At 30.9% G+C, this 53748-nt stretch overlaps 2 protein-coding genes and 1 long non-coding RNA gene across 3 annotated transcripts; 2 read left to right on the top strand and 1 right to left on the bottom strand.

Moving 5' to 3' along the window:
* The first annotated feature begins 7731 nt into the window (after positions 1-7731).
* On the top strand, positions 7732-16726 carry LOC119371179 (uncharacterized). The gene is made up of 2 exons (XR_005178745.2): positions 7732-7998; positions 16398-16726. It is a non-coding gene; the product is annotated as an uncharacterized LOC119371179 (long non-coding RNA).
* On the bottom strand, positions 8144-16580 carry TOM3 (tobamovirus multiplication protein 3). Its single transcript, XM_012226582.4, has 11 exons — positions 16422-16580; positions 15653-15743; positions 15501-15553; positions 15318-15410; positions 15166-15237; positions 11420-11492; positions 11272-11317; positions 9921-9984; positions 9776-9829; positions 9417-9494; positions 8144-8625 (listed from the first exon to the last, which is right to left on the bottom strand). The coding sequence occupies exons 1-11, from the start codon at positions 16578-16580 to the stop codon at positions 8533-8535; spliced, it is 876 nt and encodes a 291-aa protein (XP_012081972.1). The 3' UTR covers positions 8144-8532.
* Positions 16727-41590: 24864 nt separating the features above from the next.
* LOC149495540 (YTH domain-containing protein ECT4-like) lies at positions 41591-45779 on the top strand. Its single transcript, XM_089723358.1, has 9 exons — positions 41591-41797; positions 42175-42251; positions 42341-42500; positions 42691-42764; positions 42912-43451; positions 43764-44357; positions 44444-44656; positions 44742-44888; positions 45052-45779. Exons 1-9 carry the CDS (start codon positions 41770-41772, stop codon positions 45283-45285), a joined length of 2067 nt encoding a protein of 688 aa, XP_089579484.1. The 5' UTR covers positions 41591-41769; the 3' UTR covers positions 45286-45779.
* The last annotated feature ends 7969 nt before the right edge of the window (positions 45780-53748 follow it).

Raw genomic sequence — 53748 nt, 5'->3', positions numbered from 1 at the left:
TCAATTGGATTTTCTCCATTCTCTAAAGTGAATGGAATGATACATAATATTGGACATAGGAGTAGTGAAATCCACCCAACTAGATTTGATGGATCCCCTAAAGTGAATGCAATAATATATGATATTGGGTGTGGACATGAACAATGAAAAAGATATACTTATCATTGAGAATATTAATGAGATCATAGTTGAAATAATGACTTTAGTAATTATGGTAGCCACATGAGTTATTAAGAACAAATCTTACCACCAGAAGCGGTACAAATAAATGTGGCATAAATGAATATTGGTTATGTACTTGTACACCAAAATATTAAAGGACAAATTTGGCTTTGGTAGTAAAAGAATATTTAAAAACTTCGGAAAAGCAACTATTACTACCTAAAGGAATGAATTAGATGCATAATGCATTATTCCAAAAATATTCATTAAAACAGATATTATATGGTTGTAAACCAGAAGTTTACAAATCCAAGTACTTCATTATTTGGCATAATCGATTGGGAACATTCTGATCAATAATGATGCGAAAAAGGAAAATTTCATCCTTATGTGAATATTTATTGAAGAACCGAAAGTTTCTTCAAATCTAATGAATTTTTCATGCTTAGTTTATTCTCAAAGTGAATTAATTTTTGGGCGATCACCAAGAGTTCAAATTGAACTACTTGTATTTTCTGGAATATATAAAGGAAAATTATTGATCAATTTATTTGGATATATTATGGATGCATCCAAAACATAATTACATGATTATTATTAACTTGCAACTTGAAGTTTGCAAAAATTATTGTCAACATGCAACCTGAAGTTTGCATGATTATTTGCGCAAATAATTTGATTAAGCGCACAATTTCTAGATTATGTTATTAAAGCTAATTTATCTTGAGAATGATGGTGAATTTAAGGCCTTTAATGATTATGGCATGTGAGATAATTTTAGGGCAACCCGTTCTTACTTTTGTTTATGCTCAAAATGATTTAGTATAATCATTATTAAACGTTTGCAATTAATTGCAAGGCTACTATTATGAGAACAAAGCACCATATTTTTGTAGAGGGACATGATGTTATATATCGTAGCATTTACTTACATCAGGCCAATAAGTTATTATATATTCTCCCTTTTATAATTGGTTTTGGATCAGGAACCAAATACGCATCGAGGAATTTTTAAATGTGCACCATATGTTCTAATTGCTCCACCACAATGCACTAAGATGGATCCTCAAAAGAGGTTAAAAAATATGTTGGGTACGGATTTGCATCTATCTATCTAGAATTTTCAAATAAGAAAGTTATTTTATGATCAAATTTGCAAATTGTTATAACCGACACTATGGGGAGAAAATAAGCAGTTAGAAGAATAATTGATTGGAAAAGAATTATCGTTATTATATCTTGATTCCCATATAAGGCAGCGTGACTTTAAAAAGTTTAAAAGATAATTCATTTACAAAATATTACAAATTAGTTGCAAGATATATTTTTGATCTAAAAGGAGATAACTAAATCTTATATACTAGCTGCAAAATGCTCCTATTAGAATTAAAGTCCCTGCAGGACAAACTGTCTATGCTAATGAATCTACGACATGACTGAAGTATTTTAGATCATTTCCAAAGATGAAAATAAAAGAAAACGAGCAAATATTTAAGATGGTCAAGGTCTAGAAAAGTAGAATTTAGAAGAGATCCTATACATGACTAATAAGTTTCCTGAAGAAACTCAGGTACCTGAAATGAATGAAAATTATGAGATCTCTATAAATTATGTCATGTCAGGATAAGATGGAACCAATAAAAAAAAATGTCGACGATATTTTTATGATATGATGCTAAATTTTTTTGAAAGATTATGAGGATCTTGAGAATTGTCTATTGAGAATATAGACATAAAATTGATAAAATAGAATGATGCATGTGACATTTAATTTACTTAGAAAGTAAATTTTAAAATTTTAATATGAGCATCAAGAGATGTTAAGCCAGTAGAATGTAAATATGTATTTTTGCGTAATTGAAAGGGAGTCATGAGATATAAAGCAAACTTATTGCACAAGTTTTTTTTGCAAAGAACCGGCATTGATTATGAGACTAAATACCTCATGTGATAAATGTAATTATAATTTAATATTTGATTAGTCTGGCAATTTATGAAAATTCTAAATGCGTCTATTTATATGCTAACTTGATGTAGATATCTATATGAAATTCCCTAAAGGATTTTAATTGCTTGAAGTATAAAGTTAAAATCTCAAGAAATTTATTCAATTAAATTGTATAGAGCTCTATATGGATTAATGAATCCATAAAATATTGAAAAAATGCTTGACACAAGCAAATCAAGACCCCGAAAAATATATTCAAGATTTCTATGTGGAATAAAGAAATCTTAATACATATAGTATAATCACCTTAATGATATTTATAGCTGAGAAAATATTATATTATTTTATGATTATATTGCATTTATTATATTCTTTTGTTGAAAGTCACATGCTTTCATACTTTTGATATTTACTTTATATATTATCACGAGTAAGGTGATCTCTTGATTAATGAATATTTGTTGAAAAAAATATTATAATGATATTATTGAATGTTCATGAACTTTTTTTTATATATAAAGAAATTTTGAATATGAATTTATCAATATTTGGTTCATGAACATTATTGAAACTCCTGAAGAGTTTGCAAAAATTATAATTTCCTTAAAGGAAGAATTTGAAATGAAAAACATGGGGAATATAAAGTTTTGTCTTGACTGAAGATCGAGAATTTCATAAATAAAATTTTGTCTATGAATCCACATACATGACTAAGTTATTAAAATGATTTTATGTGAATCTCAATGGCTTTGAGGTTACTTGATAAGAAAATGACCATTTTTCAACTTTGAGAAAATTATGAAGAACTTATTGGTCCCGAAGTATCATATCTCAGTGTAATAAAGACACTAATGTATGTTACTAGTCATATGACTAGATGTAAGAATTTTTATAAATTTTATTTGCAATATATAATTCTTCTTGAATATGAAGAAATTGAATAGAGTTAAATATATATTTTGATATCTCCATGGCATATAATATATAAGAGTTATATTATAACTAACATGAGGAAGAGTAAATATGTACTGTACTCTTTTTCTATTTAACCAAGATTTTTTTTCCCCTTAGATTTTCCTAATAAAGATTTTTAATGAGTATTTCAACGTGTATTGAAGAAAAGAATAATGTACTCTTTTTCCTTCAGTAAGATTTTTTTTTTTCCCATAGGGTTTTTTTTATTAAGGTTTTAACGAAGCATATTCTTTAAAGAATGGACATCTACAGGGAGTGTTATAAAATAAGTGGGTGTCATATACATGCTAAAAGTCTGTATTTTTATTATTGTGAACTCTATGTTCGTGATTTGTGTAGGATGCTATTAGGGTTCCATTTATGCAACTATATATATGTGGCTTCTCATCAATAATAATACACTCTCGTACTCTCATCTTTTGCTCTCTATTCCTTCTCTTTATTCTGCCTATTTTTTTTATTATTTTATAACAATTAAATATTTTATATTTCTTTTTAATATATTATTATATAATTATTTTATATACTATATATATGTTTATCTTATATATATATAATCTTTAACACTAACCTTGAACCCAACACTTGCTTTAGTCTCTTTTTGCGGTGATATAAGTCCCTCCATACAACTCATGAATTAAGAATTCTCATAACAACAAAGTCTATCCGACATGAATTAAGAGTTAATGAAACCTTTCATAGGAACCTTTCACAATGTTATCAACCAATATTATCGACTAATCAGAATTTTGTTGTTAGACCATGGTATTTGATTCACTAAATACATCATTATTATATACTTTTTTTGATATACACAACGCAGTCCAATCCTTGTTTTTCAAGTTTCTAACCCTCAACTTTGAACTAGTATGAGAAAGAAGGGATTTCAGATAACTAATAGAAAACCCAAACTGCCCAATGCCTGCTAGGATTTCATATCCTCTTAAACAAATTAAAAGAGTATTCATATATAGTGTTGTTGGAATCAAATTGGACTGTCTAGTCGAACCAGTTAAACTGAAACCGATTAGCTTGAATCATTTTAACAACGACCGATAGTCATGATGCCGCTAAAATAATTTTTTATAAGTTAAAAATTAATGATTGTCATTATTTTCAACAACATGTATTATTAATTGTGTGATAAAATGAAGAAAAATCATTGATTGTGGAAAGATATATTTAATGAACGCATTTTCCTCTAAAGTTAAGTTTCTTTTCCACCCATTTATCTCTCCAAATCCACTCAAGGTTACCTTAATCATTTTTTGAGTGTCATGATTCAAAATCACCGCGAGTCAAACAGCATAACTCTAAAACAATATTGTTAGGAGAGAAAATTGTTGGCACCAGACTTTAGCATTCCAAAATTAATCCCATTTTAACTGGACAAAGCTTGTTCATTTAGCATCACTACATTATGGGCTTAGCATTCACTGCAGGTTATTGTTCATCTTTCTATTGGTTTTTTTTTTTTAATTTTAATTCTATTTATTTTTCAAATTAATTTTTGAGCAAAAATAGTGGAAATATGAAACAGTAGACATAAGGAATTCTCTAGCATCTACTTGTAGATAGGCATGGCCACCGGTTCGGTTCTAACCGGAACCGAACCGAAACCGAACCGTACTGTAGACGGATCGAAACCGGACCGAAACCGCGGTTTAAAATTTTGAACCGAAACCGGCGGTTCAAGGGCCGGTTAAGGTTCATGTGAATGTTAAAAAATGAACCTGAACCGGCCCGGAACCGGCGGTTAACCGGCGGTTTCGGTCCGGTTCAAACCGGATTCACAAACAAAATTATTTGATGTAATAATACTTAATTTATAAAAAGTAGTGAAAAAAACATCATCATTGAACCTTTTATAAAACATCATCATTCATAAAAAAAACATCATCATTGAACCTTTTATAAAATATTATCATTTATGAAAAAATATCTTCACTAGCCGTTGAACCTTTTGTTTTACACAATTTTTTTCAAGGTTCAAACGGCTAGCAGGTGTCATTGTCAATAACATTTAATTTTTTTAGTTTTGGTAAATAAATTTTATTCATTTATTATAATTTACTAAATTATTCAAAAATATAATTGTTTTTTTTCTGTTATAAGGGACAATTTGGAAAACTACATAAATGAAAAATATGTATAAATATGATGAGTTGATTATTTTTTTTCACAATCAATTATATCCTATCTCTCCTCTTCTTAATATTGCTTTATTTTCATAAATCCAATTCTAAATTCCATTAATTTCATATTCCATTTATTCATTTTTTTCCATAATTCCATTTAAAATTATGGCACACAATTCACAAAGCTCCAAGGGAAAGCGAGTTGCTCAAAGCGTAGAATAAATTGATTCAAACGATCCATTGATTGATTTTTCACCACAAGAAGCAATGTCTCCTAATATTTCAATAGGTAAACCACCAAAATCAGATATGTTTAAGAAGCACTTTGCAAAAATTGTTCAAGATAATAGAGAAATCAATGCGGTTCGATGTAATTATTGTAAAAAAGAATATGCGATGATGATGATTCCGACTCTCAATAATGTGGAAATGTAAGAGTGTGTTGACGATTGGACTAGAACGGCGTTGAGAACTCAAGACCAGCAAAATTCAAGCGATGATGATGATTCCGACTCATTAACGGAGACTAGTGGCGCCGATGACTAAAATTAATTGTAATAATTGGGAGGTTATTTTCCAATGAAATAAAAAAAAAAGAACTACGTGAGCTTTGATTTTCTATAATTTTCAAGAGGATACGTAGGTAATTAAATTAAAATTTTTCAATTTTAATTTAATTCAAGCCCAAAATAAAAAAAAATTATAATTTTCTATATTATTGAGTTAGCAAAATTTGTAAATTTAATGTAATAATATTTCTAAGTTAATAGAAGTTTTTGTTTTAAAATTTTATAATAATTTATTTAGTTAATAAAATTTAAACATTTTAAAACTATTATTTATTCATGAATTCGGAACCGTAATTTGAACCGTCGGTTCACCGGAACCGTGCTGAACCGTGCCGGAACCGGAGGTTCAAGGGTCGGTTCCGGTTCAAAATTTTAAACATCTCGAACCGGCGGTTCAATGAACCGAAACCGACGGTTCATTGAACCGGCCATGCCTACTTGTAGATTGCATCTGGTATTTGTCAAAACCGACCTCAGCCCGCTAAATAATGGCTCGAAATCGCTAGTATTTTTTTCGGATCTGAATAAGAGAATGAAAACTGTTTTTAACATGGTTTTTTGACCCAATCTGTTTGGATCAATCCCACGCCGCCCGGCCCGACGGGTCCGCAGGCTGTCCGCTTTCAACTCAAATAGTTGATTGGGGGATATTGGATTTCGCACAAGGCAACCTATTAAAATCAACAAATATTCTGAATATGTTTTTTGAAGCAACCTTTTCCTTTATAATATTCCTCAACTACATGCATACATCTTGTGCTCCTCGATAACTAATTCGATTCAAAAGTGGTATTTTATCCCCAACCAAATCACTTATGCTTTTGACGGGTTTTTTTTAATTTTATTTTCATGTTTTGGATTGTTGTTGGTTTTAAATTTGGATTATTTTATTGTTGTTGTTGATTTTAAATTTGAATTACTTTATTTTATTGTGGATTTTAAATTTTGATTGTAACAATGTTGATTTTTAATTTGAATTGATATATTATTAAGTTTTTGGTTAAAAAAATGAATAGAAAAATTAAAAAAGAATAGCACAATTTTTTTGAAAAAAAAAAATGGGCATGTTCAGATCTGTCCGTGGGCCCGATGCGGGCCGGGTCGAGTCAGAACATTGACGGCTCGTTTTATAATGAACTTGTTTGGCTCGATACATCTTGGGACCCAGCCCGCGCAGGTCGGGATGGCCGTTTTGACGGTAGTGATTGCATCACCTTAACCCGTAAGTTTCTTGAACATTGCATCACCTTAGCCACTGAGTTTTTTAAACATGAAATGAACATATAAACACAAGCACGCTCGTTAGAACTCGAATCCACAATCCATTGATTACAAGTCAAATGCCTTATCCATTAAGCCACGAGAGCCTAACCACTCAGTTAAAGACATTGAATCATTTTAAATTGGAATAACAAATGTCTTTCTTTGAAGTTGAACCAACCATTGAATCATATTGGTGACTACATCAACCACATCAAGTTAAATTTTTTACTTTTTATTAAAAAATACTAAAAAAATCATTAAAATTTACTTTTCAAACCATTTAATCCACAATATTATCTATTCCAATATAATAATAATAATAATAATAATAACATTCAGATATAAACTATATCAATTAAAATGTCATAAAGTTTCAACTTTCACATCAAATTCTATAATATAAATAATCAACCAGGTATAGTCTTAACTTTGGGAAAATCAAAAACAACTTTACAACATAAATTACAAACATTTGTACATTTTTAACCGCAGATGTCCAAAAATAAGTAATAAGCCAATTCTTTTTCACTTGAAATGATATTCAATTCTAGCTGTTTTTCAATCATCGGACCTGATCGTTTGCCGTTTCCAATGTTTTTATCAAATCAGACCAGCAAGTTTAACCAATTCATTTAACCAATTCAACCGACCAATCCAGTTCTGAAAACACTACAAAACTCTCATTTCTTTGTAATGACGCAGAGTAAAACCTACCATTCACAGAGAACTAGAAATATTAAGTAGGAAGCAACATTCATGCATCCACCTGCCAGTCAACCTCCGATCAAATTTAAGCTTCATTCTCATCTCTGCCAATCAACTCTCATTAATTTTAAGAATGGTACCTTCACTCTCCTCTCTCGTATGGCAATTCCTCTGGCTTCCAGAAATCTCTTCGGTATAACAGAATCGTGGGTTAAGCAAGCACAAGAAATTACAACAGGTATGTCTCCTCGATCTGAGTAACTTGCTAAATGCTAGAGTACTTGTGAATTCCAAAATCTAGTTTGTGTTTATGCATTGTAATCTCCATCCCATCAGTATGCAACTCATCTCCAGTTAACATAGCAGACGGCCGAAAAACTAGGTTTGAGATAAAAATAAGTCTGAGCATAAATTAAATCATACAACAAACGACCCTTAACTATTTTCATGTTCGGTTAAGTGTTTGCAGCTGGCAAAACAGATTAACTAAAGATGCAAGATATAGGAAAACAACAATCACAACACTAATGGTCAGACATATATAACAAATCCTTAGGTTGCCATATCTTTTGAACACAACTACAACCTCCGGCAGAGAACAAATAGATAACTTTTAGATTCCATGAAACCAAAACAAAAGAAACCGTCAAACTTTTTGCACTTTCCTTTGTTGCTCTCTTTAAAGGTTGGATTCTTGCATCTCCCAAGCAAGCCAAATGCATACCTTGAATTCATTCTTTGCTATTCCATTGTATACTTGTCCAGAATCCCTTCAACGTATTGGATGATATTGTGTGATACCACGTTTTGGAGGCAATTTCCTCAAAATGAAAAGAACCAAGGAGGAAGGTAAAATCTCCACTAGCTGCAAGGAAATTGGAACTTAGATGAGTAAGTAAAAGCATTTAAGAGGAACCACATCTCTAATGTCTCTAAGCAGTTATTTCTAGTTAGCTATGGTATTCGACAAATTTATCAATAAGAAAAATCGCAGTCAACTATCATAACATGGAAAACTCTACTTTGCACAAGCCATAACATAAGAAAACTCCATAAGAGGATCATAAATTATCAAAAGACCAGAACTAGTCAACAGATTTCAACCATGTGCCCCTGAAATCCACAAATCAACTGTGATTTTATTTAAAAGGACTAGGTCTCACCAAATCCATTACAGAGACAAAGATTTCCTCCTTTAAACCCAAACATCTCCAATAAAAATACAGCATAGAAGGCCACCTGAGTATATTATTTGATTAAAAGTTTGGCAGCTAAGTTTATTTAGCTAAGGTTTAGATCACTAGGAATACTGTCCTCTTGATTTTTGAACTATTCTGCAATTCCGTCAAGTGGCCAAAACTGGAACCCTTTAAAGGCTCTAAGAGAAAATTTTGAAGGAACTGATCAAAATTTTTTATTATCCTTTCACATACTGATCAAAATCCCCATTTTTCATCTGTAAACTCATTTGCAAAAAGTATTGTTTCCCCATAGCTACCAACAACTCAGTTTTAATGAAAAACTGGTGAAGCAGAAAACTTGGTGGTAACTTTATAACAATGCCAGAAAAATTTTACACAGAGAACACACCAATACCCTAAAAATTTTCATTTTCTTGACAATAAGCATCAAATATAATCAAGTATCAAAACTGACCAGGTAATATATGAAGTTCAGAACTGGATGATCCAAAACATCAAGGTTTGCAGCTTCATCAAATGCATTAAAGCACATCTGGACAATAAGAAAATGATGTTACGAGCCACCGTTAGATGAACTTCTTGGAAGCAACATATGTACAGTTCTTATCATAAACCACTGTTAATGGGAAAGCTTGAACCAACCAACAGCCAAGGAAATTAGATATGACGTAATTCAATGATTATTGTGCAACATATACAACTTTTAGGTAAGCATTTAGCTAGCCCCATAGCTTAAATACTATTTTATGTGAATACATCATTACATTTTTTTAAGTGAAAATGAAAAACTGGAAATGAATTCAATAAACTTACCATAATGCATCTGACAAGGAAGCATGAGAAACATATGGTGGTCACATAGCCAACCTGTCCCATACAGAAACGGAACCAACAGTTGGTAATTGACAAAAATGCAAATAGATCAGCATGCAAAACCCAATAACTTCTAAATAATTACCTCTTGCAGCTTTTTACGCCTCCCTTTAGATTCTACAGGGAACCGCTGCAACATTAAGAAGAGCCTAGCAGAAGATGAAGTTCATTAGATAATTACATAAAAGATAGGTAGATGGGAGCAAATTCATACAACGAAATTCCTTTTTATCATTAAGACAATGGGAGAGGGAGAAGGGGCACACGGGAGAATGGAAAAACAAGGACAAGTTATAAAAGATATTTGTATGCTATATATGCTATATGGCAATACCATACCATCTGGTTATCAAAACCCTGATGCCAATGCACAAGGCACACAGTTACAAGAATAATACAGTAAACTGAACAAGAGAAAGGTAGCAAAAACTCTCCTGAAAAGTCAAATTTGTTAATGCAAAGTGCCAAGCACTTAATCTCTATATACTGGCATACGCAACAAACAACACAACTACATGCTGAAATGCACCCTTAACAATTTTCTTGTTGCCTTGATCTCCATCCTGGGTCTCTTCTTGTCTCTTTTTTCAGTTGAGACAGGGGGTGAAAGGAAGTAGAGGGATGTATTGGCAAAAAATCTTGTATCCCAATAATCTGATTGAACCTGACTCAAATAGTGCAAAATTGATATGAAGCCTATAAAGTACCTACAATCTGACAAAAATTAGGCCTAACAAACTATCCGAAAACTCACTTTTGCAAGTCCCAAATCCTATTAGATTAAACTAAATAGCACTTGGCACATACACTATCCAGAAATTTGGTTTGTTGGCATGGCAGAAATTCAACACCCCTTCTTAGCAGAAAAATAAGGCATTTGAATTAACTCCTACAGATAACCAGAAGCAAAGTCTCAATGCATGTGAGACCTTCACCCTAGGTAATCCAACCAGGAACTATAATACTTTTATCAAAGATTTGGCAGGTCCTTCACGTTTTTTTAACTTGTCCACAGCCTATGATGTCATGTCACAATAGGACCTTAGTATAGAGATAGAACTGGATGATGATAATTTGAGAAGCTATGCTCTGAAGGGGGGGTGACTAGTGACACAAAGATGACACTGTAAACAAGCTACTGATGCAATAGCAGTACCACAGACCTTAAAAATTTTCAGTACTCTATCTAGAGATTGTGCATTAGTCTTTAAAAGCTAAAAAATATGATAATCCTCTGAACCTTTTGATAAGCAAACAAGTACTTCTTGGCACACAATTGTCCATCAGACAAGGCAAAAATCATAAACATTAGCATATTGCCTGAAAATAGGATCAAGTTCTCCAAGTGTCTTAACTTTTTATGTCATGATGCAGTCACACAGTTCAATGCTGATCAAAATATCAGGCAAATGTTGAAAAAATGGCAAAACAATTACCTTCCACCATAAAGTAGGAAACCAAGAGCTGCAAACAAAGACACACCTGCCAGATGTATATATATTAAGAACAAGATAGAAGTTATAATAATGAAAAGTTCAGAATTGTACACAAAGTTATTTAATGTCTAGTGTAAAAGAGAAAAACCTGCAAAGAACATCTTAGAGAGGATGACTACCACCCGGTGATCTTTCCACCACAATACCAACCACATAGCAATCTGGAATCAATTAAACCACAGAAAATAATGTTGAAACCTTTTACATAAAACACTTACTATGCAAACTGCATTATTGTAACAAGATATACATTTAATGTAGCAACACGTTACACTACGTAGCATATAAAGGCACATATATCAAGTCAGCAACTTTCTATGGAGATTACCATGCAGAATCAGCAATGAAATACAAAATTCTAAAGTAACTAATTCTGTGAATATTACAGTGCAAAAGTAAACCAGTATCAACATCTTCAAATTCCAAACCATCTTTTGAAAGTCCAAGACAAAATTTAAGACAAAGGGGAAACCAGATACTGCACCAACTTACATACACAAAGAATGCCAAACTAGGTTTCACAATAACAAACAATAACCCTAAGCCCAAGCCAACACATCATCATAGCCCCATTGAAGATGCAAGAATGGATGACCAAAGTCACCAAAATCCATTGTTCATCAGTAGACAACAGCTTAAAAGTATTGTTACGAGAAAAAAAACCGAGAATGTTTTAGTTAAGATTTGAAGCATAAAGATGTATTTTAAATTTCCAGACACAATAGATATTGTAATTTTAATCCTCCAAGTATCCTACTACCTAGCAAGCACACCATATGCAATAATAAGCTTTTTGTAAGTTTCTACCTTCCATAGTCAAAATGCTTACAAGAGTGAACACATCCCTACAAGGGTTATTGAAAGTCCCATGGTCTTTTATTCAAGAGTGTCACTTAAAAAAAAAAAAGGAATGAAGATATTTATATGCATGGTGCTAAATTATTTTATACTCTGCTCCATTATTTCCAATCATTTGCTGACACTCGATTCAAATGTATTTCTATTTTCTTTATTTGTCCAAGGCATCCATCTATTTGTTGTTTATCTTAGACTCTTAGAGGACGTTTGGTTCTGCTGTTTGATACAGCTGATAGCTAATTCGCACCCAACAGTTAGGTTGTAGGTGTTTGATAAGCTTTTTAATTAACAACTGATAGCTGATAAAAGTCTCAATCAGCTGCTGATTCCATTAACTACGTTTTGGAACTTTTTCGTATAAATTATTAGCTAATCTATATTTGTCTTATATTTACATTTCATTAACCTCATAAAAATAATTACAAACAGATTTTTTTTTCCAAATTAATATTTTTACAATAATTTTATTTAGCCATTTAAAAATAATAATTTTTTACTAAATATCATCTTTAAAAAATTAAATAATACTTTCTATTTATATAAACATTAAAATACAAAATAATATATTCAGCTTAAAAATTAAAATATATATATATATATATATATATATATATATATATATATATATATATATATATATATTGCATATATCATAATATATAAAACCAACTATACGCTAAATTATTATTTACATTTTAACAACTGCTATTAAAATTTACCAAACACAACGTTCCTAAGCTAAACTCTATTAGCCACCATCCACTAGCTATTAGCAACCGCTATCAATTATCAGCTGATATGAACAACAAAACCAAATAGGCCCTTAGTGTGTGCATGAGTTGGTTTGGGCAGGTTAAGTGTAATATGCCAAACCAAATTGACATCTCCTTCAAAATACTTGTCATATATATGGGTTATAAAATGGGGCTATTTGGAAAATAATTAACACTTTTAATTATTTAATGATAGGTTGTAGAGACATAGTTAATATAAATTATTTATCTTAATACAATAAATATTTTTAATAAAAGTTAATTGTCTTGGTTAGATTCAGGTTGTGTGGTTTCAAATCCTATGAACCCACCAAACTAAAACCAATGGCTCATTTTTCATTTTTCTTGGACCAAAACAAACCAAATATAAATTATCAACTAGTTTTATTAGTTTAATTTGATTGGTCTGGATTCAGGTCATCATATTGCGACGTTGTTTTATCAGGCCTAGTTTCTGTTAACGAACTATGCAAAATCTAATGTAAACCATGCCCTTAACCCTCTCAAGTTTCTGTCGCAATTAGTTGCTAAACTAATCTATTTATACTAACCACAAAAACTGAAAAGTCCAGCCGATTTCTAAATTCTAACATCCCTGATTAGATTTTTTTTTTTTATCCTGCATCATTTTTGGTATCTGACATGAGTATCCAGCTGATAGTAAACCGCAAAAAGAGTATACAAAAAGAAATTTAAAGACAGAGAGACGATTCTATATATTATACGGTCATCAAAGATTGGTAATAATCAATGAAATCCACACAAGAGAAATTAAATGAGTAAGGATCCATTTGGTTAGCTTTCTCTTTTTTTTTTTTTAATTTGCTAATTCTGAAGCAAAATTAAAAAAGCAATATTTGGTTAAAAGAAGATAATAATTATAAGGCAAAAGAAATGACATAAAAAAACAAAAATTAATTTCTCGTTCCAAAAGGAAAAGTTGACTACTACAGAGCCCAAGCTAATTATTTCATAATTTGAGTTACAATTCAAAGTAGGAAGGAAGTATTTTTTCATTTAACATGTTTTCTAATTGTTCAATTCTATATTATTTGGAAAACAAGCTCATTGGACAAGTTTATTAATGTTTGTAGTAGAAAACAATTTAATTATAGCATGTTTTCCGAATCTGTATCGGAAAATAGAAATTGGAAATGGAGAAGAAAGCTAGAAAAGAAAAACGCAAAGATATTTCAATTAATTTATCTGGTTACTCGGTAATGCATTTTATTTCAGTTTGTGTCATTGGAATATCACCCACTTGGTGACACATTTATTTTCCAGAAGCATATGCATAAGATCACCAAAGATCTACATCCTATGCCACTAATGTTCCACAGCAAACCATCTTTTAACCTCCATTGTCTATTCGAGAAACCTTCAAACTTAACCAGTCAATAATTCATTTAAGAAGCTCAAAGAATGCTAATAGTTAGTATCATCTAAATTTGCCCCATGAAAATTGGGACCAAGAAGAAAATTCCCCAATAGTGATGAGGATCTCACCTTATATACCGAAAAAATTCACAAATTTCTTTGTGCAACAGAAATCTTTCAGCAATAAAATGATTGACCCGAAGTGATCATAAATCCACCAAGCCACATATCACAGTCCCAACCACAGAATCATCAATGTTTTAGATGAAAAAGAAAAGGTTTGCTCACCGACGTTCCTCTTCTAACTTTTGTTCACTAATGTTGGATTTTCAGCTAAATCTTAGGCCTTGAAGGAAACATGAATATTAACATATGGCAAGATTCTTAGCTAGAAAAGCTAAAATATGCAAACGAATCCTAACATCTCAAGAAACAAGAGGACATGTAGAAACAGTAACCATTTGGTAAAGTTGGCAAATAAGTCATATCCCAAGAGTCTAAATTTCAGAAAACTGATGCATCAAAACAATGTCAATCACATCATTTGCAAAGTTACTAAATGACTTCAACTTAAAGTTATAGTTGGTTATTACTGGGTGGAGTGTAATCATCTTGTCAAAACCTGCCACACACCAAATGCTCAGTGTCTTCAATAACAGTTGCAGAAAACAGCAAATGAGAAAATTAAGAGAGCCATACACATCTAAAAATAATATTAATTTTTCCATGAATTCATTTCATATCTTCCATGCAGAAGGAATTTGGATTCAATTCTCATTTCACTTGGAATATCACAAATACCAAAACAATGCATGAGAAATTTCACCTGAACAGCATAAACCACTGCATTAATTGTGAAGAAACTTGGCCTAAGTCCGTCAGTAGATACAGCACGTGCCTGCTCAATATACACCAAAATCACAATAGGGCCAATTTTATCCAAAGAAGACCATAAGAAAACCGGATAATAACCATTACCTGATAGTAAATCTCTGCCCAGAAGAGAACCAAAAGCGCATATGTTGTGAAGAAAGCAAGACTAGGCATATCAATCAAGATATGTTGGATAATCTAATACGTTTTCAAGATAGGAATTAGTAATAGCAAGACATGAGAAGAGACATGAGAAGATTAAAAGAAATTTCAAAGTGGAGCACTAACTGGTGGATGTATGCCTTCTACATTCCGACGAAAAATGAATACTAGACAGCGAACTACAAGATAGAGGAAAGCAGAGTCAATACAGAAAGTGATAAAATAAGAAGTCTAATATGAAGGGAAAATATCTGAAGCTCAAGGCATTAGGCACAGACCCCCATTTACTAGGAAATTGAGAAAGTGGAAAACCTTCTGTGTGGTCCAACCATACTCAGGAACTCTCAACTGTATCCGCACCAATTGAACCTGACAGCATTTAATTTCTTATTATGAACCAATTCAACCAAAAGGGGAAGTCCGGTGGGGGGAAAGCAATAACAATCTCACTGCATAATGCAATAGACAAAAACTGCACCCCAAATATATAAACAAGCTCCTTAATGGTCATATAAATTAATTGAGTATTTGGAGCAACAAGAGGCAGAGAATGATAAAAACATGATAGAAGCCCATGGAATTTGTTCACGAAAAACCCAAACGTGTAGTATTTTTATTGATAATATCAAAATACTGAGTTACTATAATAATACCAAAGACATAAAAATTTTAGTCAAATAGACGAAGCACTTTGATGTATCATTCACGACAACCGAACTTACTCCAAGACACAGTTGTTAAAATTTCGTGTTCAAAACCTCCAATGCGAACTTCTCTTGAAGCGATAATGCGTTGATCAAATTGATTATTTTAAACCCTAGAATCCCTAATGAAATCGGCTTAGGGTTATCTATGAATGTATTTTATCAATTGGGCAAAAACATCAAAATTGAGGTCAGAATTGTTATTAATCTAGCAATTGAACAATTCAGGTGAAATATATCATTAACAAACTCCATGTCACAATTCGAATTATAAACTTTGCATAGAAAAGAAACCAATATTCTTTACGGAAATACACAGAAAGCAAGAAAAAGAGAAGCGTACAAGAGCAACGGCAGCTACGAGGCCATAAAGAGCGGCGAGGATGTGAAAGATGCGATCCTGCCAAACTGGCGATTCGTTTATCTCTATCCACCAACTGGAGGCGTCTTTCAATTTGTAGGCTAACACCGCCGCAGGTATTTCTACGCCATTCCTCCCCATCTCCTATCCACTAGCCTCGCCGGAGATCGACAAAACTCTCCAATTCTGTTACTTTTCTCTTTCGTCCGATTATTATTTTACTGTTTATTGTATTATTGCTACGACAAGGAAAAGGAGATTTGATCACGTACCTTCGGTTTTCTTTATATATATATATATATATTTTTTTTTTTTGGAATTTAAATTAATATAATATAATTTTTCTTATTGTTGTTCGGAATTGAATTGGAGTCGGAGGTGGAGAAAAGAAAAGCCGGCGAGAAAGAGAGGAAAGAAAGATGGGGCAGGGGTTCTCTCGAAGCTATAACGTGACCCACTAACCGGTGTTATTTTTTATGGATGATGATCTTTTGGTGAACGTGTGTTTTCTCCAAAAGTATTTTTCTGCTGACTGGGGGCATTCCACATTCCACATGGCTTCATCATAGTTTTTAGAGAAACTAGTAAAATCCTCATGCTATGCACCGTTTAAAAAAAAAATCCGGAATATATAAATTAACACTTCAATTTTATAATTTTCAATTTTATGGCACTTTAAATTTTATAAATGACCTATTGTATATTTAAATTTATAAATTTTATTAATATTGCACACTTTTCATTAATAATAATAGTTTTTAGATTTAATTTAAAGTGTAATTAGCATAACTTTTGGAACAATAACTTTTCACATTTTATAACTATGTAATAAGTTTTTAATTGATTTAATTTTAAAAGTTGAAGTTTTTAATAAAATAATTCTATAAATTGAAGTATTTAACAGGTGTAATTTTATAAATTGAAGTGTTTAATAGGTCAAAATAAAAGCTGAGAATACCATAAGATTAAAGTAATAAAGTTCAACAGTGAATTTATATATTTAATAATAAAAAAAAGAATAGATCCCAATTGGTTTAGTGCATATCAATTTGCTTATGTACTTTGTGTGATTTTTTATGCCCATAAACTTTGCCGGGACACATCATGACCTTACCCTTTCACTTTTCAGTAATAAAATATGTTAAAAGTTCAGAGGGTTACATGGGCAATTGGTCAAATTTAGAGTCAAATTTATATATTAAGTCTATCACAATTTAGCTCTTGAACTTGTCACTCACAGTGAAAAGTTCAAATTTGACCTTTTGGAACAAATTGAACATGAAGTTTCATAAAGAAATAAAGGTCAATTTTGCCCATGAACTTGTTTAGCATGATAAAAAAAGGTTAGATTTTTGACCGTTTGGGTCAATTTAGCCCTTGAACTTGTATAAAATGATTAAAAAGATTCAATTTTACTTTTTAAGTCAATTTAGCCCATGAACTTATTTAAAATGATTAAAAAGAATCATATTTGACATTTTGAGTCATTTAACCTCTAATTTTTCATTGTACTTACAATATGAAAATCATTATACAGACATTTATTAAAACTGTAGTTAGATCGAGTTGACTAATTTATTAACAAATCAATTCATTATAAAATATAAGAAAATGATATATGAAGTATATTGTATCTCTCTTTACCTTGATTGATGGTTTTGAATTTATAAATATATATTAATTTGAATATTTTAAAACTAACCTCTATTAATCTATGCATTTTTCATATTGAATAAATTAAAGTTATAATGCATATTTATAAATTTGTTATATTACAAGAAATGATGTGTTTATGAATTTTAAATTTATATTCATAAGTATTTAAAAAGTTTGATCTTAGTGTTTTTAATGTAGGAAAAAAAAGGGATAAAAAGTTAATCATGTTAAATTAAATTGATTATTAATTTTAAAAAATCAAAACAAGTTCAAGGGTTAAATTAGCCTAAAAAGTGAAATAAGATCTTTTTAATCATTTTATACAAGTTCAAATGCTAAATTGGCCCAAAAGGTTAAATTGACCTTCTTACTCCTGCTAAACAAGTTCGGAGACCAAATTGACTTTTATACCTTTCATATATTAAGTTAAAATGGCCCAAAATCGTAGGAGTTGCATGTTTGGTTCATGCGATCAATATGCAAAAAAATAAAGAAATTAAAATAGAAAAATAATAGTCAGTTGGATTTGGAGGTAAATTGTCATCTAGAATCCCTAAATAACAAAATACCTAATAAAATAGAAGCATTAAATCGCGTTAGACGAATCTTAATGAGACTTAAAATTGAGCAACTTATCCTCAAAGATTTATTGTTTTCCCATACAAGACGACCTGTTGCAAGATTTATTGTTTTGGGTGCTAAGAAGTTTTGACATGAATTGCATGGAGACTGGCAACTTGATAAATCATTTACGAGCTCAAATTTCAAAGATTGAAGTATTGGTTGCAGTTATTAATAATATTGATGCCAATTTCTTAATAAGTTACAATGCTTATAGATTAATAATTTTACTTAGAGGGAGAAAAGATGTAACACTCACCCGCCAATCCCGGAGAACCAGACGGCGGATGCCACAATCGGTGCCGGAGCACCGTCTTATGTCACTTATTAAAGCTAGATCACAAATTAGAAGTGGTTAGATTTTCATAAGGAGGCAAGTAATTAACATTGTTTAAAAATAAAAAAAAATATTGAAGGAAATTCCTACGAAAATTTCGCAAGGGTTTCCCCTAAAAATTAACTTGCCACACAAAAAAAATATACACACTTCCAATTTTCTCCAAACCCTAAAATTCGAATTAAACACAACATACCACAAGCACTTCTAAATATCATCATACACAAAAAATATAATAAGATGTTATTCTTGACAAAAGAAATAGTTGGAGCATGATTTAATGCATCAATAACATGTCTAAACCATGAATTCTACTTATTAATTCACAAAACTCAAAAACTACAACTTACTTGCTTCAATGGTAACTTCACTTCTCTTTGCTTTTAATCACCAATCTCAACTTTTACTACTTAATTCTTAAGAATTAAGTATTATTTCATAGTTTAATTAGGTAGCTTGGTGGTAATTTGGAGGTAAGAAAATGAAGAATATGAAAGAAGAGAAAGAGAGGAAAATGACGTGGAGAAGGAGAAGAGAAGAAAGAAAAAGTGTTGTGGTGATAACTTTAAGGTGACAGAGTCAAATTTGACTTCCTCATTTCATGCCAAATGTATGGCTAAGATCAAGTCCTAAGTAATCTCATCCAATGGCTCTAAATATTCCTCAAATAATTCTCTTCTACTTCTTATTTAACTCCACCAATTAATTAAATTAACTCCACTAAAATAATTCCTCATTTATTTCTTAATATACCACACTAGAAATATTATGCATTTGATATATAAACTCTCCAATAATATTCATAAAATATTTTCTACCCGCCTAAATCATGCAAACATGCTCTAAAAATAGTAAATAAAATATTAAACATGCATAGTAATTTTTTCGGACTAAAATAATACCAAGTCCCGGACCGATGGTACTATTCACATACCGGTAAATCACTATTACCAACACTAAAAGAAAATCAGTCTGTTACAAAAGATGTGATTCTTAATGTTAAATGAGGTTTTTGTTATGGCGCACAGAAGAAAAAGAAGAGAAAGAAGCCACTATTTGGATGTGATGAGAAATAAAAAATGAAGCATTGAAAACCACATGCTTTGACGAGGTTCGATTTGGGGACATTTTGGCTCAATTTATGAAGGTTTACATTTAATTATTGCCAAAAAACCAAAATTGAGTTTTGTTTTCCCTGAGTAATAAGTTCAAGGGCCAAATAAAGATTTATTCCTTAAAGAAATATATAAAATTGAAAGAAACTAGTATGTACATTGTTGATAGATTCTTGGGTGATATATACATAGGAAGGGGAATATTGAAATTGACGAAAACCATCCTATAATTTTATAAATCAACAAAAATATGTTTAAACTATTAGTTGAATAAATAAAAGTAATTTAATTTAAGGGAAAATTATTATTTCATCCCTGACGTTTGTCATAATTATTTAAGTAGTCCCCGACATTTATACATATATTTATAACATCCTTGAGTTTTGCCACCGTCATATTAATTGGTCCTTCCGTAAAAAAAAAATACACTTTTTCCGTTAATTTTGAGAAGAAAAGACGAAATTATGCTTTGGAAAAATAATTATTTCGTCCCTGAGATTTGCCATAATTATTAAGTAGTCCCCGACATTTATATAAATATTTATAACGTCCCTGAGGTTTACTTCCGTCATATTAATTCGTCCTTCCATAAAAAAAATATATTTTTTCCGTTAATTTTGAGTGGAAAAAATGAAATTATCCTTTATAAATTTTCATTGACATTATTATTAATCTCTTTCCTCTAAAATACCTAAAACTCACATTTTCACCATCTTCCTCAACCCAACGCGGTCTTCATTGCCACCACCGTGTTAATGAAAACTATCATCTCCATAACCAGATCACCACCAAAACTAAAACCCAACATCCAAACTCAATCATGTTGGCTTAAGGGTCAATTTCTAATCTCGAATTTTGATGATTAAAACAAAACAAATAAATTTAAATTATGTTATTTGTGCTAATATTATTTTATGCAGAATTCTTATGGAAAGAAATCATACAAGGCAAGTCTTACAAAATCCATAGTGTGTGAAGATAATTCGAAGATCCTAGTGGTTAGGTATTTAGGATACTTTGTAGGATAGAGAGAAAATTCATATATGAGCACATAAATTAATTTTTCTCTCAACAAAAATATTTTTCGGAAATTAGATTTTTCAAAATAAATTCTTTTATTTGTTTTCGAAAAATATTCTTTAAAATTGAAATGATTTAATTACCTAAAACTAAAGAGATTTTATCTCTAAATGATTTTGGTAATAAATCATACATTTTTTTTTTTCGAAAAATTTCTTTGAATATCTAAAAATACTTCATGTTATTCTCTTACCTTAAAACAAAGGAAGAATCATTTCGTTTTTAGTAAGAACATCTTTTCGTAAAATATTTTCCAAAATAAAATGCTGCCGAAAATCTTTTTATTTAAAGGAAAGTAAAATCGTCTTTTATTCTCTTACCAAAAGGATAAAATAAATTTTTGGTAACTAAGATTTTCATATCTTCTAAATAAGGAGAGCCAATATTCTGATTTCAAAATGAAATATCCACTTTCCAAAAGCAAGAGATACGAAGCTCTCTATATAAAGGAGTGTTTTACTCTTGGAACATTGGTGAAGTAAGAGTTTTCGTTTTAAGAGTATTCTCTCATTGATCAAATCTTTTCCTCTCAAAACTTACTCTCTACCCCCATTTTTCTTTTCATCTTTACACTTCACGTTTTTATCTTTAAAGAGAAAATAATTTTTTTTTATAACTACTTTTGAAAAACGGTTCTGTGTTCTAAACGATTTTCTAATCTGATAAACTGTTTTTCCTTTGCTTATATGTGCATTTCTTTCTATCTATTTAGATTCTGTAATCTATAGTAGACAGGTTTTTATTTGATAAAACTTGTGTGTAATAGCTTAGGTGAGAAGCTATTGTGAAAGAGGTTATCAAGCGACCTTCTCCTTGTGTGAGATTCTAATGTCTTGAATTGAGTTTCTGTACTCTACCAAAAACAGAAAGGGTTGAGGTTAACTAGAACCTTTGGAAAATCTAGTGGGATAAAGGGTAGATCTAGGTGTTGATCTATTGCCTTTTACTGTTGGTTTGTCTCTTACCCTTGAAAAGAGATAATATAGTTGAAGATCTCAAGATGAGTCTTGGGGAGTGGATGTAGGCGAGTTAGTGCCGAACCACTATAAATCACTGTGTTGATCTTTTTTATTTCTGAAGTTTCTTTTGATACTGCTTTTATTACACTTCTGTTTATATTTTAGAAATGCTAAAATTGTTAATAATTCAGATGTTCTAAAAACTGGAATAAGTCTTATCTTCTCCGAATATTAGAACTCTGGAATTCTGATAAGTGAATATACCAAGTTCTAACTGTTTTTCTATTCACAGTATATTTCACTGCTTGGGTTTCTAATTAATTTTCTAAACTTTATAAGGAAGTTCTAATTTCAATAGTTTTCCTTCATAAAGAAGTTCTAATATTGAATAAGTCATTGTGAAGCAGTTCTAATCAATAGCTGCACTTTGCACAGACTTTCTATCTTTTATGAATAGAACATTGTGAGGTGATTCTAATTCATAATCTATTCTCACGAGTTCTGTATTTTTCCGCTGCACTTAGAATTCTATATTTTGTTTTAAAATTCTAAAATTTATATCTGTTTTTAGAAATCCCAATTCACCCCCCTCTTGGGTTGTGCCATACATATACGGGACCAACAAATCAAGCCATCATCACCCTTCATCCATTTATCCCTCTCTCCTTAATTAGAGGATTTAGGGTAGTTTGGTCATTCTATTAAAAATTAACAGCAAAAAGTGTATTTTTTGGACGGAAGGACCAAGTAATATGACGAAAGTAACCTCAGGGATGTTATAAATATTTGTATAAATGGCGGGGACTACTTAAATAATTATGGCAAACCTTAGCGACGAAATAATTATTTTCCCTTTTAGTTTTGTTGGTGATCTAGTTATGGAGATGATACTTGACAGAGACACAGTGGTGGCAATGAAGACCGCGTTGGGTTGAGGAAGATGGTGAAAATTTGAGTTTTAGGTATTTTAGAGGAAAGGGATTGACAATAATGTCAATGAAAACTTATAAAGGATAATTTCGTCTTTTCTACTCAAAATTAACGAAAAAAGTGTATTTTTTTTTTATGGAAGGACCAATTAATATGACGGAAGTAAACTTCAGGGACGTTATAAATATTTGTATAAATGTCAGGGACTACTTAATAATTATGGCAAATCTCAGGGACGAAATAATTATTTTTCCAAAGGATAATTTTGTCTTTTCCTCTCAAAATTAACGGAAAATGTGTATTTTTTTTACGGAAGGACCAATTAATATGACGGTGGTAAACCTCAGGGACGTTATAAATATATGTATAAATGTTGAGGACTACTTAAATAATTATGGCAAACCTCAGGGACGAAATAATAATTTTCCCTTAATTTAATTGGTTATATTATTTTTTATTTAAAGTTAAATTTTATTGGCTAAAAAATAAAATAAAAACTATTAAAGAAAATAAGAAATCCCTTAGTTATTTTACTACATAATTATTTTATAAAATATTATACATTTAATAAGTGAAAGTTTAATATAATTTCTAATTGAGAAGTTTTATAAATATTCATTAGGGATTAATATGGAATTATGTATAAAATTCTCATGAATATAGTGAATAAATGGATATTTTACAAATAAATCATAGATAGAAAGGATGAATACGTTCCTATATATATATATATATATATATATATATATATATAGAGAGAGAGAGAGAGAGAGAGAGAGAGAGAGAGAGAGAGAGAGAGAGAGAGAGAGAGAGAGCTAGGGATGAAAGTAGTGCAAGTATTCTAAGGTATCTCCCTGCTCCGATCCGTTTAAAGAGGATATGGGTAGTTATAAATGTGCTTGGGTTAAATATGGATAGCGAAATTACTACCCATAAATGATATGAGTAGGGTACAGATATAGATCTTTGGGTATCCACTACCCGTTACTTGCTATATTAAATGGATTGGTAGTGGATACCTACAGATATCCTATTTATTATTAGTAAAAATTGGATTTTAAATTCGAATTTATATAATTTAAGATTCGCGGGTACCCTACCATATAAGGGTACTTTAAATGGGTTTAGACGGATATAGATAGTAAAAATTAAAACGAGTTTGGATATGGATACTTAAATGAATATTTAAATGGGTGTGGAATGGATATGGATAGTAAAATTTTAAACAGATACGTGTCCAGATAGCTTAAATTTTGTGGATACCGACCCCTCTTCCCTCCCTATATACAATCTTAATTATCATAATTATCATAGAGAGCATTCAATCATATATATAAAAAATAGTCTAATATATCTTGAAGGCTATCAATTGGTGCAGTGGATGCGAAATACAACCAAATTTCTTTTAGTCCTATTTGGTCTTTGCATTTCTTTATTACTGATGATGACTGACAATCTGAATTGGTTATTAATGAGATTCAGGTCGATAATAATGGCGGCATTAACACCACATCTGTGACAGTAATGAGGCTATCTAGATAGGAGGCTACACTAGCAACACCACTCTCTTCGAAAATCCAAATCCTCAAGAAGCAGTGGCTTTGAACAATTTTATTGAAATTCTAAACTTACTCAGGCAATAACCAACCAACAACCACAAATCACTGAACATCCAGAGAACCAAAATCATCCATGTAACATCCCTTCCCGGTCCACCCGTTAACCCGAATGAACCGAGCCGAGACGCTACAATCTGGTTGAACTTATATCCTGTCATGCTGATATCATCCTGTATGCTAAATATGAATATAAAACACTCCCAATTAAACTTCAGACTTCCAATATCTCCAACTAATCATCATAACACAACAACACTTTATATATATAGTCATAACTGTATAAATCCTCAATAGCATTTAATATCTAGCAATTAATTACATTCATGATCTATATCAAGTCTTCATGACCTAATCATACCGACTATAGTAAAATATTTCATCTTCAATCATTTCATAAGTATTATTCTTATCTCCAACTACTTATACCAAAATAATTACATGCTTCACTTATATTTACAATCACATAGCTCTAACAAATGTAATAATTATACATGCCATAAATCTTAATACATGCCATAATTCTTAATACATGCCATAATTCTTACTTATATAACTCTCAATCTACTACTCCCAAATTAGTCACTTCTGCTTTGATAGTACTCTTCAAGTCTTCAAGTAGCAACCACGATCTTCAACCTACGCGTGATAAAAATCGACGCACTGAGTATAAAACTCAGTGGTGCTCATAATTCACATACTTAACAAAGTGTGATGGCAACTAACTTAAAATACAAATTTGCATAATAGCATTGAAAATCATAGATTCAGTAAATTTCAACATCAATGCATCTTTATAGCAAAGAATAAACTTCTAATTCACACCATAAATAATTTAGTTCTAATTATCTCATAACTCCTTTAATCACACATTATGATACTATCATGATCTTACCTGCTGTTCATTGTGTTGTATGAATGAAATCAATAAACATGTAAGAATACATAACAGTATATGTTCATTGTCTTACTTGCTATTCATTATGCTGTATGACTTATGCACTTTCAAGTTATGATTAATAACATCTCATGACTGTTAAAGATTCAATAAATAAACTTGTAAGCATATATAGCATTATACTTTCATGATCTTACCTGATGTTCCTTATGCTGTATGAATTCTGCAACTTTAATTAAACTCAGTGAATATCACAATGAATAAAGAAACATATAAGCACATACATATGTAGAAATAAACATGTACTCACATGTGGAATGTAAGCACACATATCATGATACTTTCATTTTACCTTGATGATCTTTTTTGCTGTTTAGTATACTGTATGCTTCATGCAATGTTATGTCAAGATATCTGTATGGCTCCATAAGGTTATAGTGAAACCGAAGTGATAAGAAAAACTGTATGAAACTGGATGAAACTGTATGCTTGGCTGCTATGGCCTATATAATCATATCCACTCAACGGCCTGTAGCCGGAGTACCAAACTGTATGGGGCGCAGATCTGCTATTCTATGTCGCGACATAGCCTTATCTACATGGTTTCTACCTAACCTCAATGAAGCATAATGTTGGTATGTCAATAGATAAAACAAATGCATAGTAACTGTGTCATAATTTGCATGCTTGTGTCATAATTTGCATGCTTGTGTCTTGTTATTTTCACTTGCTTGTGTCATAAAATTAACTGCTTCATCATTTCATAAAATTTACTGCTTACCTGTATGCTGATAGCCTCGCCAAGCTGGCAACTTGTGTCATGTTAGTTTCACACCATTTGCATGCTCGCATTTTGTGTTTATACATGTGTTCATGTTGTCTTTTTGCTTTAAAATGGTTGAAGACATACAAGTTGAGAAAAGGAATACAAGTGCATAGAATTCATACCTTCATACACCATTTCACATCATTTCACAATTGCATAGAATACAATTACAAGTTGTGTTTACCTCATTTCACATCATTTGCATGCTTGCATGTTGTTTTGATGCATGTTCTAATGTTGTCTTTTTGTTTTAAAATGATTGGACGCATACAAGTTGAGCAAAAGAATACAATTGCATTGAAAATGAAGTCCAAAAGAGCATCAGAACACAATTCGCGAGTGCGTCATGCAAAGTCGCGAGCGCGAGAAGTGCAAATGAGAGTCAGAGAGTTTCCAGACACAATTCGCGAGCGCGCAAATGAAATTCGCGAGCGCGACGTGTTTTCCAGCCTGCGCAGTCTGTACTATTTTGGTCATATCTCTCAATTTACAACTCCGATTTGGGTGATTCAAAAACCCATGTAAAGCTAACACATAGAGGAACAAATAACTCTTCTATGACACTTCCTAATTCCATCGTTAAATGGGGTAAAAATCAAGGTGAAGTTACTAGTAACTTTTCCAGCAAAACTTGTTTCAGCATGAACTCAATATCTACTTCATTTATTCATTTCATCTCATGCTTTTTCACCATTTTCAGTCATCTTACTCAACATGAAACAACATATTTTCTCATTATCAACACACCACACAAATTCTCATGCAAGGAAATTAATTAAACGAAAAGAGATAGCACACCTTCAACTTAACAAGCTTGGAATCTTTTTCTTAGCTTCCTTTTTCTTCTACCTTGAGCTCACCTCTCCTATACATAAGAATTCTTATGAATACTCTAACAATATCACCAAATGATTCAATTATGAAATTCAAGAAGGTTTACTTACTTGGATAGAATAGAAGTTGAATTAATGCTTGAATCCCATTAAAATCTTCACTACCATTAAAAGTGATGGAGAAAGGAAAGTGGAAGAGGAAAGTAGAGGAAGAAGATGAAGATAAGGATGAAGAAATGACAAGGAATGGAACTCACGGGTACATCTCCAAAATATCATGGATTTTTATGTGAAAATTACCAAATGGCACCTCAAGTGTCAAAATGGTACAACTTAATACCTCAACTTTATATTTTAGTGCAAGCAAGTCCTAATCCTTATACTTTGATCTTTTTGTTTCCTTCAAGTAAGTCCACTTCTTCTCCTTATTTCATTCTAGCCCACTCTAGACTCTAATGGCTCGAACCGGGTTTTAGATCAGCCCGACTCGACTCTAAGCATCAACTCGATTCAATAGAAAATGGGACGTTACAGTTCTACCCCTCTTAACAAATTTCGTCCTCGAAATTCACTTACATTAAACACTGATAACTCTCATAATAGCTTCCAACTCAATTTGATTCTTCGATAATCGGCGAGCACTTACTAGCCTTATGTTCTCCACATGATTCTCCCAAATGAACATCCATACTAGCTAATATATCTAGTCCATATCAGCACTCAATCCAAAGACCTATATACCGCTCATACCAAACATATCAGCGTATCAGATACATATCATATCATATACAGATCATATCATCATCTCATATACATATCAAGGCATTTCATTGCAATAGCCTATTCAAAGATTTGCATAAAGTAAATTCTCATAAAGCATGATGAGATTATAGACACATATACTGAGATCATATAGTTTATGTTCATAACTATATGAATAACTTCATGTCGTCATGGTACCGTCATGGTACTTCTTCTCATCCACTGTCATGCATATATACATATAGTCATACATGCATACTTGCAAGTTCCACTCAAGAAGAAAACAAAATGAAACCAAAGTTCCAAATGTCAATACGTGAAAGTAATTATACACAATCACAAGGTTATGCAAATCATGCAATGTGCCATATAGATTATCTCAACTTGACCATTTATCCTTAATGATTTGGTAGTGCCATCCAAATAGAATTCACTAAGTGATAGCACTTCCACCTTTCTCCTTTTTTTTTTTTGAATCCTAGATAGCTCACATAAATCCATAAATCATCCATGACTTATAAATACTTCTATTAATGATTAACCAATCGTTTCTGTCTGAAGAATGATCACTTATAAAATCTTGATCATTTTGGCTTAGAATTTATTCTCATATAAACATAATGAGATTAACACGAACCACAATTTGTACATATTCATGAACTCTCAAAGTATAGTAAGTCTGATCTTGTATATACTCTGATGCATCATTACTTTATTTCCATCGAATCTTAATAACCATGATTCCTAATTTGTGACAAAACTTTGAATGACTATCATCTCATTTAAATCATCCTAAGTCATATTCCTTCACCTCTGTAATTGATGCTTGTCTTAATCTTAATTCACTCACATGACTAGATCCATTCTTACTTACCTAATGTCTTGGTATAACGTCAATTCAATAGTTAGACACTATCTCTCCATGTCCAATGTCATTCATCATTTCACTTAATCATCATGGTCCAATATTTATATAACATAAGTATCTTCATTTGGTGTTTAGGAGTCGTTTACTTTTTTTTTTTTTTTTGTTCTTGGAATCATAGAATTTCTCATTAAACTTACATAACATCTAGAATTCACCAAATACTTTAAACCTCCAAAAACTAAATCTCGTTGAATATAATTCATACTTATACCATATTGACCCACAAGGTGCCACAATTCATACAGATCCACTACTAGGCTCATCAAGATTTAAGTAATTTACTTCTTCCTAAGAATCACCATACTTTTCTTATAACCATAGTACTTTATATTATTCCTGATAGTCATACATTTGCAAAATAGCTGATGAACACCACAATATACTTGACTCCACCAAATAGTAAGTATTTCTCATAAATAGAAATCACCTCTCATGAATGGCTTTAAATAATGTTTCATTCCACCAACATTAGTGCTTATGCAAAATACTCATCACCCATTCTTAGAGCAAATCACATCAAATCATTCATCATTAAGATCATATATGTAAATACACCAATGAATATATGTATATATGTATTCTATCAGCAAAATGTTTATCTCAATAGTCATAATAGATATCTTTAACCAAAATCATGTAAACTTCAATACTCTTCTTACATAGATTCTAATGTCCTTAAATCCAAATCAGTTCGTTTTCTTATTAGATAATACTAGCAACTCATCCTCAACATACTCCTTCCATAGGCACATGTACACACATTCATGCATTTTATGCATGCATTTCACATTCACATCATTTCACCTTTATACTCTTAATCATGCATAACTTAATATAGCTTTGTGCTTACACAACCATACAAGTGTACACTTCATCTGACATACTTAAGTATATACATATATGTTATTTTCTTGTTTAAGCCATAAACCAATATACTTCATAGCTCATGAATTTATACAAGTAACTTCATTGTCATGTATAAAACAATCCTTCATTTATCAAAACTTTAGAAAACCACACTTGAAAATTTATTTTTTTTTTTCAAAGTGTTCAGAAAAGAAGAATTTTCATAGCAAAATCATTTGTTCATAAGCAGCATAAACTATGCTTCTTCTGGAGTCAACATGAACAAACATTTTTACAAGTCATTCACGCTATCACAATCATGGATAAAAATCAGTTTCAAAATACATCTCATAATACTTATAACATTAAGAACTCATATCAACTCACGAAAATACACAAATCCTTAACACCTCAATAATATTTCATCTCCAATAACCACTATCTCGAATTCCCTATTCATTATTCTCTAAGAATATCCTCCATGCATAATGATCTAGAAGGATATAACCAGTAATCATCAATAGGAACCTCAATATATACTCCGCTTACCACGACATCATTCTCCAATGGCTGGTTGTTTCCAATCAAACCAATATGGCATGTCTTTAACTTAAATTACTCATACTCTCACTGCAAAACAGATAACTTCCTACATAGATACACATATGGTCCGAGAATCGCCTAAACCTAGGCTCTGATACCAAAAATTGTAACATCCCTTCCCGGTCCACCCGTTAACCCGAATGAACCGAGCCGAGACGCTACAATCTGGTTGAACATATATCCTGTCATGCTGATATCATCCTGTATGCTAAATATGAATATAAAACACTCCCAATTAAACTTCAGACTTCCAATATCTCCAACTAATCATCATAACACAACAACACTTTATATATATAGTCATAACTGTATAAATCCTCAATAGCATTTAATATCTAGCAATTAATTGCATTCATGATCTATATCAAGTCTTCATGACCTAATCATACCGACTATAGTAAAATATTTCATCTTCAATCATTTCATAAGTATTATTCTTATCTCCAACTACTTATACTAAAATAATTACATGCTTCACTTATATTTACAATCACATAGCTCTAACAAATGTAATAATTATACATGCCATAAATCTTAATACATGCCATAATTCTTAATACATGCCATAATTCTTACTTATATAACTCTCAATCTACTACTCCCAAATTAGTCACTTCTGCTTTGATAGTACTCTTCAAGTCTTCAAGTAGCAACCACGATCTTCAACCTACGCGTGATAAAAATCGACGCGCTGAGTATAAAACTCAGTGGTGCTCATAATTCACATACTTAACAAAGTATGATGGCAACTAACTTAAAATACAAATTTGCATAATAGCATTGAAAATCATAGATTCAGTAAATTTCAACATCAATGCATCTTTATAGCAAAGAATAAACTTCTAATTCACACCATAAATAATTTAGTTCTAATTATCTCATAACTCCTTTAATCACACATTATGATACTATCATGATCTTACCTGCTGTTCATTGTGTTGTATGAATGAAATCAATAAACATGTAAGAATACATAACAGTATATGTTCATTGTCTTACTTGCTATTCATTATGCTGTATGACTTATGCACTTTCAAGTTATGATTAATAACATCTCATGACTGTTAAAGATTCAATAAATAAACTTGTAAGCATATATAGCATTATACTTTCATGATCTTACCTGATGTTCTTTATGCTATATGAATTCTGCAACTTTAATTAAACTCAGTGAATATCACAATGAATAAAGAAACATATAAGCACATACATATGTAGAAATAAACATGTACTCACATGTGGAATGTAAGCACACATATCATGATACTTTCATTTTACCTTGATGATCTTTCTTGCTGTTTAGTATACTGTATGCTTCATGCAATGTTATGTCAAGATATCTGTATGGCTCCATAAGGTTATAGTGAAATCGAAGTGATAAGAAAAACTGTATGAAACTGGATGAAACTGTATGTTTGGCTGCTATGGCTTATATAATCATATCCACTCAACGGCCTGTAGCCGGAGTACCAAACTGTATGGGGCGCAGATCTGCTATTCTATGTCACGACATAGCCTTATCTACATGGTTTCTACCTAACCTCAATGGAGCATAATGTTGGTATGTCAATAGATAAAACAAATGCATAGTAACTGTGTCATAATTTGCATGCTTGTGTCATGTTATTTTCACTTGCTTGTGTCATAAAATTAACTGCTTCATCATTTCATAAAATTTACTGCTTACCTGTATGCTGATAGCCTCGCCAAGCTGGCAACTTATGTCATGTTAGTTTCACACCATTTGCATGCTCGCATTTTGTGTTTATACATGTGTTCATGTTGTCTTTTTGCTTTAAAATGGTTGAAGACATACAAGTTGAGAAAAGGAATACAAGTGCATAGAATTCATACCTTCATACACCATTTCACATCATTTCACAATTGCATAGAATACAATTACAAGTTGTGTTTACCTCATTTCACATCATTTGCATGCTTGCATGTTGTTTTGATGCATGTTCTAATGTTGTCTTTTTGTTTTAAAATGATTGGAGGCATACAAGTTGAGCAAAGGAATACAATTGCATTGAAAATGAAGTCCAAAAGAGCATCAGAACACAATTTGCGAGCGCGTCATGCAAAGTCGCGAGCGCGAGAAGTGCAAATGAGAGTCAGAGAGTTTTCAGACACAATTCGCGAGTGCGCAAATGAAATTCGCGAGCGCGCGACGTGTTTTCCAGCCTGCGCAGTCTGTACTATTTTGGTCATATCTCTCAATTTACAACTCCGATTTGGGTGATTCAAAAACCCATGTAAAGCTAACACATAGAGGAACAAATAACTCTTCTATGACACTTCCTAATTCCATCGTTAAATGGGGTAAAAATCAAGGTGAAGTTACTGGTAACTTTTCCAGCAAAACTTGTTTCAGCATGAACTCAATATCTACTTCATTTATTCATTTCATCTCATGCTTTTTCACCATTTTCAGTCATCTTACTCAACATGAAACAACATATTTTCTCATTATCAACACACCACACAAATTCTCATGCAAGGAAATTAATTAAACGAAAAGAGATAGCACACCTTCAACTTAACAAGCTTGGAATCTTTTTCTTAGCTTCCTTTTTCTTCTACCTTGAGCTCACCTCTCCTATACATAAGAATTCTTATGAATACTCTAACAATATCACCAAATGATTCAATTATGAAATTCAAGAAGGTTTACTTACTTGGATAGAATAGAAATTGAATTAATGCTTGAATCCCATTAAAATCTTCACTACCATTAAAAGTGATGGAGAAAGGAAAGTGGAAGAGGAAAGTAGAGGAAGAAGATGAAGATAAGGATGAAGAAATGACAAGGAATGGAACTCACGGGTACATCTCCAAAATATCATGGATTTTTGTGTGAAAATTACCAAATGGTACCTCAAGTGTCAAAATGGTACAACTTAATACCTCAACTTTATATTTTAGTGCAAGCAAGTCCTAATCCTTATACTTTGATCTTTTTGTTTCCTTCAAGTAAGTCCACTTCTTCTCCTTATTTCATTCTAACCCACTCTAGACTCTAATGGCTCGAACCGGGTTTTAGATCAGCCCGACTCGACTCTAAGCATCAACTCAATTCAATAGAAAATGGGACGTTACAATCCACCCCAAAAATTTTAGCCATATCCTTATAACTTGCGAAATCAAAATCATATGGTGGACCTCTCTTATTTTACTTTAGTTATATATGATTACAAAGCTCTGCTCAATGAGTTGCAATATTGTCAAGTTTCTTTTATATTAATCTCATCTAATCAGATGGCTCATGCTTTGGCTAGAGCGACTATATCTTTGTCTTTAACATGGTGGAATGGAGCTCTACTCCTCCATCGTTGATCTTAAATGTTCTTCTTCATGATAATAATAATAATAATATATAAGCTCTTTCATTTTCAAAAAAAAAAAAAAAGAACCTAAGAAACATTGTAAGTTATCATTTTTCTATTTTATTCTCTGATTTTTCATTTCTCAAAAACAAAAATAAATCCTAAATACAAACCCATTTGCTCTAAGGTTACTTGAGTGCTTGCCAGCATTTGATTCTAAAGATCGTCCATCAGATGGAGAGGTAAAATTTATAACTAAAGTCCTCTTGCAAAAAAAATGTCATATGAAAATTTCTGTTTATCTATACATACAAATTCAATATCTCCAGGTAATTTACTTTCCATTTTTTTAAGAGTCTATTCTAACATTTTGTAATTAATTATGTTAATTTTTGTAATTTATGTTATTATTTTATGCTCAACTACACAACTGAATTGCTAGAGGTTAAAGTTGATGATATCAAAATTGCATGTTTTGTTTATTCTTGGAAATCCTGAGTTTTTTTTTTTCTTTTTTGAGTAATTAATAATTGAATGTTGAGAATTAAGAGCTTAATTAGAATTAAATAATCACAAGCATTGTTGCATTCCATAAGGACTTTTTAGAAGTTTTGTATGAGTTGCTTGCATCCATGATAAACAATTTCTCAGTCTAACTCTTTGTTTTTTTTTCCATAAATTATTCTTGTCATTATAATTTTTTTTAATTATGTATTAATGTTAGTATTAGCAATTTTTGGTAGTAGGACTTTGTTTCTATATATTCGTCTCATTCATTATGATGTCTTAGGACGATGAGAACATGTGGAACCTTTTTCTTTTAGACTTCATTTATTATTCGATCCTAATATAGGTTTTTATTCTTTGTACAAGCATTAACAGTTATATTTTCATGGCCTAGTAGATCGGGAGCATGGGCCATCAAGACAACCCATTTTAAAACTTGAGTTTAAATTTGATAGGAGGAAATTGACAACAGATGATGTAACACAGCTCATAGATAAAGAGGTATGGCCATTGTAAAATAATTCTTGCCATGTTTCATTTTAGAATGAGATGAAACTTTCGCTCTTGGTAGAGATATATATCTTCCTACCTTTTTCTTTTCCATCTAATATCACTAATTTTATAAAGTATTTTCCATTTAAAGTAAGTAATTTTATAAATTATGAATAGGTTGGGAACGAGTATGAGAATATAATACGGTTTGTCATAAACAACACTTGAAGGATAACGTTTAGGAAATGATGTTATGGCCTAAGCAATAGACTATTAAAAATTTGGCAACTTATGTAGACATTTATCATATCCTCGAAACACTTGTATTGATAAATAAGTAACTTTCTTATTTGTGTAAGTTTCAGTACCATGCATTATTCTTCGGTTTCCTTCAATTACTTAATTTTGGTAGTCAAGAGGTTTAAATGAAATAATGTTAATGGTTGATTGATTATTTCTTGAATTTGAGGATTAGTTTTAGCAATGTTCAGATGAAATGTTTTACAATTCCAAATTGTTTGAAAATTGTATAATTTTGTGGAATATTATGGTGAAATATTAAGATGATTATCTGGCAAATTACAAATATTTTCCTTTGGGACGTTTGATCCTCTCATAATCTATGGTTATGGCATTTATAGCCCAAAAATCAGAGAATCATAGTAAGAAAGAGCCCTAGGAGCACAAAAATGGACAGACGAACGGAGTTTGCTTGAAAAAGAGACTGATTTATGGTATCCCTTACCCCTTGGTCATCCCAACACTCAAAGTAGTCCTTGTCCGAAGGAAAGAAATAATGTTGTGTCATCTCTCAACTGGCATTACCATCTTGCAGATTAATTCATTTCCCTTACTTTATGTGAAAATGCCCTTATATCAGGCATCTCATTTGAATCTGTCGAAGGGACAAACGAACAGACTATTCCCAGGCCTTTCCTTGGATGCCTCAGGAGTAGGCAAGGAGACAACAATAGTAGCACCTTCAGGGGAATTCTGAGGGGGGGAGGGTAGAGTAGCTTGAGCGGGGATGATTTGCTTGCCTACCGGAGGAGTCTTTTTTATGACCTTTTACCTTTAGAATGCTTTTTCATTTGTGCAGCAATCTTTGAGAGTCTCATCTTCTTCGGAGCCATTCTTATGTAAAAGAAAGGATAAAAATTAAAAGAGTTACTAAACCAAAACATTGAATGGTAAATAGGATTGGGCTTACTAGATTGAGGAAGGTTCAGTCTCATGAATCTACTAAGAGAAAAAAATCCTATAACCTTTGGAGATTACTTACTTCAGATTTACGGGCCTTTGTCTCTGAGTCTCTATAAGTTCTACACACCCCTTGTCCTTGGGAGTAAGACCTTAGGGTAGATGGCTAGTGGGCTCGGAAGACCATCGGTTAAGAATGTTGAACCCCCCAAGTTGCTTTATAATAAAAAAATTTTGCTTCCAGTTCTTTAGAGAAGAAACCTTTGACCACTTTACTAAAAATATTACACTTTGCCTAGCTTAAAGAAAGTCTTGATCCTTTATGGTCATGAAACATATATAGCTCCCGAACACCCCGAGCTAATAGGGATGTTCCGTCCTTGCGAGCTAGTTCTATTATACCGTATAGGAATATCAGACCATTCGAATGTGTTTGGCTTATAATAAGCCGATATTCGCCGAAGAAGGATATAAGAGGGTTGCTTAAATATAGCCAAACTCCTAAGTATATATCCTCTTCATACAACATCATCGAGTCACTATCCAGGAGTCTGTTCGCCATAATATATTTCGAGGAACATACCAAACTATATTTTGGCAAAATGTTGTACATGTATGAAACATCTAAAAGCTCACCCTCATCCGTGTCAGATAGAATGTCTACTATCTTAATGTTTTCTTTCCTTGGCTTGGTCCCAGGAGTTGTAGGCTCGATCTTTTCATTGTTTCGTTCAGCAGAAGAAGCATTAGAATACTCCATGGTAGCTCAGACAACTTCATCACTAGAGAAACCCATAGACTTGATAGAATTACTAACTGTGTGAATATAAGAAAGAAGCAAGAAATGAAACCAAAAATAGAGAACTAAAAAGCAAACATTTACTAGAGAAAGAGGGACATTCTAGAGAGATAAGCTTTGCTTTTGCTAAAGTGAAAAAGTGAGCAAATGAGGAAGTAAATAGGGTTTATATAGGAGAAAAAAGAGGCAACCAAAAGGTCTTTGCAATCAATGACACCCTGACCTTTGGGTTTGTAATAAAGCACATAGGCGCATGCCCTTGATTCCCTCAGAAAAATAGGATCTGTCACTAATTGTGGAACACTCGTCATTTTTTGAACTAAACCAACCAAATTAATTGGATATAAATTACCAACGTTTTGGGGGGGAGACTCTTGAGTAATACTTAAATAATAATAATAATATTAAGATACATCTAGTAATCCTTAAAGAAAATATTTAATAATCCCCTAAATAATCTAGAAAAGTACCTAAATCCACATAAATCTCTCTAATATCTCTATAGCGGTAACAAATAAAGATAGTGGAGAAAATCTCTCTTAACCATTACTCTCTCATTCACTAAATCGCCGAACACAAAAAAGACCAAATATCAATTCTTGAATTCATCAAAACCCATTAAGCCATCTTGTAAATTAATTTATTAAGAACACTAAAAATGGTATATTTGAATCAAGCATGAAAATCTTACCCTACTATGAAACAATGAACTGGTATAATTATATTTGGTTTTTTGTTCTCTCTATATTTCTTATCAGACATCTCGTTCAATAAGAAATTTTATAAGGGCTTGTACGAGCATGCAGCTAAGATAAAACAGAAAAGATAGATGGTTGGCCTTATAACGTGTTTCGACCATTAAAAAGGTTTTCATTTTCACATTTTTAGTGATAGTAAACTACATATTTTGGCCTTCTAACGTGTTTCGACCATTAAAAAAGTTTCATTTCACTTCAAATCAATACAAATAATATAGGGAGGAGAGAACTCTTCTCCTGAAGATCAGACATAAAACAAAATTATTATAACTAAAATAATTATTGTTCGCTGATCTAATAAAAAATTCTGATGAAAATTAAAAGTTGAACTTAAAAAATTGATAGATCTTCAAAGTGGTTGGCTAGACAAACTCTTTGAATCTTTTGTACATAGCATGTTTATCCATGAACTAGTTGTTTATGACAAACACAAAGAATTTAAACCACTAAATCCAATGAAAGAATATACCGGACTACTAGATTTCAAAAGACAAAAATCGTCACCTATTTAAAAATTTCCACAAATTGCACAATTGTCCAAATAAAACAAAATAAATAAAAAAATAAAACAAATGCTCCACATAAAATGAAGAGATCACAAACTCCACATAATACAGAGAATCACAAACTCCACTTAAGATGGAGATAAAACATAAAAGAATAATTGAAATATAAACTCCACATAATGGAGAGCTTTTACATTCTATTTGGATGTGGTGAGGGAAGGGTAATTAATGGAAGGGTATGGGAGGGTAAGAGGGGGAAGGGTAAGGCGAGTTATAATAAAATAATATTTATATTTGGAAAGAGGTGAATTAATGGAAAGATAAAAAGAGATAATGCGTATTTTTTGTATTTGGGAGGAGGAGAAGAGATGAGTAAATAATTAAAAGTAGTACAAAAATACTTACTTACCTCATTCTCCTCCCTTAAACCCCCAAATCGGGGTGTTGCCAAATTTGAAATTTGAGAGGTAGAGGCGGATAAGACTTACCTTTATTTACCCTCATCCTCCCTTAACCCACTCCTTTTCAAACGAGGATACATATCTTAGTTACATCTTCTTGCTCTTATATACCCCTCATTCACCTCCAATCAAACAGAATGTTAGTGTTTTAACTCCGGTCAAAACACTATGTCTATTAATTACATTTTCGGTAATTTAATATTTGTAATAGCTTTTAGAGGTTAAAGAACGTTTCATCAAATGTTGAATCTCCTAACGTTTTAAGGTTTTACATTTTGTTCTTTTTTCCACTCTTGTCGATTCTTTTTCTCATATTTTTAAGACCTAAAATCTAGGTATTCTACTTGCTATAATAAAGATCAGAGCATGTTGTCAAAATTAAATAAAAAAAATACAAGAAATAGTTATTTTCGTCTTTTCATTTCAATTGCATAAAAATAATCTTTTGTTATAAAAAAATTGAAAAAAATATGATAATAATTTAGAAAAGAAAAAAAAAAAACACTTATCACTGCATATGCAAACTATAAATTTTGAAATAATGTCAATTAAATATTTAAAGTGTATATCATGAAAAATATAATAAGATTCTTTTTTTTTTTCATTACTATTTTTTTAGATGGGTGAGTTGTAAGAGGGTTCTAGAAGGAGCCCACCTGTGTTTGGGTTAATGGGACCAATATTCTATAATCTCTAATGTTACTGCCGACAATAAAATATTACTAATTGTTTGTTTTTGTTGTTGATATATTAATATATAGATTTAGATTTTGTGACATATAAAGACAAAAATTTTGGTTAAATTTTAGGTGTGTACTGTTAGTAGTTTGGAAGAATTTCTAAATCAAATTATATATCAAAATTTTTCAAATTTAATTAAAAATTTTTAAATATTCCATTCATTTCATGATTTTTATCTTATTTTGACTAATATGAACTTAATAAAATTTAATTAATATAGTTAAATTATAATTATAATTTATTTTTTCTAGTTTATCCTTGTATAATATTTCATTAAAATTAGGTGATTTGTATCAAATTATTACTTATATCATTGAAACTATATTAACTACCTAATAATCAAAGCAATTGGCTAATTTAAGATGCAATGTTAAATTTTAATTTTGTTTGTATTGAGATTTAATTAATGGTAATATAATATTTTAATGGATATATTTATTGAGAAAGAAATATATTAAATAAGAGTAAAATAATAAATTTAACAGCTAATCAAGTATCTTACCACATACTTTTGCTTTAAACCACTATATAAACAGCTAATAGTTAATATTTAACATGTAATATCTAACAAACAGCTACGCTGATATCTAATAAAACTGCTAGTATTTACGAACATGCCCTAAATTAAACATACTTTTATTTGGTTTAAGAGAAAAAAACAAAGGAAGACAGAGTTGGTGAAACCAAATATGAGGCTTCGTAGGGTGGGCTTGGCCCAAAATGAGTTTAGCAAATCCCAACGGAATAGGCTCATTCCTAACATAACTGGACCATGCATAGACCCGTTCTTAAAAAATTGCAGTATCACTTATCTAGTATATCAGAGAAAATAATATATACACTTATACACAAATTCTTGAAACCCCAAAAAGTAACCTGAATATAAATATATAATTCTAGTTTTTTTTTTTCAGTTTTCTAAATATTATTTTCTTTTAAGTCAAACAGATTTAAAATAGAAGAGAAAAAATATCAAGAAATTAAAAATGCTTAATCATCAATAGATCATCTATTTAAATCTCTTACTAAATTAAAATGATAGTAGTTACAAATTATTTAGTGACAAAAAAGAAAATAAAAAATTATTATTAAGAATAAAACTCTTTCAAAATTCACATAATAAAAAAATATTTGAATGTATATAAATAAATAAATAAATATATATATATATATATATATATATATTAATAAAATATTATATTTTTTTAAATAAAAATTTTCAACTGTCTGCATCTCATATTTAATTATGTAAATTTTATTTCAAAATTTACTTTTTAGAAAATATATCCTATCAAATCTTAAAAAATATTAATAAAAATAATATACTTTTTTCTTATTTTTTTATCTCTCTCATGAATAGAATATTATATATTCTACTTGAAAATTTATTTTTTGCAAAAATATATCCAATTAAATTATACAAACGAAAAAAAGAATATTGAAAAAATTTCTTTCTTTTTTATCTACATCCTAAAAGAATTAAATATTTAATAAATAAAATGCAAAACAATTTTCAAATGTCTCATTATCATATATATTTATTAAAAAAAATTAATAAAAATAAAACTCAAAATTTTGAAATGTTTAATTATTTATATTTATTTATTTAAAAAAATAATTTTTTTGATTCATTATGAGGCTTGATGAATCACAATAATACTGCGAGCTACAAAACTAAGAACCTTTCACTTACTAAATTGGTGAAAACATTTGTGGTTGAGAGAATTCGAATTCGAGACCTCTCACTTTTGACATAAGTGAGAAGACAATTAAATCATATATGATTGGCTTAAAAATAATTTTTATAAATATATCCAATCAACTAATAAAATGTAAATTTCTAATTGGCTATGACTAATGTTATTTTAGAATATCATAAATTTTATCAAGGGCGCTGTCAGAAATCCCATCACATAGACATAAGTATATATATATATATATGTAATTTAAAATAAAATAAATTTAAAATCACAAAAAATAACACAGAACAGATGAATTAAAAAAAAATTAAAAAATAAATCACATAGACATAAGTGTATATATATATATATATATATCACATAGACATAAGTGTATATATATATATATATATATATATATATATATATATGTAATTTAAAATAAAATAAATTTAAAACCACAAAAAATAACACAGAACAGATGAGTTAAAAAAAATTAAAAAATAATATATAGTATTTTTTTAAAAAAAGAATGGTTAGCAATATAGCATACAGCCAGTTAAGGAAGCCAAAATATTTTGCAGTGGCTGTTTGTCCATTTTTTTTTTCTTTTTTTTTTTTAATTTAATTTTTTTCATTTTTTTTTAGAGCCGTGGTTGTATTTGAATCACCACTTTTGAGTGAACAAAACCCTCTCTCCCAAAAAGCCAAACCCTAACCCTTGGCGGCTGCGAACTCTTCCGTTGTCCCCTTCGCTCTCTTTCTCTCCACTCCTAAATTCTATTTCACCTTCTTTTGTCGGAGATTTAGGGTTTTATCTATAAGATCTGGGATTCGATTTTTATCCGCTCATGGCTGCCGTTGCTCCCTCTACTGAAAGTATGATTCTTTCTCCATTCCCGAAAATCTGATTTCTGGGTTTTCGTTTTCTGTTTTGATATGTTCTTCTAAAATTGAAGAAATTGGATTTGTGATACAGTCTTTCTTCTTTAAATCACTTGTTTTTCTGCGTAATATTTATTTCTAATAGTAGTCGAGATCTATCTTTTCTGTTTAATTAGGGTTCTACTTTTATTGTCTGTTATAGATGCTGTAATTTCTGTTGCGATAGAAACTATACTAATTTTATTTTTCTGTTTCTGTTGGCTATTTGATTACGTACTAATTGTCTCTTAGGTGGAATATGAATTTTATCTTAATGATTTAGCCCAAAAGTATGTACTGATCCCTTTTCTTTTCTCTTTTCCTTCCTGTAGAAGCTGCAGAATTGCTGCAGACTTTATCGATAGATTCTCAAACAAAGACCTTGGAAATTCCTGAACCTACCAAAAAGGTAATTTAAATTTTCAATTATCCTGAATTTTCATTTAAGGTGAACTCAGAATACGTGATTTTGAATGTTTGTTTCTGTATATTGGGCAGACTTCTGTTTACCAATATGGTGGTGTGGAGTCGGGTGTTTCTGCAAATGGTCAGATCCCCACAGCCGAGCGGTCAGTGACGCCCTTTCTACCTGATTTAATGGATCCCTCGATGTGCTACCTTCCTAACAGCTATCCCTCCCCTGCCTATTATTATGGAAGTAAGATAATATGTGTGAATATATTCAAATTTTGAATTAAATTTAGAGAAGCTTCTTTTCTGGGTCAACTTGTTTGAGGATCTTTGGAATTGAATGCTTCTGGACCTAATATGTGCTGTCTGTTACCAGATTAATTGACTTCTGGTTTGTAGTTTACGAATTGTTTTTACACGCTTGTATACTCTTGCAGGTTATAATGGAAGTAGTAATGAGTGGGAAGACTATTCTAGATATGCTAATACGGAAGGAGTTGAGATGGCATCGGTACGTATCTGTGCTTGGTGATAAACTAATTTATTTGTAACAGTTCTCTGGATTTGTTTTTCTGTGCTCTTGTATTTCTTACCTTAAAGTTTTCAGCCCTCTATTTAAGTTTTTACAGTTTCTTGAATTATTTATTTCATCTGGCAGGGAGTTTATGGGGACAATGGATCTGTTATGTATCATAATGGTTATGGATACGCACCTTATGGCCCATATTCACCTGCAACTTCCCCAGTTCCAACATTGGTCAATGATGGTCAACTATATGGGCCTCAGCACTATCAATATCCTCCATATTTTCAACCGCTTACACCGAATAGTGGCCCATTCACTCCTAATCAGGAAGCCTCTTCTCAAGGGGAGCTTCCGTCATCAACAGCAGCTGACCAAAAGTCTTTGCCAGTAGAAACCACTAAAGGGAATTCTAGTGGCATTGTTAGTGGAGGAATGAAGGGAAACAATGGTTCAGCTCCTATAAAATCAACATATCAAAATTCAATGCTGAATTCAAATAATACAAATGGAAGGGGTGTTTTGCCAGGGGGCGGGCTTAATTCTGGTTATCAGGATCCAAGATTTTGCTCTGATGGGAAGTATAGAAGCACTGGTATTACTAATAACTTCTTAAAGGCGAATAATGCACCATCCTCAAGGAACCATAATTTCCATCAAAACAACAATTACATGGTACGGAGAATTCTAATTTCTTTTTTATTTTTCTGTTTTCTAAATGATAGAGTTACTTGTAGTTATGTGTTATCTGGTACAAAGAATTGCCAAATCCAGTTGGTGTCTGCCATTTATTGCAGTAAGATGTTGTAGTTACACAGATTTTTAACTAATGGTTCATGCTGGGATGCTGCTGACACATGTACTTGTCATGGTCTTTTGTTAGTGTGTTCTGTGCCTGTATGTGTTTTCTTCTGTGCTTGGTGATTTGGAATGTGTAGGTTTTTGACCTAGCATCTATACTTAGGGTACTATTATTTGACTATACAGGGTTTGCATCATCCTGGCCCAATGTCTGGCATGGGAGCAACTCATGGATTCATAAATGGGATGTACCCAAACAAATTTTATGGTCAGTATGGACATGCTTTTGGATCTAGTATGGGTTTTGGATCTACTGGTTATGATTCGAGGATAAATGCAAATGGTTGGCTCGCTGTTGACAGTAAATATAAACCGAGAGGGCGTGGTAGTGGTCACTTTGGTTATTTCAATGAGGGTGTCGATGGTTTGAATGAGCTAAACAGGGGACCAAGGGCCAAGGGTTTTAAAAACCAGAAGGGTTATCTGCCTGTCACATCAATTGTCAAGGGACAGAATGTTCCACCAGCTGAAACTGTTAACGAAGCGAAGGATGAGATGCCATCTATTCCAGACAGGGAGCAATATAACAGAGCAGATTTCCCAGAGGATTATGCTGATGCCAAGTTTTTTATAATCAAGTCATATAGTGAGGATGATGTCCATAAGAGCATAAAGTATAACGTCTGGGCCAGCACACCAAATGGGAACAAGAAGCTTGATGCAGCATATCAGGAGGCCCAGCAGAAATCTTGTGGCTGCCCTGTATTTCTTTTCTTCTCGGTGAGCATGTGAAGCAGTTGAGCTCTTTTACATGTTACACCACTATTCTTGGCCTTGATCGTTTTCTCATTTGCATTTTTATTTAGGTAAATACTAGTGGACAATTTGTTGGTCTTGCGGAAATGGCGGGGCCAGTTGATTTTAACAAGAACTTGGAGTACTGGCAACAGGACAAGTGGACTGGCTGTTTCTCATTGAAGTGGCACATTGTAAAGGATATACCCAACAGTTTGTTGAAGCACATTACCCTTGAGAACAATGAGAACAAACCTGTAACTAACAGCAGAGACACACAAGAGGTAATTATACATCTTGCTTGAGCAGATGAATGATTATTCCCTCCCTATTTAGTGTTGATAAATCATTATAAATTGCATTTTGTAGGTTAAGCTAGAGCAGGGGCTTAAGATGATAAAAATATTCAAAGATCATTCCAGCAAGACATGCATTTTAGATGATTTTGGATTTTATGAGAAGCGTCAGAAGATAATTCAGGAGAAGAAGGCTAAGCAACAACAGTTTCAGAAACAGGCAAGAGTTGTTTTTTCTAACTAATTAATGTTGATCTTGTTTTCTTTATTTGTGTTTTATTTTGTTAACATGCTCTGTTATGTTACTATATTAGCTTGCTTTTTCTCATTATACATATTGTGAATTCTATAGTGTAAATGTAATTTCTGATGCACGAGTGCAGGTATTGGAAGGAAAGCTCGAAAATGAGAAGAAAGAAGTGGCAAATGGATCACACAAGTCACTGGGGGTTGCAAGTGACATGAACCAGGAACCCACTTTAAGTGCCCAGTCCAATGGGGAACTAAAGCATTCAGAGAGTGGAGCAGTTTCAAAAGCTGGAGATGACTCAAAGGCAAGTAAGCCACTTGCCTCAGAGATTCGGAATGTAGCAAATGGGATTGCCAGTATCTGCTAGGTTACCAAATTCCAGCTATATTATGGAAGTTTTGTTGCTTGAGAGTAAAAATGTGTAGCTGATTGCTGTTGATGTTGTTCAAGCATTGTGCCACTCTTGTAGAGCTGAAGCTGCGAAGCCTTGATAACCAGAGGGATGGAAAAGAGTATAGAGATTCTTCAGTTCTGGTGAGGTTTGGTGCGCTCCTTAAAATCACAGTATTTCTTTATGAGTAGATCTTTCTTATAGTGGTTGGTTGGCTGCTGACAAGTTTTCATTCCCTAGAAGTTTGGGTTTTAGTGTTGCTGTTTTATTGCTTTTGTATTCTTATATGATGTGGTTTCTAGCTTTTTGCTTTTCTTTATAGTTTCTATTTTACCTGCATGGCCGTTTTGTGCCTTCTGACAGTCCAATAGTTAACAGGGTTCTGTTTATTGGCATATGTAGAGAGCTATGAGCAAAAGTGGAAAAAGCTTTTAAAATACATAGTTGACTAAAAATAGCTTTTCGTTTTAGCATTGCTTAGTATACTGAGATTTGAATTCTGAATAATTTCTTTGCTGGATTTCTTGAATGTTTTTGCTTGTCAAATTTCTATGGATTCAAAGCTAATTTTAGGACAAGATAACTATTTCTTGGAAGTGAATTTTGAATATACAGAAAACTGCATTACACATGATAATGTTCAATGGACTAATAAGATGGATTTTTTCTGTTTTTATTCAATTTATTATTTATAATAGCGGGATCAGTTGACATTGATTGACCCACTACTACTAACTGGACAGTCGACATTTACTATTTATTAACATTTAATTTTCAAATTAATTTGTTTATGATTATTTTATTAAATAATAAATTTTTATTAAATACTACTTTAAAAAACTTGATTGATATATATTTTTTATTTATATAGTACATTAGGACAAAAGAATAGTATATTCACTTCCATTATTTGATAAAAAAAATATCAAAAAGGCCGGCCCATGGATTGGGTTGGAGTGTATACATTAAGCACACAAGGTCAAAAGCAGAAAAGAAAATAATTATATATTTTTTAACTTAATTCGTACCTATTAGTGCTTAGATGAGTTTGAAAAGATAATTCAATGCAAGGAAACTGAGGGACTTTCTACTCTTCCTGTTTTCTACAACGTGGTTCTTTTAAAAGTTAAAGATCGAATAGCTTCTATTGAGGTGGAGCCTGGAGCATGTTCAGTGACGGAGAGAAGTTGTAACCAAATTGGCATTGCTTGATGGCTTTAATTCTCGAGACTGCTTCCTTATTTGTGTAAACCGTTCAAAAAGAAAAATCTAAAAACGTTATATTAATAAACATTTGACTCTCTTTCAAAAACAAACCCAAGTAAATTAAAATCTAATAAAAGTATAATAAAAATTAAGGTGAATTTAATTTTGATCCAGCAAAAACAAATTTTAAGATGGAGAGAAAGAGTATAAAATCAACTAGCCATGATGAAAGCTTGGAGTATGACAGAATTGAGAGAAAGGGGATCGATTGATTATGGAGAAATGTATACACGATGATCTAAAGAGAAAGGTAATGGATGGATTAGAGAGAGAAACGATAGATAAATGATTTTTTTTTTTTTTTCCTTCTAAAATATATATCAGTATCACACTTGAACGTACTCTATTTTTACAATTTCACACGCGTTGACCAGCTGGGCTTTTTATCGAGTAATCTACAGTTATTTGGCCAAAAAATAAAAAATAAAAGGACAAATCAAAATTTTGGCCCAAGTTTGGGTGATTTTGAACTTTTTTCCTATAAAGAAATAATTATATCATTAATGTTTATTTTATACTTGAACAACTACTGTTACCAAAATTTTAACAAATATCAACATTCATCGGTTAACTATTATTAGCTACCAACTATCAGTAACTACTATCAACTATAACAGAATTTCAAGAAACATCACAATTCAGTTTTACATAACCTGTGGCTTTATATACATAGCTCCTTGTGCCGTAATATTCATGGAAAAAAGATAAACTTATTAGCATCGCCATCAACTATAACAGAATTCAAAGAAGCATCATAATTCAATTTTGCATATAAAAGTTAAAATCCTAAAAATTATTAATATTAGTATAAAAAAGTATATAATATTATTAAAATTTACAAGTTCAAGTGCATAATAGGTAATTCTTAAAGTTCAGAGTACCACAAGGTTAAAATTATAAAGTTCAGAGGTAAATTTATATATTCAGCCCTAAAATTATTATAATGTATTCAACTTATATTTATTATTAACAAATTTTCAGATTTAAAAAAAAAAAAAAAGGAAAAAAAAATTCTAAAAGTTTTAAAAATAAAATCACAGATGTTTCACCCTATATGTTAAATTAATTAACAGACAGTCTTTCTTCAAACGCGCATAAATTTCACTATTGATTGAAAGAAATAATAAAACAATAAATTTTTTTTTTTTTAAAACATAGTATCCGTTCGCTTAATTATAGGGGGCGAACTCAGTTTACATATGTATAGGATAACCAATAATTATTATTCGGATGTGGGGCCACAGCCCCATTACTTATACTATGTGCCGGCTTCTTGTTTTGAAAGCTCATCATCATTGTTTTGGCTTCCACGTCTCTTTCGACTTTATACATCTAATCCAATTTGGACTTGGAAGATAAGAATGGGAAGTTACTATCTACGTATACCGCAGCATCTCTGGCTTCAGCGTCTGGAGCGTGTGCAAAAAATTAATTAGTCGAAAGAGAGATTGAGAGAATAAAAATCAATAAGCCGTTAAATCAATACAATTTAATTTTATTTTTAGATAAATTTTATTTATAAGATTAAATATTGAAATTTAAAATCGCAATTGTTATATAATTTTTCTTAGAATTTAATTCAATTCTATTTGAAATTCATTTCGAAAATAATTTTAATATTTAATTTGATACAGCTTAAAATGCAGAATCCAATTGATTCTATGTTATAGCTGATTGGTATAATTTTAGAATTTCATTTCATTTGTCCTTGTTGTCTCTAAACTACCTTCCTTAGTCATATTTTGAAACAATGATTTTAACTCATGAAAAAATCCTTTATCTATAATTTATGATGAGTAACAACTATATAAACCAATTAATAATATACCAATAAATTATTTTATTCTTTTTTCTCTTTAGTCATCTAACTCTAGTTTTATTTTAGAGTTATATATTACTGTAAATTAGTGGTAATCATTACTTTGCACTTTTTTATTTGGAACTGTCGTTATTAATTAGCGGTAACCCTTACTTTTCACTTTTTCTTTTGCTCGTAATCTCTTATTCATTCACTTTTAATAAACTCAAATTTGTCTTCCCTGCAAATATATTTTGTATTTGTTTTTTTATTATTGTTACTTTGTCTTCGTACTTGAAGTTTTTTTGTTATCCTTTCTCAAGTGAGGGTTTGGTCCCTTTTTATATAAGGCTTTGTTAATAGTCATATGGTAGTCTTTTTAACATTATTATTAAGATTACAATATAAATGCTTAATAATTATAAAGAAATATATACAATAACTGTTATAAGGGCACTTTAGTTTTATAAATAGTGTTTTGTTAGTTTCGTAGAATTCATTTCAAAATCTATGAAATTTGATAGAATTTAGTTTTGATTATAACCAATTTTATAAAATTCAAATTTCGAAAATCAAATTATGTATTTTAGTCAAATCAAATAGTCAAAGTATGAAATTCAATTGAATTTTTGTTCATAAAATTTGGCTTGTAAAATTGAATTAAGCAAGTGGTTATCTAAATATCACCTCTAATTCAAGTGCAAAAATATGTTTAAATAAAAAAAATATTAAAATTGATTTTATATATTTTTTTAAAAAACGTAATTTATTAATAATAATATCAAGAATTACAAATAAATATATAGACCAAACACAGAACTTTACTATTAGTAGTTAATAGAATTTGCTGATCTTTTAAGAAAACAAAGGAATTCATATACTTTTGAATAATGAAATTAAAACTAAAAATTATAGTCATGCTCGACTCCAATCACCAGAGGAATTGTCCACTCTGGATCAAGCCAAATCCATCCCATACCGGATTGGCATGATCCGCATGGTTTTGTGCCGCAGGTGAAATGGAAAACTTCTCAGATGGTCACCCATTTTAGGATTTCTGTTAAGCAAGTCTGCTTAACTCTGGAGTTCTTCCAACTCTCCAAACTAATTTACCAAAAGGCGCTTTTGTTGATTAGTTTCTCCCTTTTTGATATATGAATCGATTCATTCATGTGTCACGCAGTCGGGGTGTCATAGGCCCACCAGCTTTTATGTGGTTTGTCCTCGAACCATACATTTATTGGAGGGGGTCCGACTCTGATACTCATCATTTGCATACATGCATCAACCATTTCGTATCTTATAAATATATATGTACAAATAATACCAGCCTTCATTATTTTAATAATATATTATGAAAGAAACATTATTTACATTATAATCATCATATAAATTATATTATTACAAGCACATGAGAATCATATATTCATATACATTCCATAATTATACTCATATGTGCTTATTAATCTCCTATGCCAATTACTATGTTATATGAGTTGATTGGATTGCTTGCGATGTGGCTATACTGTGCTTTGTTTAGTTATGAAATTGGAATGAGATAAGTTGTGACACAAAACCACAAGGTGGCTTCTTGATGATAAAGCAAAAGAGAATGGCAAAATAATGAGAGGATTGGTTAAGTGAGGAATAGACCAATTGGCCATGTATGGGAATCGACTCCTCGACTCATATTTGAGGGATGAGCTCCTCGGTCCGTAATGGGAGATGGACTCCTCGTGCCCCGATAAAGGGGTGGGCTCCTTTATCGTGAAATATGATTATTAGATTACTTTTGAAATGAGGAAATAATAATGCCACTAAGCAACCTGTACTTGATGTGATTGTGAAACTCATCCTTGAGTTTTACAAACTTTGTGAAACTCATCCCTTCTTCCTTAAATTTTTTTAGGAGGTAGACACTGTACTAGTTTAGATAAGCTCTGTTTCTTTCTCTGCAGAGTTACAATAGTAATTTCTAATTATGAGTAATGTTAAGAAAGTAAGATAATGGGTATAAAATGTACTCACACCTGTATATTGAGTTCTACAGTTAGGGAGTCATATAATACAAATTACTATGTAAAAGTTATTTGTGTATTGTTCAATAAACTCATGGACTTTCTAATCGATTCTCAAAAGTACGATTGGCCCAATTTGTCCAAATTGACAAAAAATATAAATCTTCATATTAACAAGTAGTCCGTTAATTGATTTGGACGTCAAAATAATAACTCTTCTGGATATTTTATAATTAGATTGTTTTTTCTATAATTTGCAACATATAATGAATACAGATGAGTTTCCGCTGCTATGAGTCAATAACATCAATGGAGAAACAAGTCGCATTACTAGACTTCATCGATTAAAGATTCACCCTTGCAAATAAAAATCTAAAGTCTTCAACCAAATAAAATCAAAATTTCATACTTTTGTTTAGTAATAAATTCTCATAAAGAAGAAACTATCCTCACAAAAGAGGGGCCAAAAAACTCCAAATATGGAGACAATTAATAATAACAAAACAAAATAGATATATCTGTTATAGAAAAAATAGATCTAAGTTTATTAAAACAAAAAAGATTAAAAGTAAAAAAAGGTGAAGCGAAAGATATAGTAGAAAGTAGGAGGCAGGAGCTCCCGTTGATAAACAGTGGCGGTCTCAAATTAAAACTAGAGTTAGAAATTTAGAGAGAGAAAAAAAAAAGAGAAAAAGAGAGCTGAAACAGTTTTAAATTTGATTTTATATTATGTAAATAATAAATTATTTATTTATTTAATTTTGATAATAGGTATAATTACAATACTCTATCCATTAAATACCTACTAGGATAACAATGGAATCAAGTCCTAGACGCCTAGTGGCTTGTGATATTCTATTGAGAGTAGTGCATACTTTTCACGAAATACAATGATAAAGTAAAATCTTGCAGAGTATCATATGGACCGTCCATCTTATTTTGGAATCCTAGGAATTCGATGAGAAAGAGCTCGGAGAGAGATGCTTCAATCATTATGGCCGTGCGAAAAAAAAAAAACAAACAAAAATAAAGAAGAAAAGCCTTTTTACTGTTTATTATCTCCTATATTTAAAAAGCTTCTCACATTTATGGTTTAAAAAAATATAATTTTTTTTTCATATTTATCTTTTATATACGATGAATAATTATTATTTTAATTTTTTAAAAATTTAATATTTAAATATATTAAATTAAAAGTAATATAGTCAATTTACTCGATAATAATTTATTGTAACTTAAATATATTTAATTCTTTTCTTAAGGGATGTCAAATTTCAAAAGTATTTAGAAACAAAAGTTGCATCATTTAGGATCGATTTATCTATGGTTCCAAAGAAAATGCTAAAATATTTTTTAAATAACATTTTTTATTTTCGATTCCAATTTTGAAAATTAATTAAAATATATCAAAAAAATTTTGATATATAAAACTATAAAAATATTTATATTATAAAAAATTTATATTTTAAAAACCTATGTTAAATATGAGAAAAATGCATGAAAAATGATAAATTATGATAGTGCCAGTTATGAAGTCTCAACTGAGCACTATTTCAGTTAAAGAAATTGAAACTATCAATTGAACTAGAGTTACAAGAAAAAAGTTATTTAGTTTAATTTGCTTTTTAGTAGTTGTTTTTTTTTTTTTTTTTTTTTTTTTTTTTTTTTTTTTTTTCTATCAGTTGAAATATGAATAGGTATTATGAGATTAGTTGAGTAAGTTTGAGAAAGCAAATGAGCTATTGAGTTCTCGTTTTCAACCGTAGTAGTAGAGTCACCACTTTAGGATTAATTATTTATGAAAAATTTAAGAAAAAATCTTAAATATTTGTCCAATGAAAAATGCACTAGAATTCAAAACCGAAGAAGACATAGGGACTAAATTTTTAGTTAGAACAATTGATTGACTGGCTCAAAATTAAAATAAAATTTAAATAAAAACAATTTTTTTCTGACAATTTATATATTATGCATGACCATATTGAAATATTATGAACAAAATATAATAATATTCCATAAAAAAATAATAAAATAAATCGAATAAAATTAGAGAGTATTATCTCTAGCTTTTTTACGAGGATTTTAGGATAATCACACGTCTCCCTATAACAATAATAAAGTGAAAAATAAAAATTGAATCAATTAAATATAAAAATAATTAGAAAGTATGAACGCTGATCTCTTTGTGAAAAATTTTAGGTTGATCACACATCTCTCCACATAATAATCATCAAAAATAATAAAAAGATATAAGAGAGGTAAAAGGAGGTTTTTGATTGATTTGGTTCTCAATTTTGCAATTGGAAAATTTTTTTTGCTTATTTTGAATCGAACCATAGTAAATGGTAGTCTGGTTCACCATTTTCTATCCAATTTTTACCGGTTTCCACCGGTTTTTATCCAATTTTCACCAGTTTCCACTGGTTTTTGTCCGATTTCTTAGTTTTTGATTTTAAATAATCAACCCAAACCAGATGATAGTCTAGTTTTCAATTAAGCAGAATATTACAGATTTTTTGGTATGGTGGGGCTTCACCCTGAACTCTTTTTGAACCATATTGAAATGTTGGGCTTAAGGCCCATAAATAGTCATGTGGATTAGATTGAGTATTTAACAGGCTTTTACTATGGTCTTTAATCACCTTAAACTTAGTCCTAATGCTACACCAAATGAATAAAAGTAACCTGAAAATTAAAAATTTAAATAAAAATAACATATGAATATTCAATTCAGACAAACAATAATGTAAAAACATATGAATATTTTTTGAGATAAGGTCCAATAAACATAAATGATATTTTGCGCTGCACAGCAGGGAGCAATTCTCCCATTTGAATAATATTTACTAAATTGGTGATAACTTTATGGTGAAAAGGACTTGAAATTGAGACTCTCACTCCCTACATCTGCTATGAGAGATGGGAAAACCAAAAAAATATATGAATATTAAACATTTTATGGAGATTTAATAAATTGAGTGGTGCATTAGTTGCAATGCCCTGTCATGTAAATCTTTTTTTCCTTAATAAGATTGAGTTTCATTTTGTGGGATTTGCATATGAAAGAGAAAGAGTACTCGTACTAATCCAATTTAAAAAAAATCACTTAATTTGTGGGATTTGCACCGTGCTGTTATGTAAATGTGTTCTCAGTTTCACTCATCCCTACCTTTTAAACCTATAATTATTTTTTTATTAGAAAAATAAATTGGACCTAAGTAGTTACAGTTTTAACAGGTAACCGGTTATAAGTGGTTAATTGAATTCCAAGTAAAACTCACATTATCGGTAATTTCATTCACTTGACAGTATTATTAGCAATTTATTCTTATATTTTTATATTTTATCAAAATTAAA

The sequence above is a fragment of the Jatropha curcas genome, chromosome 6 (assembly GCF_041381405.1).
Source record: "Jatropha curcas cultivar XTBG-Jc1 chromosome 6, XTBG_Jcur_1.0, whole genome shotgun sequence".
In the NCBI taxonomy this organism is placed as follows: domain Eukaryota; kingdom Viridiplantae; phylum Streptophyta; class Magnoliopsida; order Malpighiales; family Euphorbiaceae; genus Jatropha; species Jatropha curcas.
Note: the sequence above shows the minus strand (reverse complement) of the source record. Positions and strands in the feature narration are given on the sequence as shown.

Bases quoted from the DNA above. Each gene is read 5' to 3' on its own strand.
- TOM3 (XM_012226582.4), bottom strand. From the start codon at position 16,580: ATGGGGAGGAATGGCGTAGAAATACCTGCGGCGGTGTTAGCCTACAAA. The intron at 15,238-15,317 runs GTAATGGTTATT...TATATTGAGCAG, and splicing joins GGGCAGAGATTTACTATCAG to GCACGTGCTGTATCTACTGA. The intron at 9,830-9,920 runs GTAATTATTTAG...TGTATGGGACAG, and splicing joins GGCGTAAAAAGCTGCAAGAG to GTTGGCTATGTGACCACCAT.
- LOC149495540 (XM_089723358.1), top strand. From the start codon at position 41,770: ATGGCTGCCGTTGCTCCCTCTACTGAAA. The intron at 43,452-43,763 runs GTACGGAGAATT...TTGACTATACAG, and splicing joins ATCAAAACAACAATTACATG to GGTTTGCATCATCCTGGCCC. The intron at 44,657-44,741 runs GTAATTATACAT...TGCATTTTGTAG, and splicing joins ACAGCAGAGACACACAAGAG to GTTAAGCTAGAGCAGGGGCT.